The following is a 67776-nucleotide window of genomic DNA, read 5'->3' on the forward strand; positions in this document are numbered from 1 at the left end:
AATTTTATGCTACGCCCGGGCCCGGGCCGTGCTCTTGTTCGTTCATTGATAGGCCCGACTTTGTCCCCGCAAAAATTCCTCCGATGGGCCACCATCAACGAAGCAGTACTAGCATACCCGATAGTAGACGACTAGACGTCTAGGTAGGGCGCGTTTAGTTCCCCGGCAAAAAATTTTTGGAGATCAAATCATCACTTTGACCGAATGTCGGGAGAACTTTTCGGACACTAATTAAAAAACTAATTTCAGAACTCACTTGGAAACCACGAGACGAATCTTTTGAGGCCTTTGACCGCGTCATTAGCACATGTGGGTTACTGTAGCACTTATGGCTAATCATGCACTAATTAGGCTTAAAAGATTCGTCTCGTCATGTACATCCAAACTGTGTAATTAGTTTTGTTATTTAATTACATTTAGTGCTTCATACATGTATTTAAAGGGGAGGTGAAAATTTTTGGGTGAAAATTTTTGGGTGAAATTTTTTGAGAACTAAACGCGCCCTTAGAAGTAAGTTACGGCATTGTCCTTGACCTAGATTAGGCCCGTTTAGTTCTCAAAAAATTTTGTAAAGTACCCGTCACATCGAATGTTCGGATACATGTACGGAGCATTAAATGTAGTTAAAAATAACTAATTACAAAGTTTAATTAATTAGCACGAGATGAATCTTTTAAGTCTAATTAGTTCATGGTTGGATATTATTTGTTAAGTAACAACGAAATGTGCTACAGTATTAAAATCAACAACTTTTCACCAACTAAACACATAGTAGATGCCTTCTCAGAACCTATTTGATTCATGAGACTTTTGCAAAAGTTTCTGAGACTTTAGGTGCTATAAAATCAAATAGGAGGGATTTTTTGAGACTAACGTCGTGTTTGGTTAAAAAACCAAAATTCCAAAAAAAAATTCCGACACTTGCATAAAGATTTAAATCTAGACGAAATAAAAAATGCATTGTGACTGTTGTTTGTAAATGGCGAGACGAGTCTGTAAATGGCGAGACGAATTAGGTTCATTAGATTCGTCTCGCGATTTACAGACGAGTTCTGTAATTATTTTTGTGATTATTATATATTTAGTACTTTAAATGTAAAAAAATGTCTTTTTAAAAATTTTATAGGAGGCAACCAATAAGAGCCTAAAAAAGTTAGAGGCTAAAGAAGGAGAAGCCACTCTCAAGGAGCTTTTTAATACTTTTACCCTACATCTCTCTAGGATTCCAGCCTACCCAACGATCCCAGCAACAAATTACTGTACATGCATGTAGAATAGGGATACGGCACCCGCAGCGGGTCGATAAGAAGTGTCATAGCACGTCCACGTCGGAGAGAAGAGGAGAGAGAAAAAAACGTCTCTACACCTAGCGACTCACTATAGCACACAAATCCACGCCGACGGGTCCTACCAACCACGTTTCCTGTGCCAAGCCGAGCGGGACCTCGGCTGCCACAGGAGGGAGCCGGAGTTCGGCCGCCATTGTTCCCCGCGAGCGAGCAGAGCGCGGCGCGGCGGGGTGGGAGCAGCAGTGCGCGGCGAGGGTGGGAGAGCAGTGCCGCCGCCGGCGCGCAATAGGAGGAGGCCGCGACGCGCGGTGGGGAGGCGGCCTCTGCACGCGGCGAGGGGAGGAGGGGTGGAGCCACCGCCGGTGCGTGGCGGGAGGAGGCCGCGACGAGGGGAGGAGCGTGGGACTCCGCTGCCCGCGCATGGTGGGGAGGCGGCCTCGGAGCACGGCGGAGTAGCAGCTGCCGCGGCGAGGGGAGGAGGGCGGAGCCGCCGCCGGCGCGTGACGGGAGGCCGCAGCTCGCGGCGAGGGGAGGAGAGCTGGGCTATGCTGCGCGCACGCGGTGGGGAGGCGGCAGCCGCCGTAGCAGGCAGAAGCGGGACGCGGCGGAGCATGCCGAGCCGCCGGCATGGAGCGCGCGGTGGAGCACTGGGGAAGATGCTGGGGGCGGAGGGGAAGAATGGGGATTAAAAAAATCCTGATAGGTAGGGCCTACCAAAATCTAGAAATAAATGGTATAGTAAGTTTGTTGAGAGAATAGTTTATTGTGCTCACTATAGATGATATGGATGATGTTATAGAGGGTATGCTCTCAGTTACCGTGTTCAGCTGGTGGGTAGGCCGCCAACCCTACAATAATTCTCTCACACACCACTCCAGCCAACAGCTAAGTAATAGTATTTTTCTTTTACGATACTATTGCGGGTGGCCTAAGGGACTCGCCGCTGCAAGGGGACTCGCCGCCCCTAGTGGCCGCTGGACCGGGCCCCGCCGCCGCGAGGGGACTCGCAGACCGTGGAGTCCTGGACCGCTTGCCACCGCCGCGGGGTCCTCCTCGGCGCCCCTGTAGCAGCGGCGGTCCTCGGCGCCCCTTAGCAGCTGCAGCTGTTTTAGATATCTTTTCTTAACATGGTTTCCTTAAGTTCGCGGGTATACAGGCATATTCGTAGGTAGCGGATATCCGCGGATACAGCGGATACGAGCGTGGTTCTCTACCCGTAGCGGGTAGCGAGTGCGGGCGTGAGTTTCAGTTCGCGGGTACGGGTATCTAAAAGGTGTATCCGTACGAATTTTATCCATTGCCATCTATAAACTCACGCCTCCGCGCGCGTCGACGGGCTGCCGCCGCTCCAACCAAGCAGCCGGCGCCACGCGCCTGCCCGGCTGGCGCGAAGAGGCGTGGCGCGCCGCCTGCCCGCGAGCGTGATGGCACAACGGGCCCGGGCCCGGGCCCGGGCCCGTTCGTTGTTTGCGTGCGTCGGCAGGCACCTCCCCCCCCCCGCGCGCGCCCCAGCACACAGCTAGGGCCTTCCATTCCAAGCATCCATCACCGGGCGCGGCGCGACGCGTGTGCGTGCTGCATGCGCACACGGCCGCTCGCTTACGTACGGCAGCCGGGGGACGGGGGCGGAGTCCCGATGCGATGGCGTCGCGTGGCTTGTTGCGTGGGTAGCTAGGAAACCGGCGGCTTTGGCCTCCTGTTCACCGCTTCAATGCGGACGCGTCGTCATGGTGGTACTGGTACGGTTGGTTGGTCGGCAACTTGGGCGCCGGCATAGCTCGCCTCGCGGTATCTTCCTCTTCCTCCCACGGGCACGGGACCGTGCCAACCGGACCCGGCCGTGCCGCCGCTGCGTCGGAAAGCGGCGACCCCGGTGGGTGGGGGGCGGCGATGGTATAGGTCCATGTTTCGGTGGCCGTTACTTCCCTCCAGACTCCAGAGCGCGAGGAGTAAACCGCAAGCGATCCAAGCCCGTGTTTAGTTACAAAATTCAAAAAAAAATTCCGGCACCTGTATGGAGACTTAAATCTAGACGAAATAAATAACGTATTGCGACTGCTGTCTGTAAATGGCGAGACGAATCTAATGAATCTAATTATGCTGTAATCAGATGCTAAATTGCTACAGTAATGACGGATTAATTAGACTCATTAGATTCGTCTCGCGATTTACAGACGAGCTCTGTAATTATTTTTATAATTAGTCTATATTTAGTACTTCAAATGTAGAAAGATGTCTTTTCAAATATTTTACGGAGCGCAACTAAACACCCCCAAGTTGTTTGGTGGCGTCGATGTACTTGTACCAGTACGTGTGCATGTGGACGCGAGAACAACTTTTGGCCGGGGCCGGGGCCGGGGCGTGTCTTTGTTCAAGGCAGGGGCACGCGGACGCGGTGCGGCTCGCGACAAGTTGCAATAACGCCGTGATCATTCGGCCATTCATTCGCCGCCGGCGGCCGGCCGGAGAAATTCCCAGCGAACGGACGGACGCACGTACACCAACCCCCGCGCGTGACTTGATGTTTCTACTCAAACGCATCTCGGCGTCGCCCTGAAGCGACTCCTCGTTCACATCTCGTCGTGGTCAAATCCGCACTCGCTCTGCCTTGGCGTCTCGAACGGCTGAGGCTGACACGTTCGCTGGCGCGGCGCGGCCGACAGCGTTCTGATGGCGCGGGGAGTAAGCTAGCTAGTTTACGCACGATCTAGGGGACGAGAAGCGCGCCGTTAGTACGCTGCTAATAATCTAGGTGATCTGCTGTGAAAGGCCGTGCAGCGAGGACGAGGGTGACGAGCGGGAGAGCGGCCGTGTACGGCGCGGCGCGGCGCGGCGCGACCTCGGGCTTCTGGCTTCCTGCGTCGTCGTCGTCGTCGCTTGCAAACCACGCCGCCCTCGCGGACAGACATCAGGCACAGGGCCGTACCGGCAAATCCGGAGGCCCCGTGCGAAACAATGCATTGGAGCATTAGTGGCCTAGTACAGAATCGCGAATGCCAAGCGTTAGTAGCCGGCAAGCGCGATGTACTGTGTGAAAGCGCAAATGTTAGAAGTCCCACGTGTGACTGACAGTCAAATCATCACACAAGGCCCAATAACTATTTTTTATTCTAGAATTTTTATTGTTGCTGCAACAATTATTATTATTTGCGCAAGAAAAAAATTATTACGGAACAAAATAAATTTGTTCTAGCAACAAAACACAGTGGCCTGGTTTATTGGGCCGACTTTAGACCCAAAATATGGAATTCTAGAGAGGTTGTGGTGTCGTGACAGGTCCACTCGGGGTCACACGTGTGACCCCGAGCAGCACTCGTGCAAAGAAAGCGGTAAGCGATACGCCTACGATGATTCATCTTCCAGGAGCAATTTGGACCATGTTTTGCCACAAATTGGGCCAACAATCAACTAAATTAAATTCTCTATATAATTATACTTAATGTATATCTAGTGTTTTAGGGGCCCTTCGAATTTGGAGGCCCTGTGCGGTCGCACAGCCCGCACGCGGCCAAATACGGGCTGCAGGCAGCAGGCCGCGCTAGCCAGCTTCTCGGGCTCGCCGTGCCGCTTGGATGGATTAGGGGTTAGCTTAATCCGGGCGCCGAGACCCGCGTCGTCGCGCCCTCCATCATTCCGATGGCGCTGCCGCACGCGCGGCCCCATGCACATGTCCGCGCCTTTTGTCTCGCGCACGCATGGAAACCCGAGTACCCGACCCGGGTTTCTCCATCTGGGACCGATTGAGCTGCGACTATATACACTACTCGTATATCCTACTACACTCTCTCTCCGGACTCCAGCTCTATACAAAAACAGTGCACTCACTTTGCTTCGGTTGCAACTCAACACGTCACCAAAAATCGCAGTATTCAAGGCACGTACTAACATTTGTCCGCCGCAGTTAGCACTCAACGCAAGCGCCAAATGGGCATACGCGCGCGCTGATGATCTGTGCAGCTGCTGCGCGCACCCTGCACGAGCTGGCGAGAGAGAGAGAGAGGTCAGGCCGTCAGAGGAAGATGACGGGATGAGAAGCGTGCAAGTACAAAAGTGGCTTGGAACTTGGAAGAGCCGGCAGCGGCCGGGCAGCCCTCTCGTCACTGCTCACTAGTTAAATGGCGCTAGCGTGTCTTTTCTGGGAGCTAAAACCAAATCGCTAGCGAGGCACGAGGGCATGGGCCGCCTGGATCTAGCTTGTACGGTGGCACTGTGATTGACTGTGCTGTCGTCTTTGGCATGCTGCGTTGTGTCGATGCATGTACAATGATTTTTTTAGCTCTTTACCTTTACCTGTAAACAAAAAACGCCGTAAACGCATTATTTTACGAAAGAATCTTACTAATTTGAAGTACTAAATGAAGTTTATTTACAAAACTTTTTACATGGATGTGCTGTAAATCGCGAGACGATTCTAATGAGTCTACTTAATCCATGATTTGCAACAGTGATGCTACAATAACCATCCGCTAGTTATTAATTAATCATGGATTAATTAGCATCATTAGATTCGTCTCGCGATTTACAACTCATCTATGCAAAAAATTTTACAAATAGACTTCATTTAGTTCTTCAAATGACCAAGATTCCTTTGCAATTTTTTTTTTGCAAAATGAACTAAACAAGCCCTAGATGTTATCTGCGACTCTGTTTCCGTGGATATTAACAATCATACTTTGCTTTATTTAAGCATACCTTACCGGCCACTAACGATATGCACTAGTTCAAATTGTAATTACACTAACAAATTGCATTCCTATATAGTATATGCTGCTAATTAATCAACGCACAAGTTCTACTCCGCAAAATAACTAACTAGCCACGAGGTCGGCATGCATCTCCATGCAATGCGCACAATGCGTCTGCACTCTGCAGAGATCTCGAGCTGACGGCATACTTAACACGCATTTCGATCTCCATGTCACGCGTAGTTTAGGGACAGTTTTGAGGGCTTTCACGCGAGACGTACTTTACGCCAAGCAGCTGCGAGCTTTTATAGTAGCAAACAGCCACCGGGTAGCGAGCGCGGATCGATGCACGACATGGCTAGAGAAGAAAAGAACAAAAGAGAAGTCCTGCTCCTGCTCGCGAGATTGGGCGGAACCCGACGGATGCTCCCGGGGCCGGGCCGGGCTCCAGGCTCCTTGTTGTTTACCAGCTCCGAGGAAGCTAGCTAGGCACGCCGAGATGCCAGCAGGCCACAGATAACTAGTTCGTTCAGTTTGTTTAGAGCTAGCAGGGATAACATCGGTCACCGCTATTTAAGTGAAGGAAAAAAAAATCTTGGAGCCATCTTTGCACATCTGCTAAAGAACATCAGACGGTTCTCCACCATCTCAATCCAGTGCATGCATAATCAGATGATCATACCGCGCGCCCAAACTTCACATCCTCAGAATGTGCGAGTGGATATACTGCAGTGGTAAAATTAAAAGTGCAAGCTGACACACAGTGGAAACTTGAAAGCTGACACACAGTAGTAAATAACAGGGGGTAAAAAAAAGCCCGGGAAGTACTTGCATGCATTAACAATTCGCTTGCTTTTGCTAGCGGTCTGACGCTCGTAATAAATCCGAGTCACAGGTGCCAACCATTAGTGCGTGGGTCACTTCTCCCTCCCCTCCCAGCATTTTTAGAGGCTGTTTGGATGCTGCCTGCCAGGCAGCTCCGACCAGGGTTCACCAAACCGGCCAGAACCGGTCCGGTTACCGCGGTTACCGGTATAACCGGCCCGGACCGGTTCCGGTTCCGGCCGGTTTTAAACCGGTCCAAATTCAAATTTTTAATTTGAATTCTAAAAAATGGAAAAATCCTAAAAAAATCTTAAAAATACTTCAAGTTGCGACGAATTTAATGATGTCAAATTTTTTCAAATATTCGTTCATTTAGTATACTTTGCGAGCATTTGAAGTTAAACAAAAAAACGTGAATACAAAAGTATACAAATACAATGTAAAAGTAGTACAAAAAATGATTGGAGGGTTCATTTAGGCTAAAACATGTTATACAAACATTCATTTAGTATACTTTGCGGATATTTGAATTTAAAAAAAAAAGAAAAAAATTGAATTTAGCGGGTTACCAGTCAAACCGACCGGTAACCGGTCAAACCGGACCGGTAAACCGGTCTAACCGGCCGGTTAGCCGTTCGAAACCGGTATAACTGCAGGTTTTGAATTCAAATTTGAGTTTGACCGGTTTTTACCAGTAACCGGTCAAACCGGACCGGTTAGCCGGAACCGGGCGCCGGCGGTTCGGTCCAAACGGTCGGATAAAAAAACCCTGGCTCCGACACCAGGCAGCGCCCGAGGCGTTGGATTTCGGTCGTCGCCTGGGGCTAAGATTGATTGCCTGGCAGGCAAGTCCAGGCCAGGGCGCCATCCAAACGAGCCCTAACCCTTGACCAGCTGATCCAATATTCCAATATAATGCCACCACTACAACGATCTCTCGTCTCATCACTCGCAACATGATATGATGTTAACCCGATCATTGTACTTTCGTCCATGCATGGTCAGCAGCGTGCTCTCAGCCTCTCACCGCTGCTCGCTGAAGAAGCTGGTAACGAAATGCACAGTAAGTAGTACGACCAACAGATTGGGACAACAAAATTCTAGTCAGGGCAACAAAAGTGCCTGAAGGAGCTCTGAAACTGCCACACGCTAGCTTAGCTAGTAGCAGCGCATGAAATCTCAACGGCTCCAGCAAACTGGGTGGGTAACCGCCGGTCTTTGGCGGTGTCGCTCGTAGATACTAGCCCTCCGCTAGGCGTTAGTCGGAATCTAGGCACTGATCCTCAGCCTAGAGACTAGTTGGGAGTAATATGTGACAGAACCGCCAGGTTAAATTGCTTAATTAAGCGTAACCGTCATCATTTAAACGCATCAGACGCATTAGCGTAATTAAGTATAACCTGACAGCCTATTTCCAACCCACAGGCCGATCGAAACACACCAGCAGTCTCGCACGACGACGAGCGCAGACGGTACCAGCATGATAAAATTTTACAACAATAGTAATTAATTTTAAATTATTTACAAAACCGCTTTCCATTTAGAATAGACATAAGAAATGATAGCAACGGAAGAGAATTTAACCTGAGAAGCATTTTTAATAGAGAACAAATAAATTAAATAACATAAATCGAGAACTACCGAGGCGTGAAGATAGGAAGTCACATCGAGCCCACCGATGCGAATCCTGGTTAACTCCTATACCTGAAAATAGGGTAAACAACAAATCCTGAGTATACTAATACTCAGCAAGACTTACCCGACTGTTGGGTATACTTAGCCCACATATCTTGACATGCAAAGCTTTTTTTGGCTGGTGGTTTATTTTGCGGAAAAGCAACTAAAAGTGAATCCTTATTTTCAATAATTTAGCTCAAGATTTTTCTTTAGCCTAACCTTTAGCTAATATTTGCATAACAACTAAAGCAAACATGGTGGAGCATTAAATAACAATTCAAAGTAATCATCATCATATATCAGTCATATTCCATTCCATCTCATTACTACGATGCGACTCGGTGATCAAAGTGCTCATATCCGAGAGCGACTGACGGCGAATCAATCCGATTTAACCTTGTAAGGTAGACCTAACCAACACGGCACGCATAAGCCCCGTCGGACCACACGCACCAACCATTCCACTCCCCGCCTCGAACTACAGAACCGCCCCACCTACATATAGTTAGCCGAGCCCTATGAGAGACAGCCAAAAGTAAATACATACATCCCAATTCTCCGCGGCCACTCGACTACCCTAAGGGGTGGTGATGAAGTTCTGTACTTTCGAAACGAGGCAGTACTAGGCTTACCGGTTTCGACTACCTCCTACTCCTGGCATGCGGTTAGTACAGTTCAAACATGATCAGCAGGGCCAACAACGGTACGGTTCTCAATCGACACAGACGGGGCTAGGACAACCAGGAACTCTGTCCTGTTGCCATACCTACATCTCATCATCTCTCCCCGTCCGGTCTCAATTTTCCTTCATTCCATTATTATTCCAATAGGTCATATACCAAAATATAAAGATATCATATATCTCGCGAGTAACAGGAGATTACTCGACTTCTACCCTATAGCTCGCGAGTGACAAGGAATCACTCGACTTCTATCAAAATCTATTAATCATAGCAGTGCTATCGACCTACACATACTAGTATAAGACCAAGGGAACCTAGGGATCATGCAACTAAGGTTCCAGATGACTCCTAAAAACGTAATGCACAAGTAATACACATATAATAATTCATACTTTAAAATAGTAGGTTATGCACCGGGGCTTGTCTGGAATTAACACTAAGTCAGTGTTAGTTAGATGATACTCGCTTGACGAGCGTCTTCTTTTGGTCATGCACATCGGGAACCATCCGTCAAGCTTCTAGATGTGTCCACCATACACTGTCTTGTGGTTCGGTTATGTCGTCACGTGCTTCATATCCACACGTTGCACACCTAGCGTACCTAAATGAGATGCAAAAATGATGATGCATGAATACATGGAAGTGCAATAGGCAATCCATCAAAAAGGACAAGCAAGACATGCACAAGGTCACGACGGCATGAGCGTGAGCATGATGCAATGCAATGCATTTAAAGAGAAAGACATGACTAGACAAACAGTTATTGAGTAACCACAACAAACAAAGCTCTGTAAGGATCACCGTGGTGTCCGACCCTAGAGGGGGAGGGGGTGAATAGGGTCGCTAAATGCTTTTTAACCTAGGGCTCAAACTACTTGCATAAGATAAACCTAACACGTCCTATATATGCTAGTTATGACTAAGATTTATCTATGCTACTCTCTACTTACCCCTAAAAGACTTGCAACCTAGCCAATCCTAATCAAACTAACTAGGAAAGTAAAGGTACGCAAGATAGAGTAAATGCGGAAACGAAATGCGGTAAGTAAAGAGGTAAGTGCAAGAGGGATGCAAACTCCCGAGTAGACACGGTCATGTAACGTGGTTCGGCACAAACGCCTACGTCCACGGGACACCGAGGCTCTTCCGATCACCGTCTTGCACTACGCCACCAAGGCGATGCCGGCAAGCAAAGGCAAGTGCCCCTAAGACACCGAGTCTTGTGCACCGCCACCGTCTCTCTCGGTCACCCGGCCGTAATCCACTACGGAGCTTCTCCACCAAGGAGGGGGCCTCCTCTTCCCCCGCACAAAGTATCATTGCCACTCCACACCAAGACGGAGGGTCACACGACGGATCACAAGTTGCTTGCCGCAGCAAGACTTCTCTCAAGGGAGCTCTCGCAAGAACTAATCCCTATTACAAGCACTAAGCACTCTCACAAGTGTGCTTAAGCCTATATGATGTACAATGAAGCTCTATGGTCGTTGGAGATGTTCTTGGGTGTGTGTGGGATGTCCTGCAACTCCAGCACTCTTCAAATGGCCGGGGTGAGGTGTATATATAAGCCACCAAGCCTTGTAGCCGTTGCTCCAACGGTCAGCTGAAAATCTGTGTATCACCAGAAGAACCGATGCCTCTGGCAGGGGTAGCGTCGGTTCTTCCGGTCACTCATAAACCGAAGTAGCCATTGAAGTCCTGACAGCTGATGTAGTGACCACCGGTTGAACCGATGCTTTGTTCCGATGCATCACCGGTTCATCCGGTGCTTCAGAATCTTCTCCTGACAGCTGACGCCATTACACTGATGGTATGCACCGATGCTTCACCGGTTCAACCGGTGTTGAAGAATCTTCTCCTGGGGTCTTGACATCGTCTTTGGAACATAGGACGCCCAATGCACCGATGCCCCCTTTTTGACCCGTCGGTTCAACCGGTGCCTATAGGCTGACTTGGCTTCGATTCCCTTCTGCACCAAACTTCATAGCGCCGGTTCTTCCGACAAGCATCGGATGCACCGTAGGGGCAGCCCTTCGGGCCTTGCTATGCCTATCTTCTCTTTCTCTTTGTCATCACTTGAACCTAAAAGCCTGAGAATGGTCATCTTAACAATCATATTACTCCAAGTGTTGTGTTGTCATTCGATCACCAAAATCACTCGAAATGGCATAAATGGTGCCATGTTTATTACAAGCTCACCAATACTACTAATAATATACTGTACCAATTTCACATGCTCAAGTTTTATATTTTATTGATTGTGCAAAGTACAAATCTTTATTGCACTTAATCGTGTGAGAGCAAGTTAAATGTAACGCTTCATATTTTCTGTAAACACATAGCCATATTATATTTTTCTAGACCAACATAATACCATACAAGGGCAGTGGAATCACATTTTCTATTTTAGCATTTATATTTTATTTATAAAACATTCAAATCATTTATAAAAGCACTACCCAATTTAAATCAATAACTCAATCATACATGCGTCAATAATTCTGAAATTTCTACCACAGAGCATGCATCACATGACTAACCTACCATAAAAATTTCATAGCAAAATGAGCAACACAACTTCAGATACAAATTTATCCCTAACAAGCATAGATAAATATCTAGAGCAACATTTTTCTACTAACACATACAAGATTATACATCCACTGCATAGATACACTCACAAGGATTCTAAACCATCTTCATTTTCATTTTTATGATTTTTCTAAGATTTAATATGTATTTTCAAAGTTTACATTCACTTAAACTAATATTTAAACTAGAACAAAAACTGTTTAGAAACTGAAGATCGGCCTGTAAGTAAAGTTTTAGATCTTATAACAAGAAATCAAACAAATTTTAGTTTGTATTTTTCAGATTTTTCTACAATTTACTATGAGTTTCCAAAGTTTTAGCCGGTTTATTGTAAAAGTGCCCTTCGCATCACTATTCATATGAGTCACAGACTTCGCAAAAAGGCTCCTGCACTTGTTCTAATTGTCATACGAGGTCCCTGGTCGCATACAGAGTAGGAAATTGCTTAGGAAACAGCGATTCCGGCGACAGGGTGCTCACCGGCGGGGATGGAGGGCTGGAGGAGCACGAGGGGATTGAGAGCTACTGTGGGTGGCTTGATTGATGGTTGGGGGCGACCGGAGAGGCGCCAGCAGCGGGAGCAGTGAGCGACGGCGGTGGTGGCCGTGCTCCGGCGGTGGTCCGGCGTGGGAGAGCGACGGTGGTTGGGCTGGGAAGCTTCAGGGGGCCGAGGGCAAGCGGATTTTGGGGTTGGTGGGGGTCGGCGCTGGCTCGAGCGGCGGCTCGGCGTGGAGGGGTTGGCCACGGCCATGACGGGCGGCGACACCGCTCTGGAGCAGGTAGGCTCGGCCGGCACACAGGTACGGGTAGCGCGCGACGGCGCTGGCGCGGTGGGTTGTGGACGGCGCGCGAGGCGGACCGCGGCGTGCGCTGGCAGAAGCCGGGCGGACCAACGGCCATGGCACGCACATGGAGCGCTCGCGAGCAGAGGGAGGAGGAAAAGATTGCAGTGAGCAAGCAGCAGCAGCAGAAGAAGAAGAAGGAAGGGGCGGCACGGCGGCAACGCGGGACACGCAGAATACGTGCATCGTTCGGCGGTGCCGTGGCTAATTTGGCTTTGGTGACCCCGGGCAAAATATCGGGGCGTTACATAATCGCGCCTAGGCGGTCCTAGGCGTTTCACAAATACACATATTATATAAAAAAATAAAAACAAATAGAAGACTACGTATAGTCTGTATAGAGATGCATAGAAAGGCCCATCAAAAGCAGCCCAGCCCACCTTATCCATCTGCGGTCCTATGCATCTCCCTAGTGGTCTGCTTCCAGCCGCACGCCCGCTCCCGCACGAGAAACGCGTGCTCTGCTTGCAGTCGTGAGCCGCCCGCCTCCACCACCGCCGGCCTCCTCCCTGCCGCCTCCACCGGCTCCTCTTCCTTCTCCTCCTCCGCCGCCTGATGTCCCTGCCTCCTCCTCCACCGACGCTCTCTGCTGCGCCTCATCCCCGGGTCGCCGGATCTGCACGTGGGACCTCGCCGGCAGGAGCAGCTGAGCAGGGCGACCGGCGCGACCTCACTAGCGGGAGCAGGACGAGCCTCAGGCGGGAGCAGGGAGGCCGGCGCGCCGTCGCAGGCGGAGCCGCCGAGGAGGACGTGCGGGAGTGGCCGTTTGCGAGCGGGTGCGGCCGTCTACGCCCGCCTAGGGGTCCGAGTACCCCCTAGGCTAGGCGACGGGTCTCGACTCGCGATTCGTCGCGCGGAATCGTGCCTAGGCGAGCGCCTAGAGGAACAGGGTATACTAGAACTCGCACGCATTGCCTAGGGCGGGCAGGATTAGGACATGATTGTAGGCGGTGCCAACTAACCCCTTTCTAACCCTACTTTGGGAAGCCCCCCGGGCCCGCTTGCCGAGAGATGATGCGTGCCTCGCCGCACATGGGGAGGGGATGGGAATCTCGGTTTGTTTACGCGGGGACGCGTGCCGCGCCTCCCTCTCCCTCCCTCTCGTTCTCGCCTTCCTCCTTCCAGCATGGTCCCCGCGGGGTTGGGATTTGTGCAGCAAAGCGGGAATTCACTACTCCGCTCTATGAATGAGTGCGTGGCCGGTCCGAAAACTAGTGGCGCTAGGAAAACAAACTTTACTGCTCCGGCTTCCATCTTCGCGGGGCCCACCGTACTTTAATTTTCGTTGCTAGTACGTAGTACTACTCTGTATTTCCTTCCTCTGAAGGTATACTAGTACACAAGTCTACAACCACTTTGATCTGCTGCGCCTTTTGGCTTTCAGGGGCGGGAGCAATGCAGGCGCACGGCAGCTCGAGTCCACGTTCACTTTCTTTGGAACCGATCCGTAGGATCCAAGGGAGCGGCACGCGCAGCGACACCGTGTGTGTTGGCACACCGGCTGGCCGACGCAAAGGACCCGAATCCACAAGCAAATGTACATGTGTAAGGTCTGGAAGGACTCGACATTTTTACTACGAATCTCTACGGCCAGGGGTAACGTGAGGCTTAATCCCGGCCGGTCTCATGCTTCACAGCACGGTCACCGCGGTTGGTTAGGTCTGGCATCAAGGGCGGAGCGCTAGGGAGACATCTTCCTAGGTACTTGCGTTAAGGAAAACATCTCTCAATGTGCCTTCGTGCTTCTCCATAGTACGTGCACTAGTTTATCGCGTCTTGCCTTGAGAACACAACGCTAGGGTATCCAATTGAGTCCTAATCAAGTTAACTAACAGATGTTGCTAAGCACTATAAGCATCAGCGGATTTTTTTTTCTTTTAGATGAGAGAGCTATACATCGCCTATGCTACAAAACTAGGACCCATCGTCTCGTGAACTAGTGTTGACTATTTTATAGCCCATTAAACAGAATCGGCTTGTGCAAAGCTTCTTCCTCCTCGAGCTTACGCCGCCGCCGATCCTAGGATTGGGGTTCTAGGTTGTTGGTGTGGGTTGTCTCTGACGTATCCAGCTGTAGATAGAGGTCGCCGGTGGCAGGGTAGCGAGCCGCGGGCCGTGGAGGGCAGCCGGTGGCCCGTGATTGCGGCCGGTGGCGCAGGGGCGAGCCGGGTCGGCGGCGGTAGCATAGCCTCCGAGGGGACGAGGCGGTTGGAAGCACTAGGGGAGCGAGGAAATGGATCGCTTGGCGCTTGTGGGCCGGTTCAGGGGATGGATATGGATTTCCTCAGCTCAAGTGACATAAGTATAATCATGTCGCTCCCGAGAGCACTTGTGGGCTAGCCAACAGCGGGGGTATCGTCCAAACCATGTTCCTGGGCCACCTTGCATAGACGCTGGGTTCGGCCCAGGTAAAACCCGTGCCCCCCACGCAACTTGGGACAATTGCCCAATTCGAAAAACTAGCGCTGAGCCGCCGAGGCTGCGCCACGCGGCCTCCCCGCCGCGCACCCAACGGCGGCCACACGCTCGCGGCTCCTGGCCGTGGCCGAGGCCTTCGCCTCGCCCCGGCTCGTGCGCCCGCGTCCGTCCCCAGCCCAGTTCTTTCTCCATGGCGACGGCCATCTCGCTCCGAGGCGCGCCGCCGGCCGCTCCCCGCGCGCGCAACTCCGGCCGGCTCGTCCGAGTCTCTCCCCCGCGTGGAGGGGCGCGCGTCGGCCGTCGCTCCCTGACCCGGTGCGTCTCGGCTGCGGCGGCGGACTCCTCCGGTTTGGCTCCCGTCGCCGGCGCGCCCGCGTGGGACGCGCTCGGCGGCGTCTCCGTCCTCGCCGCGGGCACCGGCGATGCCGTCCCGCTGACGGACCTGTGGGACCCCACCGAGGTACTCCCGCTTCCTCCTGGCCAGAGCCGATCGCCGGCGGCTGCCTTTCGTGTCCTGTGCTGAAGCCTTCACGCGCGCAGGGGGTGGCCGTGGTGGCGCTGCTGAGGCATTTCGGGTGCTTCTGTTGGTGAGGAGAGATCGAGGCGCGCAGCTAGGTTTCTTGTTCCTTCTTGCTCGTGAGTCGTGACTACTGAATTTTGGCCGCCGTGTCCATTGTCGCAGCTGGGAGCTGGCCTCGGTTCTGAAGGACTCCATGGAGAAGTTCGACGCGGCCGGGGCTAAGCTGATCGCTATCGGCGTCGGCACTCCCGACAAAGCTCGCATCCTCGCCGACCGGGTAAGCGACCTCGTGCTGAATTTTTGTGCTCGGCGGGAGTGTGTGCGCTCGCAGATGAACCCTGCCGGAAGCTGAATTTATGAGATGACTCCATTGCAGCTGCCGTTCCCTGTTGATTCCTTGTACGCGGACCCCGATCGCAAGGTTACTACACCCCTCCAAATTTATGTGAAACTGCTGGAGTGTTTTGGTGTGTCTGATCTGAATGTTGTGTGTACGGCTGAATGTGAACCCATTGTTTTCAGGCTTACAACGTGCTGGGACTGTACCATGGTTTGGGTCGGACGCTCTTCAGTCCATCTAGTGTAAGCATCACTACTTGCTACTGTACTTTCTTTTGACACTGCACCCATTCCATGGCCAACTGCAGACATTGTTTAAACTCGATGTTGCTGTCTCTGAAGGCAAAAATATACTCGAGGCTCGACTACATCAAGAAGGCGACGAAGAACTACACGCTGGAAGGCACCCCAAACGACCTGACCGGAGTCCTGCAGCAGGTTGAAATCCTCTGCACCCACCCCTGTGCTTGCAACCATGCCCTGAAACTCTGAAGAATCCCATCCGCCGTTCGTTTCGTTTCTATCTCCAGGGTGGAATGTTCGTGTTCAGAGGGAAAGAGCTGCTGTACTCATGGAAAGACGAAGGCACAGGCGACCATGCTCCTCTGGACGATGTGCTCAGCGCCTGCCGCAATGTTCCAATCGCTTGATACTTCCCTTTTAGTCGGCCGGATGTGCAGCCGGATACTAGGCCTTATTGAGGCCTCGTTTGGATCCAAACTTCAAAAGATTTATAAAACCTACCAAATGTAGTTGGAAAAAAAAATCGCATTATACAAATGGACTGTAAATCGCGAGACGAATCTAATGAACCTAATTAAATCGTGATTAGACACTAAATGCTACATTAAAGATACAGTAAACATATGCTAATGACGTATTAATTAGGCTCATTAGATTCGTCTCGTAATTTACAGACGTGTTCTGTAATTAGTTTTTTGATTAGTCTATATTTAATACTTCAAATATGAAAAGATTCATTTTCAAAATTCCAAAAGAGGCGATATGTTCCCTTCAAAATTCCAAAACTTTACAAGATTCCCCGTCACATCGAATCTTTTAACGCACGCATGAAGTATTAAATGTAGTTAAACAAAATAACTAATTACATAGTTTGCCTATAATTTGCGAGATGAATCTTTTAAGCCTAGTTAACCCATGGTGGGATAATAATTATTAAATATAAACGAAAGTGCTACAGTGTTTTACACCCAAAAGTTTTCGCATCTAAACAAGGTTAGCTAGACTGAAAACGGCTCTGTTAAAAACCCCGCCTCTGTTCATCCATCAGATGCAGAACTGAAGTTGCTACAAGGGAATCAAATCAAGATGGTAACAAAATGGGAATCATATCTCCTCCAATGAAATAGACCTGCCTGGTCACTCAATTCGTGTCTCTTTAGTCGCACAAATCCTGGTATCCCAAAGTTCCTAATTCCTACCAGTAGAATCACACTCTAGCAGCACACAAACCCAACATGGCCCAATTCAAACAAGATCCTTTTGCAAGGATGGAAAAATGTCATACCTCCTTCCAAATTGGTGCGTTCTGCACGCGTAACCTCCGGCCCCAGGCAGCCAGTCAGCCAAGGAGCCAGCACGGGAAGAACAGTTTCGTCAGGCCTCTCGAAGAACTGGCACCCCAGCCAGTTTTTTTTTTTTTTGAGCATCACCCCAGCCAGTTCAGCAGTAGGAGTAACTCGTGGCCACACCACCACCCCGCGTCCCGCCATCCGCAACCGCCTCCGTCACACCGCAACGGTCACCTCCTCCTCTCGGCGCTCTCCAAGTCCAACCTCGCCTCCCCTCCTCTCCTCCGCGGTTAGGGTTCCGCCGCGTCTCCCGTTCCACACCCATGGCCGCGCCCGTGCCCGCCTCTCTAGCGCCGCGCGTCTCCCTCCCGCCGCGCGCTCGCTCCACCGCCTCCTCTTCCCGCGGCCTGGGCCTCGCCTCCCTCCCTGGCCGCCGCCGCCGCCACCGCCACCGCCACCTCCGTCTCCGCCGCTCACCGTCGCCGGCAGGGACTGCCGCCGCGAGCTCCGCGTCCGCGCCTTCCCCATCGGGCATCGGCGACGCCCTCGGTGGCGTCGAAATCTACTCCGCGGCCACCGGCGAGCCCGTCGTGTTCAGGGACCTGTGGGATCAGAACGAGGTACTCATCGTATTCGAGCTCGGTCACTTCAAGCACGGATGTTTCAAGTTTCAACTATGAATTTTCATAGTTATGACATTATGTTCCGGTCATGATTACTGTCTAAAGCTTTGCAATCTTAAAGAAAAAGGTCCTAGTAAAACGGGGGGATTTTTTTTTGACTGAACAAAATCGTCCCTACTGCAGATTGAAAAACACTTGGAACCTTTTACTCAAAATTATGCAGTGGCACTAGGAGAACTTCGCATGAAGTCGATGCTACGCATACATGACTTATCGAGTGCTTGATTATCTCTGCAGGGAATGGCTGTTGTTGCGCTGCTAAGGCATTTTGGGTGCCCTTGCTGGTGAGGGAGGAAGCTTAATTGTATCTGCATTAGCTGGTATAACTTTGATGTTGTTTCTTGTTAGAATAAATGGGCCAAGAGCCTATTTAATAAAATGATCAATAAATCCCAAGGCCCATATTTTTAAGGGGTAGTTACAATTGTGATAATACCACGTTGATGGCCATCAACAAATAACTAGAAACTGATCTTTCAATAGCTGGTTAATGGTTGTTAACAAATGACCAAAAACTGATCTTTTAATGGCTGGTTGATGGCATTAACCTGGGTACTCAAAGGTTGGCTGGTTGATGGCATTAACCTGGGTACTCAAAGGTTGGCTGGTTGATGGCATTAACCTGGGTACTCAAAGGTTGGCTGGTTGATGGCATTAACCTGGGTACTCAAAGGTTGGCTGGTTAATGGCATTAATCTGGGTACTCAAAGGTCTCCCCTAAAGCCTAATAAGAGAGGCATCACGTCCTTTGTCTTTCACGGGAAAAAGGAGAGAGCTCCACTACTGTGCTGCATTTTTGCTCATCCCCGTTCCGGCGATCTGAGTGCACGGACTTCGCCGGAAGAGCAGGCCTCCGAAGCTGCGCCCTCACCGAGACTCTGCACCCGAGGAGTAGAGGAGCGATCAAGTTTTTGGGGAACGCACTTGCGTGACTGCTCGCTGTGAACGACTACTTCGTCTACTTCCCGGAGTCGCCTCTGCATAGCGAACACCTGCACGGCATCGAGTTTGATCGGCTACATCGAACAGGCTCGACTAGCGATGTCGGGTAACGGCGCATCTGGTTCCTTCGGAACCGGCCCCGCCTCTGGGTACTTTCTGAACTTAATGTTCATGTTTATTGTTTTTGTTACAAGCACGTTGGATCATGCTCTTATTTTTATCTATAGAAATGTCATGATTTATGCTCTATTTTTTGGAATTAAAATGAACCGTAATTGGCCTCTAATTCTAGCACTTTAGTTTCTTTCTTTGGGCTAACTGTCTGCTCTGCTTTGCCCCCACATAGCTGGGAGTTGGCCGCCGTTTTGAGGGACACAAAGGAGAGATTTGATTCAGCTGGAGTAAAACTGATTGCTGTTGGTGTTGGCACTTCAGCTAAAGCCCGTATTCTTGCTGATCGCGTATGTATAGGCCTCATTTGGTAGCCTAGTTAGCTTTAAATCTTGAACACACACGGAATGGACTAAGTTGTCAACACGTATGGCATGCATACGATTTCAGTGTCTGAAACTCTGAATTTTCACCGTTTATGCCTCGTATTGTTTTCTACAAGTAGGAGTATACTAAGTAAAATGATCTTGTTTGTTCACTTGCTACACAACAAATTTCTAAAACAAGAGAGAGAAACATGCTCATCTGCTTTAGCTTGTGTACTGGCATCCTGCAAAAAGTGTCCATCCTTATTAAATTTCTCTAAAAATTATTTGATGCAGTTGCCCTTTCTGTTGGAGTACCTCTATGCAGATCCTGAAAGGAAGGTACTGATCCGGTGCTCACCTATTCATGATTTATGAACTTATTGGATGTTGACATAATGCTATAGCCTAAATGATACCTATACTATATTACGATAACTGTTGAAATGAACTGCTTTCTTTATACGCATCAATTTAACCTATAGATTTCTCCTTATTATTTATTTAGAAGGGTTTCCTTGCCATTTTTTTGTCTAGACCTTTGGATTTCACTAATAGGATCTGCACCATAAAAACATGTAATTACTATTTTGAAGCAACATATATTTTTTTCGTTATGCCCGATCAGATGAAATGTGAATCTGAAAGATGAATGCATTTTTTGTCAGGTCAGTAAATGGAGAAATATTATTGGCATTTTATTTAAAAACAGACTTCTTTCTAGACTTCTATAGCCGCAGATCTGGATTTCTGTTCTCTATCGATAAAATATGTTATAACTTTCTCTGTAACTGCAAACATACCATTATAAACGACCTTCACAGCTGTGTCTCAATTCTTCTAATAAGCATATGGCATTTCTTATTCTTCTTATTCGCAACGAAGATATATGTTAAATACCTCTCCGAAGAACACTTACGTGCCACGTGTTGAATGAGCCAGATGCCTAGATGCATGTACATACCATATTAGTACATTAGGATCAGTGATGTAACAATCAGAAATTTCATTCTGTCAAAAACTTATCTTTGTTTCCTTTCCTGATTGCGCAACTCCAATTCAACCTTTTCAGGCGTATGATCTCTTGGGTCTATATTTTGGTATTGGCCGTACATTCTTCAACCCAGCCAGTGTAAGCAATTAAGCATCAATTGTGTAGCAACGATTTTCCACTTGCAGATATTTTGTTATGAGATATGTAATGCATAGTCTCAAACATTTGAACATATTTTTTTCAAGGTGAAAGTGTTTTCACGGTTTGACTCCCTTAGGGAGGCAGTGAAGAACTACACAATCGATGCCACCCCAGATGATAGGGCAGGTGTCCTGCAACAGGTTAGATTGTTTCCAGACACTTAAAATGGCTTCTGCCACCATAAGTGGAACTACATTTGCAATTTAACATAGAACCTTGATTCATTGAATTGTTTGTTTCATATGTGTTTTAGGGGGGAATGTTTGTATTCAAAGGTAAAGAACTGTTATATGCAAGGAAAGATGAGGGCACAGGTGACCATGCACCTTTGGATGATGTGCTCAACATTTGCTGCAAAGTTCCAGTAGCCTGATGGCACGACCTACAAAGTTCAGTAGGTCCAATTCCTATCCATCTTAACATAGATCACTTTGAGCGTTCTTTATTACCAATTTCTAATTGCAGCCTGGTTACAAAAGGGAATGTAAGAATATACTAATAACGTGCATATTGTTTCATCAGTTGTCTTTTGGCATCAAAAGATCCTTTTCTTTGTTCACAAGCTGCACACGGTTCAATATGTTCTTCCGGTTCCCTTGATGCCAATTGTTACATAACCTCATTCTAAGTTACTTCCGTACAGTTAAAAAGCACTTTCGGTGCCCCTGATTCCTGAAGTTCCAAGAGTGCCTGCTGCAAGAGTTGCTTGTCCATCAATGTGCATGTGGTATACCAATGTGCCAAGCTTCGTGTATAGTATAGGTCGAAATGCCTGGTTTACTTTGATACCTTGACGGCGGTGGATTGTGCATTGTAAGTATTCAAGTTGCTGTTTAATAGTTCTTGATGTATGCTGAACATCTGGTTAGTACATGGTAAAAATCTTTTTTTTTTGAAAAGTACACGGTAAAAATCTGAAAAGCAAAGTTCGAAGTCCTGGCTCTTTCTCCCCAATGAAAATTTAGCACTTCCAGAAATTTTGCAAGCATAGAATCCATGTGACCTTGGCACTTCCAGAAATCTTGGAAACATAAAATCAATGTGACCTTTTGTGCTGTTCAAAATTTGGATCTGTGATCTGAACATTATTCCTGAAATCTGCTCGATCTGTTATTCAGTTTGACAGGAGCTATAATTGGTTTTACCCATTCATGGTGTGTTTTATTGTGTCATGTTTAGGACAACAATTCAAAAGAGTTCAAATCTGCTGCAAATGTCATAAATTCCTACATAATCCAAGCAGCGAATGGTACTAACTACGTAGTGTTCGTTGGCTCTCTCCCTCAAAAGTAGAAACATTGAACCATTTTGGATTGGATCCAGATCTGCATATACTCCTCATAGATGCCATGAGTTATGTGTATACTCTCTCCCTCAGAAGTTCAAAATATTATTTCGTTTAGAAGATTAAGCTGTGCCGCTTCTTTTTTGTAAGCCCAGTAAGGATGCAAGTGGGTGCGTACCTGAAGAAAAAAAATAGGAGAATTCTTTTTTTTTTAGATTTGAAATAGGAGAATTCTGATCCCGAGTCAAAAGATCTGTGCAGATCCTTCATCAATCATCATCAAAGAATAATGAAACGCCATGGCCTTCTCGCAAATAAATAAAAATTAAAAAAATGAAACGCCATGGCTACTAAGAGCAACTCCAGTGGAGTGACTAAATTTGAGTGACTAAAACTCATTTTACTCACCTACTTTTCAAGTTTAGTCACTCAAAATATAGTCTCTACTCCAGCAGCACCGACTAAATAGACTAAAAAATGGTGGGCCTTACTTTTGGTAGCCTAAGAGCAACTCCAGCAGGGCCTCTATTTGGATGACTAAACCCACATTTTAATCATTTTGCTCAAAATTTCATCTCCAGCAGGGCCTCTATTTGGGTGACTAAAATGAGGGGGTGACTAAATTTCCTCTCCCACTCCCTCAATTTGGTCACCCTCTATTTAGGCTACCAAAAGTAATGCCCACAATTTTTTAGTCTATTTAGTCAGTGCTGCTGGAGTAGAGACTACATTTTAGGTGACTAAACTTGAAAAATAGGTGACTAAAATGAGTTTTAGTCACTCCACTGGAATTGCTCTAAGTAGAGAGTGACCAAATTAAGGAGGTGGGAGAGGAAATTTAGTCACCTCTTCATTTTAGTCATCCAAATAGAAGCCCTGCTGGAGATGAAAATTTGAGAAAAATAAGATTTAATCACCCAAATAGAAGCCCTGCTGAAGTTGCTCTAACCCCGTTTTCCATGCGACGAGACGACTAGACGAGGCACGTGGTTTCCTTCCTCATTTCCCGTCACCGCCGTCTCCGCATCCAACGATTGCCCCGGGCCCCGCCGCGGCCTCGTCCACACCCCATCGCTGGTTCGTCCGTCGTCCCGTTCTCTTCCGGCCTCGTCGCCTCGGCTTAGCCTCCTGCGCCCCAATTTTAAGACCACCTCAAAGCAAAATTTAGACCACCCAAACCCAGACGCAAATCCCACCCCTCCCTCCGTCGTCCCCACCGCCAGCGCCACCGCTCACCTGCGAGGGCGAGAGGCCCGTACGTCCGCGACGATGCTGCTCGTGAGCCAGGCCGCCAACGGCTCCGTCTCGGCGCGGCGGCTGCCGCCCAAGCCGCCGGGCCCCGCCGCGCCCAACCCCTACCCGCTCTTCGCCAACCCCCGCCTCCCGCACCGCCGCCTCGCGCTCTCCGGCGCCGGCGCCGACCAAGCGCCCCGCCGCGGCCCGTCGGCCCCGGCCGCCGCGGGCGAGGGCCCCTCCGGCTCCTCCGCCGCCACCGAGGACCCCGTCCTCGTCCGCGTCGCCGACGACGGCGTGCCCCTCGAGGGCGTCATCCAGATAGAGAAGCCAGGGGACGCCGGCGCCGAGCCCAAGCTCGTCTCCTACGCGTACGTGCCTTATCGTTATCGACTTATCGTGTCGCCCGCGCCATTCCCGTTCCCTCGTTGGTCCGACCCGGTTTCGCTGATTCCCGCTCCGCGTTCGTTCGCAGGAAGTTGGGGCTTCTGGCCGGCGGGGACGTGCTCTGCCTGCTGCTGTTCTCCGCGATAGGGAGGTTTAGCCACGGGCTGCCCGTGCTCGACGCGGACACGTTCAAGACGGCCGACCCCTTCATTGCTGGTTAGGGAAATCCGCAAATGGCGTTGCCGTTTCGTGGTTGCTGTTCATCTGGTGGGCGAATGGATTGGGTTGCTCATTGATTTCGGGTCTTTTGCAGGGTGGTTGCTCAGCGCCTACCTCCTCGGTGGATTTGGCGACGATGCGAAAGGGCGCAATGGCGTGGGGAGTGCTGTAATCACCGCGGCTAAATCGTGGGCTGTTGGGATACCGGTAATTATCGATTTATCAGTTCTGCCATTTCAATCATGAGCCCTAAAACGGGACATGAACGCTTGCTATTTTGTTATCCAAGGTCAACAATGTTTCATGTTTTTGTAACTTGTGATCTTTATGAACCTTTTCGTTCACCTACCGACCACCATTCTGTTGTTACCTGTTGCTTTCATAAGAATTGGCTGATTCAGTTCATTTTGCATTTGCCTTTCAACTGTACATTAGTATCCGTGCATATATATGCACCAAATACACTGCAAAGTACATTTATTCAACATCTGTTATAGTGATTCAGTTATGTTTATTCAGGTATTATACGGGCTGTTTGGTTCTCTCATTTGTTAACTGAGGGCCGTTAAGTTTGCACCACTTGTCAATCTCCCATGAGGGATAGTCTAATAAGCTTTCCATGTGCTTGATTGCCCTAAGGATAACTTAACCACCACCTTTCGTGATATGGTTTTGTTGGCGTTACTTAATAAGTTAATATCTCAACCTTGCTAAGCCAATTTGGATTTTATTTTTAGTTGAGCAAGTAATTCAAAGTTCCAAACAGACCAATAGACAATTGACATGATGACACATAAGAGCCAATCCATTACCTGATCAGAGGTTCTCTCACTTTGTGTAGTGTTGAACAAACATAATTTGCTAAATTACAAGGAACCTACAGCTGCATAGTGATTTGAACGACAATGCAAACTATGGTTTCTAGGAGTTCTGCATAAAAGTTATGGTAACTTAAATATTGTCATGTCTTAATATCTAATGATAGTCAATATCAGATGCTGACTCTGATTCTCTCTCTTCTGCTAGTTGGGACTTGCGATCCGAGCAGTGACATCTGGTCATATTCCACCGACTCCTTTTATCTTGGTAACCATGGGAAGTACAGGGGTCTTGTTAACAGCTTGGCGTGCCCTGGTTTCTCAAATCCTTTCCACTGGACAAAAGCAGCAGGATGATGTCTACAGGCGTGGAAGTCCTTTTGAGCTTTTTGAGGTCAGTAATTTCACGAACTGAAAAAACTCCCTCAGAATTTTACTATTACAATATTGTGAGCCTGCTATGAAACACTAAGCATGTGTGCCACTGGCACATGGATATCGAGTAGTTTAGGCTAATGGTACCTAGTTTTGTTTCCAAAGAAATTTCACTGAGCGGGGATACCATTGGCACATGGATATGGAGTAGTTCAGACTAATGGTATCTAGTTTTGTTTCCAAAGAAATTTCAGACTCTTCACCTTTGCAGTGCTCTAACTAGATTTAATTTCAAGCATAGCAGCAACACAATATATGCAATTGCCCATCATTTATAACGTTTACGTGTTCTCATTATACAAACAATACAGTGTCATGGAAAACTCGTTTTGTTTATTGTTTCAGGAACATAGCATGGTAACTTTTATTGCGTGTATTTACTCTATTATTAAGCTATTAGTTGCTTGCCATTTCGACATGTTCTTCCTCAAATCACTGATAGATTTATTACCAAAACTTGTCATGAATGGAGAATATCATCTTTGCAACAATTTAGTAACTAGGAAGGCTTCCTAAATGAATAGGATGACTAAAACTGAATTTTGTTCCTTATTACATACAAAATAAGTTTAAATAATTTGTAAGGGGAGATCACTGCTGCTCATGTTTGCCACAAGGTAGGAACTTGGAAATTTGGAATAGTTAAGATTAACTAGTGATAAGAAAACCGAATGATATTGTTTATTCTTAACAAAAGAGGCTCCTACAATCCTACCATAAGCAATGTTTTATGCTTTTTGCAAAAACAAGTTCCTACCATAAGCTTAATGCAAAGGCTTTCTGCTTCTTTGTTCGTGTCATAATCAATGTTCTTGAATACCTATGGCATGCTTCTCATTTCACGGTTGTGTACTTGCAGTTACTGACTTCACTGGTGCGGAGGTGGTGATTCTGAAAGCTGAAGCCACAAAAAACATAAATGCTGCCCACCACCAGGTTCAACTACCTGCGTGTAAGTACAATTTTGAAGGTGAAGAAGAGCAGACTAAAACCTAGTTCGGAACATATGCCGGATCAAACATTGTTTGACAAGATCACACCTGCGACTCTGTGCTAAGTATCTTATCCATAAGATGTTACCTGATCAAGAACTTGTAAAATTATAATCTGTAGCTTGACTCATTCTAATAAGAAAGGCACCGTAAACCTCCCGTGGAAACTATGGAAACTGCAACGGATACCATAGGATCTTGATTGGAGGGCACCGGGCAGAGGTGGGGAAATTTTCCATTTTCACGCCCGCCTCTTCCCACCGTGTCCTGCGCGTTTCGCAATCCGCCCCTGCCTCCGGTGCCGTTACGCCCGAGACCGCGCCGTTCTGTCTCGTCGTTTTGTCTCCGCAGGGGGTTCCGCCCACCGCGTGGAAAACGCGCCGCCGCCAGTCTCATAGGAGCTCCAGCAGCCCCCCACCGCGTGGAAAACGCCCCGCCGCCGGTCTCATAGGAGCTCCAGTAGCGCGCCCGTGGCCGCGAGACCGTGGTAGAGGGACTTGACAGCACCGCCAGCCTCCAACGCCTCCAGCAGCGCCGCCCTCGTCTTGCGTGATCACACGTCTTGATCGCCGCCGCCCTCGTCTTTCATGGTCGTCGTGATCGGCAGCGTCTTCGCTTTCCCGATCGGTACGTCCATGGGCTGCTTGACGTTCAGAGTTCACTGATGGGTAACTAAAACGATCAGTAGGCATGGTGTTTGTAATCACTGCTGGGTGCATGAACTGAATGTTTCTCATTGCCTGCATGTGTAATCAGTCTGGCGCCGCCATGGATGATGAAGATGCAGTCGGCGTTGATTGTGCCTCCGTTGAGGCAACCGAATGTAAACACAATTCAAGCAAGGATCTTTCCGAATGTAAACAATTGCTGGAGCCTTCTGATTGTTGGGCGGCGTCGCTGCTCCATGGCCTGGCGACGGCGCCCGCGCTGCTCCGTGGCCACGGGTCGGCGCTGCTCCATGGCCTGCCGACGGCCTACTATGACCAGGGCGTGTCCGCGCTGGCCGCCGACCCGTCCAGCGCCACAGGCGACGTGCGCGGTCTCGAGCGTAACGGCGCTGGAGGTTGACGGAGGCAGGGGTGGATTGCGAAACGCGCAGGGCACGGTGGGAAGAGGCGGGCGTGAAAATGAAAATTTTCCCCATTTTTGTCCGGTGCCTTCCGATCAAGATCATGTGGCCTCCGTTGCAGTTTCCATAGTTTCCACGAGGGACTTAGTTTTCATAGGATACGGTGCCAATAACAAAACGTCGCCTCTTGCTCCGGTATCTTTGTTTCCAGTGTTCCACTGCTATTGACTCAAATTACGTTACTTCACCAAAGCTTACATACATATATACTGTGCATGCTTTTTCTACACTGTGCTAGATTGTTTTCCCTTGTGGGGCAGAATTGTTGGAACACGTTTTTGTTGCTTATTTAGCTCCACAGTAAGTGTGGACCCAAAAATTGGGGGAGAATTGAGGAAGCCTTTCAGAGGCCGGATCCACGCAGTAAGCTCCAAGCCAGCGTACCCAACTGCTGCCAAGTGTCCGTCTCCCTCAGGCAGTCGGATAAGCCGAGGCCTCACCCTGGGTCTCAACTCCGTCGTCGCCACTCGCCACCTCCGACCGTCGCATTCTTCACGAGTCCTCCGGCCCAGCGCGCGCCTTCTCAAACCTTCTGGACCTCCCGCCTTCCTTTTCCTTCTTCCCATCCATTATTCCAAACCTTTTTAAGCTCTCCCCATGGGGCCTGACCTCCTCAGATTTCGAAGCGAAAGATCAGAGGTAGAACAAGCACAGCTTCAAAGCTCCACGGCTCGTCGCCAATGGCGTCTGCTTCTCTCGCGTCTTCTCTCTTGTGCAGCAGCGGCGGTTCTACCAGTAGAAGCGCAGCCGTGCCGAGGGTGATCCGGATCCCTCTCTTCTCCAAGAACCAGCACAGGCCGCCTCTTCGGCCTCTCAGGAGCAGATCGGTAGTTAGGCGATCGCTGCAGCAGGAGCAGGAGGAGCGGACGGACCCGGCCTCCTCCGTCGCCGTAGCCTCCGGCGAGCAGGAGGAGGAGGCGGCGACGACGGCGTCGCATCATGTCGGTGGGGAGAATGTCGCCAAGACATCCGGTCATGCTGGAGGAGCAGAGGGAGGCCAAGGAGAAGGCGACGGCGAGGCGAAGAGGAGCACGGATGAGCAGCAGGAGGTGGACTGGAAGTCGGACGAGGAGTTCAAGAAGTTCATGGGCAACCCCTCCATCGAGGCCGCCATCAAGCTGGAGAAGAAGCGCGCCGACCGTAAGCTCCGCGAGCTGGACCGCGAGCCCGACGCCAACCCCGTCGCCGGCCTGCTTCGGGGCCTGGCCAAGGACCAGCTGGCGCGGGAGAAGCAGCGGCTGGAACTGGCGGAGCAGACCTTCAAGGCGCTCGACCTCAACAAGGTAATAAATTCGCTCTGCTTGGTTTGGATTATCATCAGGTGAGATGAGAAGAAGATGATTGCATTGGTGCGTGCGTGCAGCTCAAGAGCTGTTTCGGGTACGACACGTTCTTCGCGGTGGACGTCCGGCGGTTCGGCGACGGCGGGATCTTCATCGGGAACCTGCGGCGCCCCGTGGAGGAGGTGCGGCCGAAGCTGGAGAAGAAGATCGCCGAGGCCGCCGGGACGGAGGTCACCCTCTGGTTCATGGAGGAGAAGGCCGACGACGTCACCAAGCAGGTCTGCATGGTTCAGCCCAAGGCGGAGATCGACCTCCAGCTCGAGGTCACCAGGCTGAGCACGGCGTGGGGCTACCTCAGCGCCGTGGCGCTGGCCGTCACGACCTTCGGGACGGTCGCCCTCATGAGCGGCTTCTTCCTCAAGCCCGGCGCGACGCTCGACGACTACGTCTCCGACGTGCTCCCTCTGTTCGGCGGCTTCCTCACCATTCTCGGCGTGTCCGAGGTACTGTGCTGCTGCGTAATCTGTCTTCAGTCCCGACCATGCTTAATTAATTATATTATTAATTATATTATGTGCTTGCCACGTCTGTCGCAGCGCTGATGATGATCTTGGAAAAATATATTTGCAGGTCGCGACGAGGCTGACGGCGGCCAAGTATGGCGTGAAGCTGAGCCCGTCGTTCCTGGTGCCGTCCAACTGGACGGGGTGCCTCGGCGTGATGAACAACTACGAGTCGCTGCTGCCCAACAAGAAGGCCCTGTTCGACATCCCCGTCGCGCGCACGGCCAGCGCCTACGCCACGTCGATCGTGCTGGCCATCTCGGCCTTCATCGCCGACGGCAGCTTCAACGGCGGCGAGAACGCCCTGTGAGTAGCCCTGCTCCTGCAGCCATCTCGCCTCCTCTTCTCAGCAGCCATTTCGGTCGGCCCTGTCTGAATCTGAATCTGACTCGATCTGGCAGGGTCGTGCGGCCGGAGTTCTTCTACAACAACCCGCTGCTGTCGTTCGTGCAGGTGGTAATCGGGCCGTACGCCGACGAGCTCGGGAACGTGCTGCCCAACGCGGTGGAGGGCGTGGGCGTGCCCGTGGACCCGCTGGCCTTCGCGGGGCTCCTGGGAATCGTGGTCACGTCGCTGAACTTGCTCCCGATCGGGCGGCTGGAGGGCGGCCGCGTCGCGCAGGCGCTGTTCGGGCGCGGCACGGCGGCTCTGCTCTCGTTCGCCACGTCGCTGCTCCTGGTCGCCGGCGCCATCGGCGGCAGCGTGCTGTGCCTGGCGTGGGGCCTCTTCGCCACCTTCGTCCGCGGCGGCGAGGAGATCCCGGCGCAGGACGAGATCACGCCGCTCGGCAACGACCGCTACGCGTGGGGGTTCGTGCTCGCCGTCGTCTGCCTCCTCACGCTCTTCCCCAACGGCGGCGGCACCTACTCCACCTCCTTCCTCGGGGACCCCTTCTTCAGGGGCGGCATCTAGGCTAGGGTCTCGTGGCTGTTTGGATTGCTGTGCTGCCTGCCTGTGCAGCGTGTGCGTGTATATACTGACGTAGTCACACTACTTGACTAACCAGTAACCACTATGCAATCTCCAATTCTCCATATCAAAATCTTTTTCCATCATATCAAAATCTTTTTGGCGATATAGCATCACTTCCCGCGAGTAGAGTTTGATGTTTCAAGCGGGACGCGGGGATTGCACATGAATTTTGTAAAATCCACACATGAACGTTCAACGTCACGTGGATTTTGTTGGTTTCAAATCAATGCACGGCGGTTCCATTTCTGCGGAAATAGCAAAAATTTAGATTCTAGTTGGACTCTAAACTAATAAGATGCACTGGATGCTGCCGGCTGGTCTTCGACTTCAAACAGCATTAATGGGCCCGGCCAGTTCACCGAGGTCCTGTTTGGTTTGCTTCCTAGCACAAATAGTATAAATTTTGACCAATAATTAGATATAATAAATAATGATATTTTATAAAAACTAACTTCACAATCTTGTGCTACTTCGCGAGACGAATTTAATGAGATTTTCGACCGCACGATTTGAGGATAGTTACTGTAGCATCACTGTAGCCAATCATCGATTAATTATCGTCATTAGATTTGTCGCGAAAAGTTGCACTCATCCGTGAAATTTTTTTCAAATAAACTTCGTTTAATACTCCATGCATAGAAGATTCTGTTTTTGAAATGCGTGGGCTACGAATGCTAGGAGAAAAAAAAAACTGGGCCCGAGTACGAGAAAGACCTTCGTGTGCAAAACTGGGCCGGACCCTCCTAAAGAAAGATGCCCACGATAAAACCTTTCCGGCTAAGAAGGCCCTAGCGCTCGACGAACGTGCGGCCCACATCTATGCCCGGTCCGTTTGCTTTACATTGCAGATCCGTTTCCTAGCTCTTCCTGTACACCTTGATAAAGAAGCATAGATAGAGCAAACAGTTTTGAGTATTATTAGTTTGTTAGTGCCACGGAGGATTTTAGAGTACTCCCTGTGGTCCTAAGTAAGACAAAGTTTCTATTAATTTAAGACAGGTTACTATCAGCACAAAGCATAAGCCCAGAGTTACATACATGGGTACGTCTGGTGAGCATATCTTAATGGACACCAATTGCAGCATCCTATACTAGCTAGTGTATGTAGCACGTTTAATTTTTGGAATTGGATACGTACGTGGTATAGACTTAGGCACTCAGCATGGAGGGGCCTGTATTTGGGTATGGGCAGGTGTTCTCTGCTGGGCTATATGGTTAGAATCGAAATGACGAGATCCAATAGTACAAAACAGAGGGAGCACTAGAAATTTAAACCATCCAGAAACAAAGTCAACAGCAGGCTGCGTACATGGTCATGCCCATGTGGGTAGAGCAAAGTGTGCCATCAATTAACCCGGTCTCACTCTCATCCTGCGCTTGCTAAACCCGACCAGATGATTGCCGCACTAATCTAACCCCGAGTGAGATCTCTCAGCAGGCCTAGCGAGCACTCTGCTTCTCATGCTCGGCAAGGTCTCCATCATGGGCAGCATTGCATGGCCAGCATGCTGCCCGCGATCTCACTTGATTATCGAGCGCGCGCACCATCTATCGGTCTCGAAGAGGCGGCGATCATGACGTCCCCCCTGCTTGTACGCGTGCCGCGTGCGGTGCCGTATCATACACTTCGCCCGTATGGTTACACTTACCCCCTTTAATTGAGAGTGCTTAGCAGTGTGGTCAATCACTAATGTCTCACGCCCGTCCACTGGAAAAGAGGGACAGCCAGCTTCCCTCGAGATACGGCCAATGAGTCTGCTCCTTGTTGCTAGGAATTGAAAGGTTGGAAAAGTTATACACATGGCACTGGCTAAGGCCAGTCTTAATGTGGTTTCGTGGAGGATTTCATGACATTAAATGTCATCAATTTTGCTGATGTGGCAAGGAGAGAGAAGCATGGAGTTTCATGAGGTGTGAGGAGAGTTTTATCACTATAAAACTCATTTGGCACGATTACCTAGTTTCCAGTCTAGGTATCTGTGCCCATGAAACTCACACTGAGACTGGCCTAAACCTTAAATTTCTCATATGTGCCGTAGTCGGCCTTAGACCTTAGAATTGTTATACATATTTTTATTCGGGCGAAAACCGCCCAGGATTTTAAAGAAATCTGTTTTCACATAAGCAAGAATCCACAAAGAAAAACTACAGCAATGGGCTCTTTGAATCTCATGAAAAATGAACGAGTCAAAGTTCTAGCCGAAGACAATGCTAGATGATCTTAAGAACAAAGCCTTCTTCATGATTAGAACAAAAATGGATGTTTGCATCGGTGACTGGAGCAACGATTATTTTTACCAATCAACGAAAAGGGTACAGGCGCAGGCCCCCACTGAACAGGAGGAGCAACAAATCGTACATGTTCATAATACAAAATTCTCATTGGTATTTCTAGTAGCCTAGTAGTATGTAGGAGCATAGAAAAACCCTTGGATCTCTGAGTAGACTGTTGGAACAAGAGACTGATTTTAAAATCAGCCTGTGAGCTCTGCCTAGTACAAGCATGATGTCACTAAGCCTAGTGCACCAACACACTTGGTCCGCGTGAACTAGACCATGACTACTTTGCTCTAGCTCTGATTCTTTTGCTCGTCCGCGGGGACAGTCACACGTTTGACCTAATCTCTTCGGATTGGTAGAAAAATTTCTTCATTTTCCCCCCACAAGATTCAATTCAATCATACCTAATGCTATCCATCGAAACAAGCATTTCGAGTTTTCCTTTTGCAATCTAAAAAAAAATATTTCCTGATAATTAAGTAGATACCAAATTGAGAAAAGAGTTCAGTGCAAGAAGAACACAGGGACAGGATAACAGTAACAGCTAATGCTCCAATATTAAAAGCAGGCAATTTGGACTGAAGTATTGTATTAAGTATATATACTGCTTAGATTAGTGCAAAGCAAGCATGTAAACAGCCAATCACACCGACACATAATACAAGTCCCAGATTCTCTCATTGGGATGCAGAATTTAGGTGCCTTGCTGCGTCTGAACGAGGGTAATGTACATACTAGTATACTACAGCTCATTTATTCTCTCTCCCCTATCTGACTGACCGGTGGATTGAAACCATTTTTTTTTGTGACATGGAGAGTGATCAAGGCTGTGTTCACTTTCCCCAAACTCCTACAAACTTTCCAAATTTTTCATCACATCGAAATCACATCAAAATATTAAATATAGCAAATGACCATGCATGGAATACTAAATGTAGTTAAATAAAAAACTAATTGCATAGTTTTGATGTACGTTGCGAGGCGAATCTTTTGAGCCTAGTTAGCCTATAATAGAATAATATTTACCACAAACAAACAAAAAGTAATACAATATGTTACAGTGTCTGATTTGCCATTTTCTACCCGATTTTCGCGGATCTAAACACACCCCAAACTTTAGAGCTGTGTGTGATTTGATTGACGCTGATGTCATTCCATCACCATGGGGGTGTTTAGTTCATTTTGCAAAATTGTGTAAAGATGTAAAGAGGGCATTTGAAGTACTAAATGAAGTCTATTTGCATAGATGGGTTGTAAATCGCGAGACGAATCTAATGATGCTAATTAATCCATGTTTAATCAATAATTAGCGGATGGTTACTGTAGCATCACTGTTGCAAATCATGGATTAAGTAGGCTCATTAGAATCGTCTCGCGATTTACAGCCCATCCATGCAAAAAGTTTTGTAAATAGACTTCATTTAGTACTTCAAATTAGCAAGATTCCGTTTCACTTTAATGCGTTTACGGCTTTTTTGCAAAAACCTGTAAAGATCTAAACAGGGCCCACGTACTAGTAAGATGGAAAAGAGAGAAAGATATGGAAAAGAGAGAAAGATCTTGTGGAGATGGAGCCACCTAAGCAAGCAAGCAAGCAGCAGGATGCCTTACAGTGCATGCTTTGACCATATCCCACAAATCCAGCTAGTGTTCTGCATTTTCAGACTGTAGAGGACAAGAAGGTGAAAAGATTACAAGATTCCTTATGTTTTTGCTCACCCCCCTCTCTACCCTTCTTACTTTTTCCTTGGCTATGGAGAGGGAGAGAGAGGAACGGCTGTAGGTAAGCTGGCAGGGGTGACGCGTGTTTAGATGCAAAAATCAAAATTCTAAAAAAAAATTCCGGCACCTGCATGGAGATTTAAATCTAGACGAAATAAAAAATGCATTGCGACTGCTGTCTGTAAATGGCGAGACGAATCTAATGAACCTAATTAGGATGTAATTAGACGCTAAATTGCTACAGTAATGATACAGTAAATAACATCTAACGATGGATTAATTAGGCTTATTAGATTCGTCTCACGATTTACAGACGAGTTCTGTAATTATTTTTGTGATTAGTCTATGTTTAGTACTTCAAATATAGAAAGATGTCTTTTTCAAAAAATTTACAACGCGCAACCAAAGGGGTGTACAAATAGATGGCAGCATGTCAGTTAGAAAGAGAGATATGGCTCATTCAAAGCTTGGTGTGGACGAGAAGCACCCCTACCCTTATAAACAAAGTCATCATAATTTACTCTTTATAAAGTAGTAGTAGCAACAGCGCTGCTGTGCCACACCTACAAATTCAAGCATGCTAAAAAGCCTAGAAAATAAACTTCATAAGCCATAAAATGACCTTTACTCACATTTATGCAATTTTTTCTCAAATGGATTGTGGCTTTGCTGCCGTTTCTTAAACAAGCTCTGTTACAATAATTGAAAAGTACTAGAGGGCACTTTCAAATACATTTCCCTTAGAATTTTTCGTGGCCATTGATCCATGAAAGGTATTTTCAGAAATCCAATTAATAGCATTAAGGGTATTCACTTCCACTTTTTTGTCACTTGGGGACACATTTTTGTACCACCAGGTACTTTAGTCTAGATATTTTTAGGTACTTCATACCTTGACCATTCTGTCTAATGGACGGCTCTTATTTTTTCCAATAATTGTAAAATTCTTTTCTTAAACATCACCCTACTTGGTCAAAAACCGTTTTATTTCAATTCAAACTTGCAGCTACGTACTATCTATTGAATAATCAATGAAATATCAACCTAGAAAACAATATACAATTTCAATAGGACGGTCCACAGTCGAACTGGGGCCCACAGGAATTGAGGGCATGCAAGGCTGAGCGCCGGGCAGGTGAGAATTTACACTATTTTTTTACTCCCTACTTTATTTTTTCCTTACTACAGCTAATCTTTGTGTACTAAAGTTAAGCAAGCAGTAAACTACTCATAATAGTACACTAGTCTGCTGTTACCTTTCATTAGGTGTTGTTAGCTTACGCTGAGGTTTGGGAAATGAGAGAGAGAGAGAGAGAGAGAGAGAGAGAGAGAGAGAAAAGGGGGCAGTTGCAGTGGTTAACAACCCTCTGCCAGAGGGCAAGAAGGAATCATTTCACCTCAGTGGCAGGTAACAAACACCACTTAGCAGCAGGCTCCCTTCTTGCCCTTTTGCTTCCGCATCCTGTCCTTAAAATCTTTCACCACCCTCTCCCCTCGCGGTCAAATTTGCGATCCATACTTGGGGAGGGCCAAGAAACCGAGCCGTCTCTCTATCCAACGCGCTCGAGAGCCAGGTAATTCTGCAAACGGAAGAAAGATCATCCAGCTGCTCTTGAGTTCTTGAAATGAAATTATTTCAACGCATTTCTCTCCTTGTGCAGGTGAAATTGGTGGCCAGCCTCTTGGAGTTGAAGGTTCGTGCGATTCGGTGATCAGGTAATTTTCAGGCAGTTATTGTCTTGAACATCTTACTCTTAGCACCTGTTCCTTTCAAGATCTTTACACCACCTCATCACACGATGGAGTAGTCAAAGGTCGTTGCTTTCGTCCCCCCTGCTCTGGGAAAGCTTCAGCACTGCCTTAGTTATTTCTTGCAGATCCTATTCCTGCTATCTACGCATTCAAATAGCCTCACGCCCTCGTCAGTTCAGCTTGAACTTCTAGCTTGCTCTATTGCTCCCTTTCCTTCTGTGAGCTCTGGTGATGCGGAAGTATTTCTCCAAGCTTTCATATTTGTTGTTCATTCCAAGATTATGAAGAAATTCAGGCTGATCGATAATCCTCTGTGGAGGCAGCTTCATCTTTTCTATGTGCCCCTGAAGATGCTAGTCCTGTGATTACTCATCCAAAAAGGTCCCTTCGTTTTAAATTTTTAGAGTTCCCCTTAGTTTTAAATTTCCGGCAGCATTATTAGGAACTCTTTTAGCTTCTCAGAGGTGGCTGCCTAGCCATATCCTGAAGGTGACAACACTGATTGGTTAGTTCCAAACTTGTTTGCAAGTTCTTCATCTGGTGAAACATGGCTCTTTTCTTTAAAGTTTCATGGTACCAGTGTGGTACATGCCTAGTTCTTCAAGATTTGGTAGGCTTTCCCTGTTTCCAATTAGCTTTGGGGTTTTGAGTCTTTTAGGAAGAGTAATCTCTCCTCCCATCTCATTCACTTTGGTCCAAAAGACTCAGTTAGTGAGTGTTGCTTGCTTAATGATGGGGTTATTTCTCCTGTGTCCCCTCCTTTATGCCTTGGGTTCAAAGTTTCACTTTCTGGTCTTTGTGCTTCTTTACCCTGCGGCAGATTTGGTTTGTTCCCAAAGGCTATGGCTATGTATGGTGCACATCTTCTCCAGCTGTAATACAGTTCCAGCAGGCCTTTGCCTGGACGGTGGATCGTTCTTTTGCCCTTCTTTTGATCTGTAGATAGGGATAGTGGCTGTTCTTGAAGGGACTGGCTGCTTTTCATCTCTGATTAGATTATCAGTTGCATGATATTATTTTCCCTCAACCTCAACCAACCATCTGAGGGGTATATATATGTGAAATAAAAGGTGTTGCTGACTTGATCAATATTTACTCTTGTGTAGAAGGCACCCTTTATATGTCCTTAAGTCTTTATGATGCAATTTAGTGGTAGTTTTTCATCCATCCTGTGTTCACCTTCCATTCATTTTTCAACAGGGGATTAAGGAACGTTGGTGTTTCTAGACAATTGGAGATGTACTCAGGCCAGCAATCTGATCAATGTCCTAGTGCAAATAGTGGCAGAGAATTCTCCGAGGCAAATTGGAATACTGTCACAATGCATCAGAAGATGGGCTATGACAGTGGACTGTATGGATTTGGACCTTACAGCATGGGTTTAGAAGAAAGACCTGGGTTGTATCAATCTTCATCTGGTTAGTTTTATTTAATCATGTTCTTAGGCACCTTTCTGAAGGAAATTCTGTAGCTAATGGAAACAATGATAATCCCACAGGCGCATTCAGTCAGAACATCCAAATGAGTGATGAGCATAGCGGGGGTGTGAAGAAGAGGAAAGGAATGGATTATTGTGTTGCGATGTTGCAAGTAAGATTTCTTGTTGGCCTCACTTCCTATCTAATCTAGATATGTAGTATTATGTCGATGGTTTTTTATGTTAATGACCGTCTGTATTGTAATTGTTGGCTATAGAATGCTGGTGATCACCAAACAGAAGGTTCTTCTCAGCCCGAAAGGAATTCATTGGAGGAGGGGAACAGAAAGATTTCGCCCAAAATGCAAAGCAAGGAAGATTCTTCTGATGGTGATGGTACTAAAGAGGATTATGTTCATGTCCGGGCAAAGCGAGGCCAAGCCACTAACAGCCACAGCCTTGCAGAAAGAGTAGACTTCTCTCTTGTAGTAAGGAACTGCTAGTTCAGTTTGCTTTATTCTCCTTACTCATGCTTGAAGTTGATGAAAATATGTGCAGCTGAGGAGAAAAAAGATAAGTGAGAGAATGAAACTGCTTCAAGATCTTGTTCCTGGATGCAGTAAGGTAACTTTGGTTTAATGCAAGCAACTTGTCAAGGACTCTTGTACTCCACACATTACAGCTTTTTTTCTAACAGATCACTGGCAAGGCAGTCATGCTTGATGAGATTATCAACTATGTGCAGTCATTGCAACGACAAGTTGAGGTAGTGTTAGTGCATCTATATTTTAGTTGATTTGGAGTATGTGTGGCATCTTGTTAGAATATAATCCACTATTCTAATACAATTTTAAACTTGCAGTTCTTGTCAATGAAACTAGCAACTGTCAACCCAGAGCTTGGCTTTGACATTGAGCAGATTCTATCCAAACAAGTAAATCCACTTGCCCGATTCGCTTATCATTGTACATCTCCCTAGATGCTGTTCTAGATATCATTTGTTTAATGGAAATTCTTGTCTGTAGATGATGCTTTCACAAGACAGACATTTTGTTTTCTACGGAGCGGATCCAGGATCAAGCAGTCTTGCTTCTCAGTTTAACCAAGGAATCATGCAGCCAGAAATGATGTGCAACATTTCCAATCCTGCCGATGTTTTGCAGGGAACAATTCATGATGTCTCGACAATGAACCAGGTAATTTTTGTCCATTTCATGACATGCTGATTCTGATACATCTCCAGATTCTGAAGAGGCGATAGACTTTTGTGAACCTTGAATTCAGATACCTGCAAGTTGGGAAGGACTTCAAAACCTGCCGCAGATGAACTTCAACCCTGGTGTGGCAACCGATAGCAGCGCCAACAACTCTGGTATACCGTATACATATGACTTAGTGTTTTTTTTGTGATATCTTATCCAGCTCTTAAATCACATGTTCATACTCAGTTATCTTTTGTTCCTCTCTTACCTAAAATATACTTAATGTCTCAAGTTATCCAATCATCTTAGGCCTCGTTTGTTTTTTTTTCAGTTTAAATCATAAGTCCCGTCACATCGCATGTTTACACATCAATAGAAGTACTAAACATAAACTTATTACAAAACTACACATCAATTAGAAGTACTAAACATAGACTTATTACAAAACTAATTTCATAAGTCGTGACTTAATCACGAGATGAATCTATTAAGCCTAATTAGTCTATAATTCTACCACTAATTGCTACAGTAACCATCTATTAATCGTGCATTAATTATACTTAATAGATTCGTCTAGAGCCCTAATTGCAACTTATGCAATTAGTTTTATATTAAGTTGGCATCTGAACATTCGAATTGACATCCGAATATTCGATGTGACAACAACTTAAAAAACCAAACGAGGCCTTATACAAATGTTCCTTCTGTACTCTACAGGTTCCATGAAGATAGAACAGTGAGCTGCCAATATTGCTCCCAAATTGTTCTGTGAATCACTGAATCATCTTGCGGAATGAATTTTTTTTTGTATAGCTGGAGGCCTAACCATTCATTGCCGGTTTCCTTCTTTTGCTCCCCATACTGTATGGCTCATCGTTTATGGTATGGATGAGGATCATGTACAGCTGGAGCTGAAGAAAAACTGATTCCACTGTAAATTTCTGTTGAGCTTTGGCCTGTGGAAATTCGGATGGAAACCCAGTATCATCCATGAACTCCAAGGGCAGAAGTTTGTTGGGACCAAGTGCTGAATGCTGATGGGCCTAAACGTAGTACTAGTAGAATGAAATCGTAGGTACAAAATGCAGAGTTTGAAGACTAATGCATTTGTCAGAAATTCCATGGAACATGTACTGTAGGAAAATGGTTTCATCATGCAATGGAAGGAAACTCATTGTTGTTACTTTTTTTCTTTTGCAAATGCGATTAGAATTTTAATGAAAACAATAGGAATGGTCATCCTATGTTTATGCTATTAAAACAGTAAAATGTCACGAGGTCGAGAAGTGCGAAGGGAAGAGGTTTTTCAGCATCAAAGACTGACTACAGGTGTTTGGATCCAAGTGCTAATGTCCAAAAAGTGCTAAACTTTTAGCACTAGCTCATCTCAATAGGAGTGTTAATAGGGTGAGCTAAGTTTTAACCAAGATTAAAAAACTTTAGCAAAAATATATGTGCTAACAGTTGCTAAGTTTAGCGCTCAATTTTAGTCCGTCCAAATAGAACCTGCGTATCAGCGTTTGGTTGTAGAGTCCTCTGTAGCGAGTTAACGGAGCGTCAACCAGCAAAGTTCTGACAGTTCAGACTCTGAGCCTGACGGAGCACGTCATCAAATCGCCAAGTACGATTGCCCACACCACATCCCTTGCCAACAAAAAGGCTTTGGCCTCATCTACCAAAGGGCCCGAAACATATGATCTATTGTAAGTTTGTAACAGAGTTGTACTATTTTTAAGGGAAGCATTTTCCATTTCCCTTTATAGAAGACCAATCGCTTGAATCTATCAATTATTATATGTTCCTCCTAATAAAAAAAAAGAGAAAACATAGGTGTCTCCAGATATTTCCAGCTGCAAGAAAGGAAAAACATGCAAATTCACCGTTGATGCTAGTGTGAATTGAAACAAACCAAGAATTCCCTTTGTTGCCGCTATGGTGTTAAAAGCACCATTATCAGCAGCACGAATCCCTACATAACTGAGCGACTATATAGTAAGAATAGTAGCTAAATCATCACATCGGTTATGGTCTTAATATTCCCAGCTCTGGTGAAGGAATTTTGGTAGTTCAATCAAATCCTGAATCTTTTGTTCGCATCACTGTTAATGTTTCTCTGAACTGCAGCGCATGGATTCAAGAAGAGCATGATACTTGGAAAGAAATTAGAAGTTTCCCATCAGGCGATAAACAAATTCTACACCCCATGGTCACTAGTGTCACTGTCACCAGTAAAATAAATTGCCGCCCATAAACCTTGCCGTTGTTTACAGAACCTGTCTAAAGATTCCACAGCTGAGTGGAGTAAACAACAAGTCGAGAAGCCTACAAAACTGAGCGAGCTAATAGTAAAACTCCTTGGAAGACATCAGCTTTCTGCCTTCTTACTCTTCTTTCTTCTATCCTTGGAAGTAAACAAGAAGTCGAGAAGCCTACAAAACTGAGCGAGCTAATAGTAAAACTCCTTGGTAGACATCAGCTTTCTGCCTTCTTACTCTTTTTTCTTCTATCCTGCTCCCCCTCTCTATCTTTCCTGCCTCGTCTCCGTGATTTGCCCTACCAGCAAACAAGAAAATCAGTGCAGGAAAGAATTGCACAAGTATCATTTAACAAACAGACTGAAGAAAAAGATCCAGGGTGCGCTAGAGATTATTTCAATTATTTATGCTTCTTTAATCACTTGTGGGCTTGTTCATCTGGACTAATGATGATATGTTCATCCCAGACTGTACCATCTGGCAACTATGGCATGAATTATCTCATGATCAAACAAGAAACAAGCCAGGAAGGAGGAAAAAATCATCATTGTTCAGGGAAGCAGGGCATGGATAATGTCTGGAACTGTAAATAAGGTTACCAAAGTCACTAAATGGATAAATGTACCTCAGCAGAAAAAGTCCTAAGGGGGTCTCTACTTTTGCCAGATCCTCCCTTGAATATCTGTCGTTTCCGCCTTTGGGGTTTGTCAATACCCATAGCAGCCCTGGAAAGTTTGACAACATTGCTGGCTTCTTTTGTTTTCGGATCAATTAGGTAGTCAGGAACGTCACGTAGGTGCGCGGGAATTTCTTTGTTGCTTAACAACTTATCGTGCTTGAGCAAATCTGAAAAGAAACAAAAAACAGTATAGACTGGTCAGACAGGTTACTTTACTAACAACTATTTGCACAAGGCTCATGAATCATACCAAGGTCTCTTGGATTCTCTTCAAAATGAGACTTCAATCTACAGGATGAAAAGGGGTCATTGTTATGGAAAAAAAATTCGGGAGCAGAAATAGCTTTGAATGAAGATGATCATTTTTTTCATGAAATAGCAAAATGTACACATTTGTATATTCATTCTATCAGCAAGAAATCACACATTTTATTAGCTAGAAGTATCCAGCTAGTTGTGATTTTCCCCTTTTTTCCAAGGAGAACCAGGAGGTTGTTTTCAAGAGATTCAAATATCATTATGCAAGTTGCATTTACAACAAAATCTTACTTCTCAGAATTCAGGATTTCATTCTTTATGTCTTGGCGACGTGCTTCCTGTATATCACGTGTTGTCACACTCCTCGCAACATCCTGTAAGAGCAGGGTCATTTAACGTTAGCCACCCAAATTAGTATTGCTGTTTCAAGAGTACACAAACAAATTGATGCAAGAACTGTAAAAAAAACTTCTGCAAAAATGAACCCCATGTGCTCAAGCTAGAAAAGATGACCGCACCAACAATTCTGCTTATCTGCCTGCCTACTACTTAGTGAAATAGCTTGCCTAAGCAAACAGCAAACAAAAGGGACATGGAAAGGACAATTGTAAAAAAAAAAATGATCGAGAATCCATCTTGGCAGCCAACAACAGGATAGCTCATTAATACTATATTCGCTTTCAGACTAGTCAGCAATCACAATAGTAGATTCCCACCAGGCAACCATGCCTTACTCATACTAGCAGTCTAGCACAACCTCACAAAGCAATTGTTCAATACCTACTATTTCAGGATAATGTTGAAAAAAGATAGGCGGAAATAGCAATACAGAATTGCTAAAAGAGATTCAAGTTGCTGACCTGAGCCCTATATCGTAGAGAGTTGACAGCATCTTTTGTAAGTAGTGGGAAAGGTGAAATGCACTCTGTATCTTTATTTTCAACTTCTTGAAACATATGCTCAATGTCTTCAAAAATACTACTCTCCTCTTCTGAAACCTGAAGCAGCGATTAACAAAAAAAGTGAGGGCATTGACACCAGAACATGTAGAAACTTTACAACATGATACTTATTCCTGATGCTAATCTATATGATGGAACCATGTAAAATTTAACTTACAAGCGATACGGATGCACCAGTCTTATTTGCTCTCCCTGCTCGTCCTATTCTGTGAACATACCCAGCAGGATCCGGTGGCATGTCAAAATTAACTACCTAAAAAAAGTTAAAGATAATGGTCAATCCTGTATCTTCAAAACTTCAACTGTGAGATCAGCAATGACATTTATGGTGACCTTGTTTAGCTGATATGCGTGAGAGAGAAGGATGATAAAATTTAAACTTCTGCTATACATCTTTTTGAGAGAACCAGTGGCCTCTTTAATATATTTTAGGGAGGAGCATTGGTTGACGATTTCTCAGTACATCAAATTCAGCATCTACTGCTCATGATGAATATCAGATGATGCAACCGTGAAACTCAACGAAGCAAATATAATAAAACTTGCATTGAACATATCATCTACAGAAATGCTTTTACAACTCAATATCAGTGAAGAATTCCAAGAAGATGGTCAATCCCTATAGGAGTAAGACTCAGACGAGAACTAACAATAACAGGAATACAGGATATGCATTATCAGATAAGAACAAAGTAGGTCCAGCAGTTGTCCTAAGCAAAGATCTCAGCTACTGAGTCAATCACACATAACTGCTGTGAATACACGATTATACCAAGATATTAACTTACTGTGAATACATTTTTGAAGTCAATTCCTCTGACAACTCCAAATTCAGCATCTAAAGTCTGCTGCCAATGTTTGCGGGACACCCTTGCCTCTTTCTTGTTTTCCTTATCAGTTTGCTTCTCCGCCTTTGTTTTAGCATCGTCCGTTGCTATCAGATAATCAAATAATCTAGCATTGAATGCCTAAGAAATAAAGTAATAAGTCATTTCTGGAGTTACCTTGTCAGTGCAAGGAAGTAATCTGTGCAAGCTTCTAATGGAACATAGAAGGAAAAAATCATATCAAAGCTTTAAATAATTTGAATACTGTTTAACTGGTACCCTTGCAGATATTGCTATTCAAGTCATAGAAACATAATACTAAGCTACAGTTAGAATCAATAAAAGTAGCAGAATTAATCACAACTACAGAATTAATATACAATCTAAGGGAGGGAACCTATCTGAGAGTTCAAGTCAGAATCGAGTTGTTTGCTTCATTTAAGCAATTAAATTCTCCTAGTTACAAATTTTAATACAAGCCATGGAATATGCTACCTCGATAATATGTAGCCGAGAATTTTGTGGCAACTCAGCATTCAACACCGCAGATCTTATCCCAAACTGTATAGAGCATATATTGATCATGAGATTGCAATAATAATACATGGTGTATATGGAAAATAGAAACCACACAGCAGCAAACAGCGATGAACAAAGTAATATGTCAACAAAAGCAGTGAAGTGAATAGTATTCCTGCAAATAATCATAGTGTACGTATAAGTTTGCATAGCATTATCTTAAAATGACAGTACAAATGTAGCACCGATCTGTTTATAACTCCTTTCATGCATTTTTTACAGACTTGCCTGAACCAGTATCCTACAGGTAGCTTAAGAGAAAAATGAATTTAATGAAAAATCAAGAGACTCAACGATTATATTTAAAATATCAAATACGAAAGGAACAGAGAGTGGTTCGGGCCAAAGTATGTCACAAGTTCAACTATTGCAGCACAAGAAGTTTTGAATTATCTCAAACAGGAATTCCAAGAATCAATTCAGGACACTGTGAAAGTTCTTTTTGGTGTCGAGCAAACTAGCATTCAAATTCACAGATCTAGATCACCAATCACATTTCATATTAGGGTACGACTAGTAGTTCAATCTACCTTTTCCAAGAACAGTCGTAATCTGAATGCTGCATCAATCGAGTTGACAAATATAAGAACTTTCTTCTGAATAAGCTCAAACTTTAAGAGTGCAAGGATATGAAGCATCTTATCCTTGGCATCACATGAGATCTGGGTAAAAAAGAATGAAACATAATGATTGTGATGCAGAAATTAATGCGCAAAATGCCAAATAAATTCAGCCAAAAAATTGCAAATAAGAAAACCTTTCACAATCTAAGAATGGTCCAGATAAAGAATAGATAGGAAAATGAAACGATATCAAATATGGGAACTCTTTATTTCCCCTTAGAAGTTTTCAGAATATCCCAGTTGCAAACTTGCAATAGTAATACGGAAATGGAGAACAAGTTCATAAATGTCAAATTAAATGGCAGCAGAAGAGACTTGCCCAAAACTGTTGAACGTTTTTGGGGATCACATCATCCTTAGCTCGACCAACCTCCGTAAGAGTTAGAACAAATGGGTTGTGCAGAAGTAGCTTCGTCAATTTGTCGACATCAGAGCTGTGACAGTCCAATTCAGTACCAGACTAGATAAATGAAAGACAAATGGAAGCAGGGGCTCAAGTAAATCATACAACTATTAATCTTTTCCTGTAACAAGGGATAGCAATACATGGATTCAACCTCCAATGCTTATCTATTAAACGCATGTCAATTGAACTACTAGCAGAGTGTTACGAAGAGAAGATACAGCACAAACAGGTCTAACAGCAACCTTCCACTTAAGAGAATCAGCATGAAAAAACTGTATACAGCCAAAAGGTCACAATTTGAAGTGCCAAGTATCTGATTAAGTATATAGAAAAATGAGACCCTTAGAGAAATCTTAAAATTAGGTAGTGTAAGCAAGATAGGATGCGTAAATGCAAAAAAAAAAAAAAAAGGAACATGGAGCACATTTGACCTTGAGGTTGCAGACATCAGAATGGACTGACAGCTTCTTGGGATATGTGGGATGAGAGCTTTCAAGTCATCCTCACAGCGATAGGACAGAAGAAGGTCAGCCTGGGAACTAACCATTAATAGATTAGCATATTCTTCGAAAGGAGCTTGCCTGAACATTATGGTCAATCCACACTCCACAGAAGTGCGTAATTTGATGTGCAATACTATAAAATAGCATATTTGGTATTCCCTTAACTTTTACAAGGCATATTTTGATTTGAAAAGGTCAAAGTGTGTAAGCTTTGACCAACAATTAGTCAATTTATATGTATGTTTAGACTATAAATGTGGTATCAATAGATTCATATTTCAAAGTGCTTTAAGATGCTGTTAATTTTGTGGCAATGGACAAAATTACATGTTGTAAGAGAAATTAAAGGTCAATATATACTTTTGAAGACTTTATATATCAAAATATGCCCTATAATAATGGATGAAGTAGCACTGCAGCTTTTATAAAATGTCACCACAAATTTGGATCTCCAAATTTTTGCAGTGGCTCAAAATTAGTATCATCATATGCACCAATAAATATTAAATACAACAAATGAAACTCAAAGACTCAATCAGGTAATGGAAGAACAGCTTCAAAATCGGAACAGTGTAGTTTTACATCAGTTCAGACTGAAAGAGAATACACACAACGTCAACACTGGCATTCATGTTTATATTGGAGGACTCATAAAGTATGTAAACAACAAAAATGCATAAAAGACAAATGAAGTGCACCTCATCGAGAATCATCATTGAAAGAGATTCTTTGATTGATGATCCACGCATAATGCCCTTTGATATGCATGTTGCAACACAAGCTGGAGTTGAAACAAGAATATTAGGAGGGCCAGACAATGCAACAGTCTGCAAATAACAGGGTTTAGTTAGTTATGCTTGTAGACATAATGAAAGGATACAAATATCAAGTTGACAAAATAATAATGAAATGAGATAGAATTGTCTCACAATATCCTTATCCGACATGCTAGCAGTCACTTGCACAACCTTTAATTTGGATGTACAGAACTCAAGGAGAGATGATGCCTCATTATAAACCTACAGTAAGCAAATATATAATGACACCAGAGTTAGTTTCTTTTTGGCGGAGATGACATAGTGGATATAATAATCATATGTTTGCACTGCACTATATCCAGTTACAAACCAATGAATCAGGATGTATCAAAGTACTCTGCAAACTTCAGTGAACCCAACATCAATAAAATTCACATATGAATCAGGATGTATCAGAGTGATGATATTTATATCTTTAAACTACTATAGATATCGCATTTGTAACAACTCAATTAAACCCAAACTAAATCATAAAACAATCTCAGCAAAAGAAAGGTTGAGGCCCACTACCTGCTGGCATAACTCTCGTGTAGGCACCAGGATGAAGGCATTTGGTGCGGGTTTACATATACGGCCTTCTGAGGATAACTTCAATAGGTCATGCAGCAATGGGAGAAGGTAGGCAAAGGTCTTTCCAGAGCCAGTCTTCGCCTTTGCAACCACATCCTTCCCTTCCTGGAGCCACAACATTTGGTTGCTGATCAGAGTCAGAAACTACAGAAAAAAAATGTTTGCACATGATCTGGATAAGTGATTGTCTGGAGTGTTATTGGGTATTGTGGGCAGGCCACAGCAGTTTGTGAACCAGATCCTTCTTGTGATATGCTTGCCTAAAACTAAATTTAAATAGGACTGTCTTCAAGAAATGCAGACTATCCAAATAGCGCTGTAATTTGCATATTACCATCACACTAGTCAGAATCAAAGTTTTTAAAGTATAAAGGGGGCTGAAATTCCATAGTTCCTGCACCATTTATCGTTTATTTTCTTACCAAACTCTAAGATGTCAACGCTACAGTAATAATTACATACCCGAGCCTTGTAGCCGATTGGATTGCAGATGACGAACATCTGAACTAAATTCGCACGAAACAAAAAGGTACCCACAACACAAGGAGAATAAAAGCCAGAAATCACGCACCAGGATGAGCGGGATGGCCTCCTGCTGTATCGGGGTTGCCTTCGCGATGCCCTTCTTCCTCAGAGCCCTCTTCAGCTGCTCGTCCAGGCCCAGCTCATCGAAGCCCACCTCCTTCTCTTCCTCCTCCGCCCCCTCCTCGCCGCCGGCCCCAGCATCCGGGCTCCACTCCGCCCCGCCATCACCTTCGACTTCCTGCCTGACCTCCTCCGCCTCCTCTTCCATCTCAGGGGTGGGCTTCACGCGGCGCATCGGCGTTCAGTCAAATCGCCAAATTATTTCAAATAAAAAACTGCGGAGGAGCGCCTCAGGGCGACAGATGACTTCTACGGTGGAAGGACGCTGTCCTGCTCAGCCAGGTCGCCGGCGGTAAGGCCTCCGATGAAGAGGCGCAGCGAGTTGTGGCGGCGGTTGAAGAAGAGGGAGCGCGACCGCAAAAGCAGAAACCCTCGCCCTCAATTTTGCCGCATTCCGGATTTACCCCTACATCTACGGCAGAGCAACGGTGCGATGGAGGGTTTAGGGTTTAAGATTCCAAAAACCCAAAAATATAGCCGGTTTTCTGGAAACCGGCCGGTTTAGCTGTTTCTTGGGTTCAGCGACCCATTTCTCCCTCTTGCCAGGCGCCGGCCCCCGGCCCGACCGTGTGCCGAGCTGACGATGGCGGAGACGGTGGACTTCGCGAGCGGCGACGCGGCGGCGTGGCGCGCGGCGCTGGCCGCGTACGACCGCCGGCTCGAAGCCCTGGACAAGCCCGATCTCGTGGCCGTGGACTCCTTCTACCGCCACGACCTCCCGGCCCTCCTGCGCGGCCGCGATCCGGACCCCTTCATCGCCAAGCCCGAGCTGGCGCGCCTCCTCCAGTGGAAGCTCTCCCGCGGCAAGTGGAGGTCGGTCCGGCCGCCGGTCTCGAACTCTCATGCTTGTTCCTAGCTTCTTCCTTCCCGCTGCTTTGCGTTGGAAGTTTCGGATCCTAGTTCCTAGAGCGTGGTCCGGTCCTCGTTCCTGAAATTTCTTCAGAAGCTTGTTAGTACCGACGATTGGTTGGGCTCTTGTGGCCAGGCCGAGACTGATGGATTTCGTCAAGGGCTTGGACGACGCGGTGGTGGAGTCGGCATCGCGCAAGGCGTTCGCGGCGCTGCCCGACCTCAGCAGGGCCATCACCGAGCTCACCGTGCTCAAGGGCGTCGGCCCCGCCACTGCGTCCGCCGTGCTCGCCGCCTACGCGCCGGATGTCGCGCCGTTCATGTCCGACGAGGTGGGTTTGTTGTGCAAAATGTCCTCTACATTTCTTTGCATCTCTTTGAGGGTTGACCGGCAATGTAATGCTGTGAGCTTGGACGGACTATGTGCAGGCGATGGTAGCGGCCTTGGCCAATGCAAAGGAGTACACACTGAAGCAGTACCTTGCATTTGCTGACAAATTGCAGGCAAAAGCAAAGGTATAGTTTATCCTGTTGACATAACAAATCGCATGGTTGCTTACAATGTGTCAATGTTGCAAAGCAAAGTTAACGTCTCCGCCTGGTCATTTGAAGTGTTTAGTGTGACACAAACTGTACCTTTGCCCAGGTGGCTGCCAAAATTTGCAGCTGATTAATGTTTTCGTGTAGTGATCATCACTAGAGTTTGGCCATAACTAGATTATCCTAGTCAATATACCAATATGGAAAAAATTTGAGCAGATTACATAAAATACGTTTAACTATACTTGGTGTGTTAACCCCCTCTTGGTATGTACAAACTGGAATACATAGCTGATTGTGCTTTCTTTTAAGGCTTGGTGTTCAGAAACTATAACAATTAGACTATTATTGAACATATATTTCTACATCAATGGACTGTTACTAGAAAGGATCCCACTACCTGTATGAATAACAGCATGGTTCTGCAATTTGAAGACCTGCAAATGCTAACATCGAATAAATTTGACAACATTGTGCGGATAAATTTTCAGGGTGTGCACCAGGGTGATACGGCATTTTTTTTTCACCTGCTTGTTTATTTTTCTATTCCAGGCTTTGGTTGGCACACTAGGGCAATAGGAGAAAAGCATTTTATTGTTTGCAGGTCATGCAGCCTCTGCAGTACTAACTTTGTCCTACATTACACTAGTTCAGTTAGATGTTATTTCAAATGTAGATTGTAGGCTCATATCAGTAATTCAGTATCAGCCGAGCATTGGATAAAAAGTACAATCTGTATAAACATATGAGTACTTGATTGCCATTTTGCTGATATTTCTGTTTGCCCTGAAGGAACTAACTGTAGGAGAAGAAAGTTTCACACCCTCAGATGTGGAGAGAGCACTATGGAGCTCGGCAATTGGGTCGAAGTCACCAACCAGTGGTAACGTGAAGAGCGAATCAAAAATGCGTGGCAAGAGGAAACGATGATCCACACCGAGCTACTTTACTAAGGCTAGAAGAATTTACTGGCTGGGGGGCTTAGATTTTTAGATTGAAAAAATTGTAGTTTCTGTAACCTGTGTGCTCTCAATGATCGAACACTTCATTCTGTACATGGCCTCCAGTGACCGTCACTGCATGCGCTGGGATGTATTTGTTTTTCAAGAAGGCCCATGTACCAGCTGTTTCTGAAAATCAATTTGCAAGCAGTCTGATTATTTGTTACTAATGGGTGTCTCGTGAACTAGCCCACCTATTTGTATGCTGTATTTGGTGCTGCATAGGTAAAAAAATTGGGGAAAAGTCTGCTTTTCAACCCTGAACTATCACGCTAGTCCGATTTTGGCCCTTGAACTACGAAACCGGACATCCTACACCTCCAACTAACGAAACCGTTTCGAAAACAACCCTGGCTCAGCCAAAGGCGGTTTTGCTACAGTAAAATTTCCGAATTTCTGGAATTTCACACCTCTCTCAATTAAATAATAAAGAAAGCATAGTTAATATTGTCTAAAAATCATGATATTTTTTTGGGAGGTAGATCAAAAGACAAGGAATCTATTTTGGCTAGATGTGCTACAATAGACATAAAGGAATTTGAATTATAAAATTTTAAAAATAGGTAGAATTCAAAATTCCTTGAATTTTTAGGTCAGCTAAACCTATGATAAAAATGCATTAAAAATATGAAAATTCATATTTTTTTATTTAGTTTAGTTAGGTACTTTTTATTGGCCCAAGTTCTATAGAAAATTCATAAATTAAAATTTGAGGAATCAAATTTGATTCAAATTTGAGCATTGCGAAGTAATTCAAAAACTTTCATAAAAACTTGGGCCAATAAAAAATACCTTATTAAACTAAATAAAAAATTATGAATTATCATATTTTTATTTCATTTTTATCAAAGGTTTAGCTAACCCAAAACTTCAAGAAATTTTGAATTCTACCCATTTTTAAAATTTATAATTCAAATTTCATTATGTTTAATGTATCACATCTAGCCAAAATAAATTCCTTGTCTTTTTATCTACCTCCCAAAAAAATATCATGATTTTTAGACAATATTAACTATGCTTTTTTTCTTATTTAATTGAGAGAGGTGTGAAATTCCAGAAATTCGAAAATGCTACTGTAGCAAAACCGCCCTCAAAACAGCTTGCTACAGTGCTCGAGGGGGTGATTCGGACGGTTTTGCCAGTTCGAGGGCCTAGGTTACCCGGTTTCGTAGTTGGAGGTTGAAAAACGGACTTCTTGACTAGTTCGAGGTTGTAAAATAGACTTATCCAAAAAAATTGTATACAGCACACAAGGGATCAGGATTCAGGATGCCGTTCGCTACTTTAAAATTCAGTAATACGTTGGGATGTAAATGGTACGGATATTTTTCGACCGTATTCGAATTCGATCCGGTCTGGAAGGGTTTTTATCCGTCCGTATCCGATTCCGAGTATCCAATATCCGTAATCGATCCGTATTCGAATGCTCAAAAGTTATATTTTCATGATGTCGATATCCATTACAATCTTATCCGACAAAAACTAATACTATCCGTATCCACTCCGTATTCGAACACAAATATGAAAACAAATACGATATCAGTGATATCCGTCCGTATCCGATCCGTTTTCATCCCTAGTAATATGTTTGTTTAACAATAAGATGATGGCTGCAACTTGCAGCAGGTCAAGGATCTTATGTTTGGACTGAAACGTGATCATCAGACGCACTAAATCATAGCGATGCATCAGAATCTAGAACTAATGTATTTCCAGAGGTGGCGCTGGTCCTGCAGACAAATGTAAATACAGACCAGCCAAGTATAGTAACGAACGTTTAGCCGGTCTAGAAAACAAGGTTTGATGTTTCTCGTGCTGAACAAGCCCCGTTATCAGTTTATCAGGCAGGAGACATTCCAGTCTCAAAACAAGGCTGCACATTTTTCTTGCACTCACGCACTGTAATGTGCATATCAGGCGAGAGGAAGACAGCAAGTGCAGATGCAGAATAAGTTCAGTGTCAAACAGATAAGAGGAGCAACATGTGCAATGATACAAATGACAGATTTGTATCACAGTTGGAAACAGAACAGGAAGAGAGAGAGAGAGAGAGAGAGAGAGAGAGAGAGAGAGAGAGAGAGGGAGAGAGAGAGGGAGAGAGAGGGAGAGAGAGAGGGAGAGAGAGAGAGAGGGAGAGGGAGAGGGAGAGGGAGGAGGGAACCTAGAGAAGAAGACTACCTCTAGTTGTTTTTCAAACTCCGGTCGATACAACATTGTCTAGATATCCAAAATAACAGGATATATTACAGTTAACTATCATAGTAGAACATGCTTAACAGAAGCAACCCTACTGGATGCAATGGTGAATTACATGGAAGTTCAACTCTACTGCTTTATACATACTAGTACTATTCGAGAAAAAAAATACATACTAGTACTACATTCCGGAACAAACAACTTCCACAATCACCACCTCGCTAATGGTGGCTACACCACAATCCTACAGTTTGCGACACTTCAGCAAAATGTTGTCTTCATTGTGATATCCGGTTGTCACGAAATCACCCAGTGTTAGATTGACCAAAGTAGTTCCAGATTATCCTGCAGAAAACATGGCAGGCTTAAGCAAGTTGTGGGTAATAGCCAAATAAGCAATCTATTAGTTATTAGAAAGTAAATCTACTAGTTCTAGGGCAGGATCACCAAAAGAAAACAATGATTTAAAAATTGAGAATTCTTTTTCTGAAAAGCTTAAAATTGAGCATTCTAATTCTTGTGGAATCACTCAGGACCGCCAACCATGAATGTGTAATACCCTAAAAGAATTTGCTAGATTCTTTTACACCGAATGGTTCTTGCTTTTTTTGAAATAAATACACCAAATGGTTCTTGTTAATTTTTTACTCAGCATACCTAAGGGTAAGGCAGAAGCCAAAATTGCAGGTGAACTGTGCGCCATTGACTTTCATGAAACCACAGCGCACAGGCCCAAGAAATTTGTCAGCAATGCAAATGCATAGTGTTAGTATAAGTTACAACAAGAAAAACAAAAGGTAAACATGGACAAAAGAAGTCCCTGGAGAATTATGGCCTTGTTTCACACAGCTTATATCTCAGCTCCTTTTGTCTTTCAAAAAGTATCTCAGCTCTTTTCACAGATTTAACGAGAATATGTGCCAAACAACATGATTTTGCAGCAATACATCAGTAAGTAGATTCTAGGAATGAACTGAATAAGCAGAATCCGCTTTTCACTTTGCCTATACTACGGCACAGTTCTCTTTACATATGAGAAGAATCAAAATTACCAAGTGGCACTCGTAAACAAGTCATTTGGTAGAAAATGGCCCAAGAATTGAATAGGCAATAAATGAATGTATCTAATTAGAATCAGCATTCACTATAGCAATGTTCTTAAAGCGTTAAGGCGAGGCACGGCGAGCGACCCTGTCTGCAAGGCGAGGCGACGCCTAGGCGGACGCCTAGGCGAGCAAGGCGACGCCTTACTCATATGCCACAGGGAAGAAATGAAAAGAAATAGGAAATAAAAAGAGTAAAAAAGGCAAAGAAGAGGCCCAGCCCAACAGTTAGGCCCAGCCCAACAATAACATCTCCACCCATCTCCACCCTCCACTCCTCCAGAACCCTCCCTCTTGTTCCTCATCCGCGCCGCCGGCCCTCTCAGCTCTCCCTCTCCCTTCGCGCCGCCGGCCCCAGCACTCTGCCCTCTCAGCTCTCCCTCTCCCTTCGCGCCGCCGGCCCGCCGTCGCTCCTCCGCCCGACGCCGCCGCCGGCCCGCCCTTGCTGCTCCGCCAGACGCCGCCGCCGGCCCCGCGAGACACCACTACCGGACCCGCGCGCCGTCGCCAGGCCCTCGCGCCGCCGAAGCTCGTCGGCGCTCCCTCTCCCACCTTCCTCACCATGCTCAGGTAGGCCGCCACCCCCTCCCTCTTGTTCCCCTTCCCCCGCAGATCGTCGAAATCCTTCCCTTCCTCTTCCTCTCCCTCCTCCCTCACCCTCCCTCTCAGTTTGCTTCTCTTTTGGCATGGCGTCGGCGGACGCCTTGGATTTTTGAGCGCCTGGACGACTAGGCGTCGCCTAGGCGACGCCTAGGCGACGCCTTAAGAACCATGCACTATAGGGCAAAACCCTAAAAGATTTAGTCACAAATTTTCTAGGTTCCTCACGAAAACATTTTAACTGCAGTATAGCAAAATTGCTTGATTCTGCTGAACGTACCATGGATCTTAAGAAGGATCAGAACTCTTCTCGAGCGTTTTAAGATGCTCGCAGAAACACTGATGTTTCTCTCGAACTTCAGCTATCGCTTTTTCAGCAGCCTCCTCGTTCTTTGCTAGAAGGTATCTCTCGATCCGAACAAACCACTCCCCCAATGTCATATTCTCTAAGCTGCTTATCCCAGTCCTCTCCTCCACAAGCCCTTCCTCCCCACTGCCACCAATAGCTTCCCTCTTGTCATTCTCTTCCTCTTCTCCAACACCATCCAGCTTTGATCCCGGCAACATTCTTTCCCTCAACTCGCGATCAACTTCATTTTCCTCTCCCCTGCTTGAATTCTTCCCCTCCCTTTCCTCCATGGCATCGTTGTTGGCAGTAGCACGCTGAGCATTGACCCTCCCCTGTATTGCCGTCCCTGTCTGCCCTTTCGGAGCCAATGGCGCATCCTCCTCCACATCCACCATCTTCTCATCCTCCATGGATGCCTTTGAGGTTCTATCCAACTTGCTGTCCCCAGTTGGCACCTTACCCTCCTCACCACCATCATTCGGTGCCATCACCCTCCGTGGACTGCCCCTGCATTCTCTTACATCAGTCATATCACTTTCCTCTTGCTCCTTTTCAGCATCCTCCTCAATCATAGCATCATCAGCCTTCCTTGTGGTTGCCCTCGTAGCCTTTCTTCTGCCTCCTCTGTTACTCTCTGTGCGACCTCTCCCAGCCGCCAGCACCTCCTCTGATGTATTTGAAGTTCCATCTCTGGTTTCTACCGTATCCTTCTCTTCACCACCCTTGGGACCTGTCGCCCTTGGAGGATTCCCTACCTGATCCCTGTTCACAGGCACCTCTCCCTCTTCGTCCTCCTCAGGAACAGCATGCGTGGCCTTCCTTACACTTGCCCTTGTAACCCGTCCGGTCCACTCCACCTTCCCCTCATCGTTTCCACTCCCCACTGCATCACCTCTCCTAGCAGCAGCTCTCGTTGACCTCGTACTTTGCGGCTGTGGCGGAAGGGCAGCCGTCGCTGCAGCCTTCCTCGGCCGGCCACGGCGCGGCACTGCCGCTTCCTCCTCTTCCTCTTCCGTCTCCACTTGAGGGGTCTCCGCTGCCTTCCTCCGCCCACCTCGGCGCGTCGGAACTGGAGCTTCCTCCTTCACTTCCTTCTCTGAATCAGGGGGCTCCGTGGCCTTCTTACGCCCGCCGCGGCGTGTCGGAACTGGAGCTTCTTCCTTCTCTGCTTCGGGAGCCTCCGCCGCAGCAGCCTTCTTCCGTCCGGCCCTGCGCGTCACCGCGGGACCCTGTTCCTCCTCCACCGCCGCCGCCGCTGCGTTGCGCGCGGACCGCCTAGTGGCCGCGAGGGGTGGTCGCAGGCCCTCATCGGCCGAGATGGAGACGGACAGCACGGTGCTCTCCCCGATCTTGATGAGGTCCCCGTCGGAGAGCGGGGCGGGGACAGTGGGCACGAGGGGCACCCCGTTGAGGAGGGTGCCGTTGGAGGACTCGAGGTCGGTGACGGCCCACCGTGCCGCGGGCGGCGCGAGGAACTCGACGGAGAGGTGGCTCTGCGAAGCGCCGGCGTCGCGCACGGCGAGGTGGTTGCCCTTGGCGACGCGGCCGACACGGAGCGCCGCGCCGGCACGGCCCCGCCGGGTCTCCCCCTTGCAGGGGCCCTTCTGCACGAGGAGCGTGAGCACAGGCGGCGGATCCGCCATCGCGGGAGCTCGGGGGTCGGAGGCCGGCGAAGAGGGAAGCGAAAAGAATTTCAAATTTTGGGGCGGTGGGTGGGGAAACGGGTGCAGGGGCTTCGGATTTTGGAGTCTCTCTCAGACGAGGCGAAGGGTGGGACTGGCCAACATGGGGGAGAGAGAAACTGCAGGGGACTCCCCCACTGACGGGTGGGCCGACGGCAGTTGGGTCCACGCGTCAGTGAGATGACTCCCTATGCAGTGTAGAGGAAACACTTCCATGCGTCAAACTAACTACTATTGACGTTCTAGATTATCTAGGTATTGTTTTCACATTTACTCCTCTATGCAGTTACTTTGGCTTGCTTGTTTCTGAGACGGATGGTAATAAAACCCTCCAAGCAAAAAAAAAAAAGAAAAAGAAAAAGAAAACACCAATGCACAACTTTGTCTCTATATTATCCAAAGGATTGATATTGAAACGTCATTTTTTGTTTGCGTAACAAAGGGAGTAAAAGCCATCAAGATTTTTCAAGGCCAAAAGACCATCAAGATTAGCTACGAAACTTTAAAAAGGGCATCAACAATTCATCATCTAAAAAGCATCAAGACAAGCTATGGACACAGGGGGTAAGCCAGTGCCGCCGTTGGAAATCTTTAAAAATGGTAGAATATGAGCACCCCAGCTTACCTCGTGCATATTTCCTCAGCAAACCCAAGTTACCAGAAAGGACATATTATAACGCAGGTGGTTCATGAATAGGGTTTAAAGCCTGAAGCTGACAGCAGTAGTTGCAACTTACAAGGATGCCTAGTGCTATCTTCCATCCGTTCCAGTTCATGGATCTTCTTGTTGTAGAACGAGAATTGGATGGATTCCTATAGTTCTCTATTTGCAAATTCATTACTTAATACCGATTCAACTCAGAGCATCCATCTTGCGGGAAAACTAAGAGCATCTTCTTACCATTCATAGCATACATCACAAGTCCGATTATAGCATTCTAACCTCATCCATTCTAAAAGCCTACTATCTTCCTTTTCCAGAACAGCTGTCTTTCCAACATTACTCCACCAAGTTCGATTTTGAAAGAATCAGAATATGCTGGAGCACTATAAGATGCAAGATCAAAAATAAAACTTGAGTTCCCAAACTAGTGAAAACAGTTTGTCCATTCCATACCATTTTAATACCTGCATCTTTTTTTTCATACCTTCCAGCTGAATTCTGCAACATCAAATGCAGTTGCCAGATGCAACTCCTGGCTGCCAAATCTATGAGGGAAGCTACTATGAATCACATCCCTGCAGTTCCATTTATAATTAGACATAGGTTCTGTTGTTAACTGATGCTGATCAATACTAATAAAAAAATTCCAAAACATACACCGGTGGGACAGTATCAATACCAATGCTACCATATAATCACAAGTTTCGGCATAAATAAGCATTTTATCCTTTGATTCAGATGGCTGATATTGTTGCACCAACTGGACCTAAACAAACTCTTTGATCTTCCAAATTGGACAGCTCATATAGGTGAGATACTGGGATTAGTCAATCACCATAAATTCCAAAGTAGAAGACAACGGGCCAGCCATCCACCTGCATGTCTGGCCTGACTGCTCGAACTTCTTTGTAACAGTGTAATTACATATTTTTACATCTTTTCATAAAAAACATATTTTTACACCATTCAAATAAAAATTCTACCAGAATATATCATCTATTCTTATAACAGTTACTTATGTCGGATATAAGCAGACATAATCTTGATAACTACAGTGAGCATAACAATTACTTGCATATGGATTGAGGTGTACTGTCAAATTTATGCAATAATAATAATTAACACTGCTTTAGACATAAGCATGAAAACCGAAAGAAAAGAAACTGGCTTTGGACCCATCTATCAGTAAAGTCCCAACACTTAGTACCACCAATGCCCGTCAGCAATAACCGGCCGAAAGCACACATGCTTTGGGCCACCAGTCGCAATCCATGTTGTGCATCCAAAGATTATGCATGCTCAGTAGTCTTTATAAGTGGATTACTACATCCTAACAGATTTTGCAGGATCAAATAATGAGTCACCATAACTTTCTATTGAAACGACAATAAAACACCTGAACTAAAATATTCATTTGTGTTGTGTATGACAATAGTCATATGTAGGCAGGATAAAAACAATTACCTCCTATGGGTCAGTAATCCTCCAAATATCTGCATGACAACAGATAGTGGACCATGAACTTCAGACATAATCAAGATACCACTTGGCTCTTAGCTGAAGACTGCAAACCTGATACATCTTTGGCATAAGGATACTGCATTGATGTTCAGGTACTATCACCAGCATTTCCTTCTTTATTGCTTTGTAAGTCCATAAATCCCTGGAACAATTCAACTAAGCAGAGATGCATTGCCCTCTACAAATTCTATTTTAACTTAGCCAGAAAATTCCTCTTCATCGGAAGCATCCAAAAGCTCAGCATTCCTACTAGACTGACCACGACCAGACTGCCTACGGCGACTCTTTTTCTTTTCTCTCCTTCTCTTTGCTTTAGGTTTCTCTTCAAGATCCCTCACCCCACGTCTCTTATACATCTTAAAGCTAACATGTCTTTCCTCAGCCATCTTCCTCACCTTCTCAGTGATTTCAGCTGCAATCTGACGGTTGTAGAGCTTTTTCAATCCCTTCATCAGCTTCGCGAATGTTTCAGGCTGTGGCATCAGGCCTGCCTCGAGCATGTCTATGCAATACAAGCAGGCCTCCTTGACATGTTTCTTAGCGTACAATGCATGGATCCAGATTGTCCATGCACTCACATTGAGCTCACAGCCTTTGCTAACAATACATTCCCAAACATCCTTTGCAAGCTCAAGTTTCTCATCTCTGACCAGCACATTGAGGAGGTCCTTCAGCACTCCATATTGTGGTGCGACGAAGAGCCCCCGCCCAACCATGTCCTTAAAATAACTACACGCTTCAATCAGTGCCCCCTGCCCAACAAGCCCACTGACCATGATAGCAAATGTATCGACCCCAGGACTGAGACCACCATTTTCCATCTCATTCCACAATGCTATGGCCTGCTTGGTCTCCCCAAGCTTGCAGGCCAACCGAATCACCACATTGTATATCTTGAGGTCTGGTGGACACCGGCACTCCCTCATCCTCTCCATCAGTTCCAAGCACTCCTCGAGTTGTTCCTTCTTCTCATGCGTTGTAAAGAACCCATGGTACACGGCAGCATCCACCCGCAGGCCTTCCCTTGACATGGCGTCCAAGAACTCGTACCCCTGGGATATCTTGCCAGTCTTGCAAAACGCGCTAACCAGTGTGCCGTATGTGACAGCATCCGGCGCGCATCCCTTCCTTCGCATTTCCACAAACACCCTCATCGCCTCATCGACCCTCCCCCTCGCGCCCAGCCCCTGCATCAGGGTGGTGTACGACACCGCGTTCGGCGGGCAGCCACGCCGCTCCATCTCCCGCGCCAGCTCGAACGCGTCCTCGAACCTCCCGTCTGCTACGAAGCCGGCGAGCAGGGTGTTGAAGGCGACGACGTCGAGGGCGACATCCGCAGCCTTCATGCGAGCCAGCACGTGCTTGGCCTCGTCGAGCTTGCCCTGGCGGCACCAACCGTAAAGCAGAGCCGTGTAGTGGCGGAGTGAAAGCGGAATCCGGGGCTGGAACTCCTCGACAAGCTGCTCGGCGGTGGCGACGTGGCCTGCCTTGGAGAGGGACTCGAGAAGGGAGAGGAAGAGGGCGGGGTGATCGTGGTCTGGGCGGGCGGAAAGTAGCGAGAGCGCGAACGGCAGGAGGCGCGGTTGCGGGAGGCGGCGGAGGACGGGGCAGAGGAGGGAGGGGCCGAGGAGCTGGGAGGGGAGCGGCGCGAGGAGGGACGGGGACGGCGGGGAGGAGGCGCGGGAGAAGGACTTGGAGAGGAGCACTAGGGAGGACGGGAGTGGCGAGGGCAGCGACGGGGAGCACCAGTGGAAGAAGTGCAGAGCGAGGGAAGAGGCGGCGCCGCAGCGGCGGAGGACGGCGTCGAGGAGGTGTGGCGAGGAGGGGTCGAGGCCCGAGGCGGACAGCGCGGCTGCGAGCCTCCGCGGGTCGGAGTGGTGGCGGCGGAGGAGGCGGTACGCGTGTTCCGCGGAGGAGGCCAGGCTGAGATCGGTGGTGGCGGCGGAGGAGAGACCGCGGCGAAAGGGAACGGAGAGGAGGCGCCGCATCGGCATGGTGGCTCTCCTTGTGGCGGTCTGGCGGTGGACCATGCGACGGGTGCTTTCCGTCACGTTTTTTCACATCGACGCTGCGACGTTCTCTGTGCCATGTTTGTTCATCTCTGCTGCACCACTGATGTCTGATTTACGCATATGATCCTAACCATGATGTTGGATTGGAACAAGTATGTGTTGTATATAATTGTAACAATTATATATATAGTTTGCCAAACGGGCCGGCCCGGCACTACACAACACGGGCACGACCTGGCACGACACTAAACGGCACGGCACTAAGTAGCAAGGTTGATTAACCGTGCCGTGCCTGTTAGTGCCACCGTGCGGATGCCGGGCACTAGCACGACACGGCTATCACTTAGCTGGGTTGTGCCGTGCCAAGGGGCATGGTAGTGCCAGGGCCGGCATTAGCACGATACCGCCAAAAACCATCATTCAACTCAGAATTTATAGCAGTTTCAAACAAGCACAGATTTTAACGCAGAAAACTCAGAAATTGAATCCACCGTCTCGTCGTCTGATCCGGCCATCATCACTCGCCAGTGACCTGGTTCCTCAACAGCTGCACAGATCAAGACATGGGTTAGGGAAAGAACATAGATCTAGTCGTCTAGGGTTAGGGTAAGGGTCTTATCTTTGTAGCCGGGGCACCAGGTACACCGGTGAGGTCGACGAAGCACGGATCCAGCCCTCCGGCCCTAGTTCCTCGACGGATCTCGTCTACATCTATAGAAAAAGGTGAGGAGAGTGAGAGATCGAGAGGCCGAGAGCGTCTGTGCGAGAGCGAGATGAAGGGTTTAGAGGTACTTACGCGAGATCCGGAGCACCAGAATCCGGCGGCGGTGGCGGAGATGGCGAGGAGGACGACAACGAGAAGAGGATGCTACATTGTCTGTGCTAGAGCGAGATGAAGGGTCTAGATGGCCGTGCCGTCGGCAAGTGTCGTGCTCAGGTCAGAGTCAGGGATCGGCGCCCACCGGAGCTCGAGAAGACGAGACGGGAGAGGAGAGGGAGACTCCGGCGAGAGGCGAGAGCGAGAGGCGAGAGCGAGAGACGAGAGGGCGAGCGGCGCCGGGGAGGTGTGACATCCCGAAAAATTACCAAATCAAATCACGCGCTAAATAATTTCAAAATCTCTTTTCAATCGTTGAGCTCAATCCATTCAAAATCATTTCCCCGCCCGATCTCCCGATCTCCCGAAAAACCGGTCCCGACACCCGAATCCAACAGCTGTCCCATCTCTCTGTTCCTCATCGTCCCGCGTGCCACACCCGACCGGCGCGCGTGCGCGACCGGCCGCGGTCACCACCGCGAAATCCGCCGAGCGATCTCTCTTTTCTCTCTCTCTCCCCCCTTTTTCTTTTTTTCTTCATTTCTTCATTTTCTTTTCTTTTTTCCATTTTTCTTTCCCCTCCCTCTCTCTCTCCTTCTCCCCTCTCCTCTGCAGCGCGCTCCCGAGCGCCACACCGCTCGCCGGCCACCGCCCCCACCCCGGCCTGCGCCACCGCCACGCCCCGCTCCCGTCCACGTGCACACCCGCACCCCTACTCCCGGCCGTCCCCACGCGCGACACGCGCACGCGCGCGCCCCTGCCCACGCGTGCCTCACGCGGCCGCGCCGCCCGCTGTGCCGCTCGGCGTTCGTAGCTCGACGCCGGCCGCCCCCTGCCACCCCGCCTCGCCGAGCCGCCGTGCCACTCGCCTAACTCGACGCCCGGACTCCCACGACCGCCAGCGAGCAGGGCCATGTGTGTGCCCCGTCCTCGCCGCCGGCCGCTCCTTTGCGCGCCAGGCGCAGCGCGCGTGGCACTGCTCACCGCGCCGCCCGCCGTCAAGCACAGCTCCGCCTGCCCCGCTCGCCGCGCCTGCCCAAGCTGTCCCATCGCCCTGCGACCGCCTCGCCGCCCGTGTGCCGCTCCGCGACACTCGCAAGCGGCCGAACGCCATTAAGGCGCCCCGCTGAGCTCGCCGGCCGCCACCACCGCCTCGCTCCTCCTCCACCGACCTACTCCTCCTATAAAGAGGCTCCCCGCACAGCTCATCTCTCCCACGACCTCCACTGTCGCTCCTAGCTCCCTCCCCGAGCTCCCACCGCCGCCATCGCCATTGCCGCTGCCTCCAGGACGCCGGCCACCGCGGAGCCCCCCTCCTCGCCACGCCCCAGCCCGAGCCAAGGTAGGGGATAGAACCCCCTTGGCTCTCTCTCCCTTTTCCCTCTAGCTCCGACCGCCGCCAGGCCCTACAGCACCGCCACCGCGCCGGCCAGAGACGGCCTCCGCCCACCGCTATGGCTCCCCTCCCCGCGGGCCTCCTCCCTCGAAATCGAGGGGGGATCGAACTCCCGCGCCTCCATGCCCCTTTTCCCCCTCCTCCAATCCGCCACCATGGCCTAGGGCCGCCGGCCAGGCGCCGCCGGCCAGGCGCCGCCGGCCAGGCGCCGCCGGCGACCGCCCATCCCCTCCTCTGTTTCCCGTGGAGGGAGGAGGGAGAAGGTGGCTTTTTGCCACAAAACCCCTGCCTTTTTCTCTATTTGTTTAAGAGCCCTCCCACCCATTAGCCTTTTTGCAAAGTAAACCCTTCCCTTTATTATATTCAAAAAAATAATCCTTCCCTCATATAAACATATTTCTAAATAAACCCCTGACCTTTTTCAGAATAACCCAGATAATTTCTAAAATACCAATCAAGCCCATGCCTCCTCAAAAATAATTACAAACAGGTCCCTGACTCCTTATTTAACCCCTAAATATTTATATAACCTATCATTTCATGCGCCAAACAATCTCCGATCGATCTGAAACTTTACCACGCCAATCCTGACATAGTCTTGGCCATGCCATTAGGAAACCGCTCAAAAATATTGCTCCTATCTCCATATCTTAATTGTTCCCGATTCGAGCTCAACGATAAAACTTTTATTTCTTTTTCTTGATTGTGTGTTTGTTTGTATGCGTCTGAAAGCATCTAGGCCCCTAATTTGAGTTTTGGTCATTAATGACAATGGTTTGTGGATTAACGATTTCATTTGAGATAACGAGTATAGGTCGATCCACAGATGAAAGAGATTTGGTTGTGAACGTATGGAGTTTTGGAAATGATGAGCAAAGCTCGGGCTCAAGGCAAAGGTATAAAATAGGGCTTTTGTATTTTACCGGTCACAAGGTGTTTAGTGGATGAAAATTGACCGGATTTGTTGGATAGATAGCCGTACTATCAAGAGGGTTTGTGTACTCATGCTTGATGGATCTTTAGTGCCATTTTGCTCAAAATATCTAGTTGCATGCATGAGGGCTAACGGCGTTTTGAAAAGATTTGAAAAAGACTAAGTTTGAGAGCTGACTGAGTAACGGCGGACAGTCCGCACCCGAGGGGCGGACAGTCTGCGCCCGTTCCAGAGAGCTTGCAGAGGCTCTGGTGGGCTGGCGGACAGTCCGGCCCAGGTGGGTGGACGGTCCACCACCACTTCTCAGATTTGTACCAGAGAGGGTGTCTCTCTGGTGGGCTTCAAAGTTGAATGGCGGACAGTCCACCCAGGGGGCGCGGGCGGTCTGCCGGTTAATCTCAGATTTGTACAAGAGAGGTTGTTTCTCTGGTTTGGGCTGCAAAGTGAACTGCGGACGGTCCGCTCCTGAGGCGCGGACAGTCCGTAGGCTAACTTCAAAGTTGTTCCAGAGACGTTGTTGGTCTCTGGTGGTGTGGAACACATAACTGCGGACGGTCCGCCCCTGGGGCGCTGACGGTCCGCCAGGGCTTAACGGCTAGTTCTGATACGCATTAAATGCACTCTGACTCACTGATTTATAACGGTGGACGGTCCGGTTTTTGAAATGCGGACGGTCCGCGACTTCGCAGAAAAGAGTGTAACGGCTAGTTTTTGGAGGGATGTCTATATATACCCAATGCCCGGCCATTGGGTGTCTCTCTTGGCCATTTGGACTGCATACTTGACCTCTTAGAGCTAAAGACATCCCTCTCTCACACACACTTGCTTAGAGATTGCATTCTTTAGAGTGTGAGGGCATCCTAGTGCATTGCATCAAGAGTTTGAGCTTTGTGGCACTAGGGAAATTTCAAGCAAGCGTCATCGACTTGTTACTCTTGGGAGTTGCCGCTCCCTAGACGGCTTGGAGAAGAGGATTTCGTGGAGCTCCTCCAAGGAGATTGTTGAGGAGCCCCGATTTCGGTTGTGAGAGGTCTTGTGCTCACCTCACCGGAGTGGTGAAGAGCAACTCTAGTGGAATCGAGGTGTGGAGCGGTTCCTTGATTCTAGCCGGCTCAAGATCAAGAGGTTCTTGATAGAGGAGCGGTTGATTCTTGGAATCCACCTCAACGTGGATTAGGGGTGACCGGCAAGTCATCGACACCACGGGATAATTTCTTGTGTCAAACTTGGTTACTTCTCTTGCTCTCTTTAATACTTGCTTTTACTTTGAGCAATTTACTTTACTAGAGCTTGATTTGTATCTTGTCACCCTAGGTTGCAAACCCATCTATAGATAGTAATAGCATGACATAGGGCTTTCCTTTGTTACTAATTAAATTTCTCTAGTGTTGTTGGCTTTAGATTTTAAACTGCCTATTCACCCCCCTCTAGTCGGTGTTCTTGATCCTACAAGTGGTACCAGAGTTAAGTACTCCATTAATTACGGATTTAACCATCTTGGAGTAGAACAATGACTAGTGATTATGGGATTCATGTTGGGAAGCCACCATTCTTTGATGGGAATTATTATGATTATTGGAAGACTAGGATGTCGGCTCATCTCAAAGCCATGAGTAGAAAGCTATGGAGAGTAGTAAGTGATGGATATGTCATTTTGGACCCAAAGAGTTTGACACGCCTAGATGAGGAAAATTAGACACTAAATGATCAAGGGGTTAATGTGCTCTTTAGTGCTCTTGATGTGAATGAATTTAATAGAGTCAAGAGCCTCAAAAATGCAAATGACATATGGAAGAAGCTCATGGAAATTCATGAGGGCACATCAACTATGAAGGAGGCCAAGTTATATTTGCTCAAAGGGAATTTTAGTGAATTCACCACGAAGAAGGATGAGAGTATAGCCGAGATGTTCAACTGGCTAAATGACATTGTGAATGACCTCAAGGGACTTGGATTTGAGGTACCGGATGGGGATTTCAACTACAAGTTTCTTAGATGTTTTCCGAAAAGATATGACACAATTGTGACCTTACTTGTAAGGTCAAATGTGAAGACCGCAACTCCTACACAAATATTGGGAGAAATTCTCACCCATGACATGTTTAAGAAATCTCAAGATGAAGCTCATGGTGGAGAAATTGATGAGAAAAAGAAAAGTGTGGCATTCAAAGCTCAAGATGGCAAAAATGAAGAAGAAAGTGGGTGCCAAGAAGAAGAATCGGATGAGGAGATGGCTCTCTTTGTCAAGAGATTCAATAGAATGATGAGCAAGAAGAACTTTGGCAAGAGAGGTCAATCATCAAGAAAAAATCCTTTTGTGGACAAAACTTGCTTCCAATGTGGTGAAGTAGGTCATATCATTGTCAATTGTCCAAACAAGAAAAAGGACAAGAAAATGATGAAAAGAAGAAGAAGAAGTTCATCAAGAAGAAGAAAAATGGCCAAGCTTATTTTGTTGAATGGGATTCCGATGCTAGCTCCGATGATGATGATGATGATGATGATGATGATGATGATGATGATGATGATGATGATGACAAGCCATCCAAGAGAGTTGTCGGGATCGCCATCAAGGAGGCTCCATCACTCTTCTCTACACCACATTATCTTATGGCAAAGGGTGGTGCAAAGGTGAATTACAAGTCCGGAGGAAGACATTGGGTGATTGATAGTGGATGCACTCAACACATGACCGGAGATCCAATGATGTTTTTCTCTCTAGATGAGAATGTGGGTGGCTATAGTGACATCATCTTTGGTGACAATAGCCGGGGCAAAGTCAAAGGAGTTGGTACAATTCCTATCTCAAGCGATCATTCTCTTTCAAAAGATTTGTTGGTTGATATTCTCAAGTTTAATCTTTTAGCGGTCAATCAACTTTGTGATTTTGGATATAAGTGTAGTTTCACTAAAGATGATGTTGTAGTGACTAGTTTGGATGGAAAAGATCACATCTTTATGGGATTTAGACATGAGGATGTATATCTTGTGGATTTTGCTACTAAAGAGGCAAACTTGTCCACTTGCTTATTCACTCAATCATCCTTGGGTTGGTTATGGCATAGAAGGTTTGGTCATGTTGGCATGAAGCAACTCAACCGACTTTTGAAGCATGACTTGGTAGTTGGGTTGAAGAATGTGAAGTTTGAAAAAGATAAGTTATGTAGTGCATGTCAAGCCGGAAAGCAAGTTGCAAATACTCATCCCACTAAGAGTGTCATGTCAACCGAGAGACCATTGGAATTATTGCATATGGATTTATTTGGTCCGACAACATATAGAAGTATTGGTGGAAATTGCTATTGTCTTGTGGTAGTGGATGATTACTCAAGATATATATGGGTTTTCTTTCTTCATGACAAGGCCGATACATATGACACATTCAAGAAATTCTTCACAAGGGCCGAAAATGAATTTGAACTCAAGGTGAAGAAAGTGAGGAGTGACAATGGAAGTGAGTTTAGAAACACAAGAGTTGAGGAATGGTGTGATGAGAAAGGAATCAAGCATGAATTCTCAATCAAGTACACTCCGGAACAAAATGATCTTGTTGAGAGGAAAAATAGAACCTTAATTGATATGACAAGATCAATGCTCTCCGAATACAATATTTCGGATAGCTTTTGGGCCGAAGCAATCAACACGGCTTGTCATACCTCTAATAGATTGTATTGCCATAGATTTCATAACAAGACCCCATATGAGTTGCTCATTGGAAGAAAGCCAAATATATCATATTTTAGAGTGTTTGGTTGCAAATGCTATATTCTCAAGAAGAGAACTCGGTTATCAAAGTTTCAAAGCAAATGTGATGAGGGTTTTCTTCTTGGATATTCATCTAGTAGCAAGGCTTATCGGGTCTACAACAAAACACATGGCATTGTTGAAGAAGCATATGATGTTGAGTTTAATGAAACAAATGGTTCTCATAATGAACAAAAAAATCTTGATGATGTGAGAAGTGATGGTTTGAGAAATGCAATGAAGAATATGTCAATTGGTGATGTTAGACCAAGAGAAGAAGATGAAGATGAAGATGGTCCTTCTATCTCTATTAGAGTTAATCCTTCAACTTCTATCTCAAATGATCAAGCACAACAAATTATACAAGATTCAAGTAATGATGATTCTCAAGTACAAGATCAAGTTGATTCATCTAGTGCACCTTCTTCATCAACTCAAGAACCCATTATTCCTCAAAGAATTCATCATGCTCTTGCAAAGGATCATCCGGTGGATCAAATCATGGGTGATATTAGTAAGGGTGTCCAAACTAGATCCCGCATTGCTTCATTTTGTGAACATTATTCTTTTGTATCTTTTCTTGAACCTAACCGTGTAGATAAAGCATTGAGAGATCCGGATTGGGTGAATGCTATGCATGAAGAATTAAATAATTTCGCCCGGAATCAAGTTTGTGATCTAGTTGAGAGGCCCAAGAATTATAATGTTATTGGCACTAAATGGGTCTTTAGAAACAAGCAAAATGAAGATGGAATGGTTGTGAGAAACAAGGCAAGATTGGTAGCTCAAGGCTTCACTCAAGTCGAATGTTTGGATTTCGGTGAAACTTTCGCTCCCGTTGCTAGATTAGAAGCTA

At 46.7% G+C, this 67776-nt stretch overlaps 8 protein-coding genes across 24 annotated transcripts; 6 read left to right on the plus strand and 2 right to left on the minus strand.

The window, feature by feature from the left end:
* The first annotated feature begins 15098 nt into the window (after positions 1 to 15098).
* LOC120649890 (prostamide/prostaglandin F synthase-like) lies at positions 15099 to 16650 on the plus strand. The gene is made up of 7 exons (XM_039926804.1): positions 15099 to 15471; positions 15552 to 15598; positions 15694 to 15808; positions 15908 to 15952; positions 16054 to 16113; positions 16213 to 16308; positions 16401 to 16650. The coding sequence occupies exons 1-7, from the start codon at positions 15202 to 15204 to the stop codon at positions 16518 to 16520; spliced, it is 753 nt and encodes a 250-aa protein (XP_039782738.1). The 5' UTR covers positions 15099 to 15201; the 3' UTR covers positions 16521 to 16650.
* A 913-nt stretch (positions 16651 to 17563) lies between these two features.
* On the plus strand, positions 17564 to 21635 carry LOC120649891 (thioredoxin-like protein AAED1, chloroplastic). 10 transcript variants are annotated; one of them, XM_039926806.1, is made up of 8 exons: positions 17588 to 18022; positions 18323 to 19176; positions 19374 to 19488; positions 19801 to 19845; positions 20576 to 20635; positions 20743 to 20838; positions 20952 to 21092; positions 21342 to 21635. In XM_039926806.1, exons 2-7 carry the CDS (start codon positions 19127 to 19129, stop codon positions 21069 to 21071), a joined length of 486 nt encoding a protein of 161 aa, XP_039782740.1. In that variant the 5' UTR covers positions 17588 to 18022; positions 18323 to 19126; the 3' UTR covers positions 21072 to 21092; positions 21342 to 21635. The 10 variants fall into 10 exon arrangements, 8 of the variants coding, with proteins under 8 accessions (XP_039782740.1, XP_039782739.1, XP_039782744.1 ...); XM_039926805.1 differs by having other exon boundaries at positions 17589 to 18022; positions 20952 to 21096; XM_039926810.1 differs by lacking the exon at positions 21342 to 21635 and having other exon boundaries at positions 17589 to 18022; positions 18323 to 18684; positions 18759 to 19176; positions 20952 to 21260.
* Positions 21636 to 23079: 1444 nt separating this feature from the next.
* Positions 23080 to 26237, plus strand: LOC120649892. The gene is made up of 5 exons (XM_039926814.1): positions 23080 to 23587; positions 23692 to 23819; positions 23917 to 24029; positions 24849 to 25034; positions 25935 to 26237. The coding sequence occupies exons 1-5, from the start codon at positions 23253 to 23255 to the stop codon at positions 25962 to 25964; spliced, it is 792 nt and encodes a 263-aa protein (XP_039782748.1). The 5' UTR covers positions 23080 to 23252; the 3' UTR covers positions 25965 to 26237.
* A 1462-nt stretch (positions 26238 to 27699) lies between these two features.
* Positions 27700 to 30097, plus strand: LOC120649893 (probable zinc metalloprotease EGY3, chloroplastic). The gene is made up of 4 exons (XM_039926815.1): positions 27700 to 28479; positions 28560 to 28982; positions 29110 to 29348; positions 29444 to 30097. Exons 1-4 carry the CDS (start codon positions 27877 to 27879, stop codon positions 29952 to 29954), a joined length of 1776 nt encoding a protein of 591 aa, XP_039782749.1. The 5' UTR covers positions 27700 to 27876; the 3' UTR covers positions 29955 to 30097.
* Positions 30098 to 35353: 5256 nt separating this feature from the next.
* Positions 35354 to 39570, plus strand: LOC120649895 (transcription factor bHLH74-like). 5 transcript variants are annotated; one of them, XM_039926816.1, is made up of 11 exons: positions 35354 to 35590; positions 35678 to 35732; positions 36969 to 37186; positions 37267 to 37358; positions 37464 to 37673; positions 37744 to 37809; positions 37883 to 37951; positions 38048 to 38119; positions 38211 to 38381; positions 38470 to 38557; positions 39105 to 39570. In XM_039926816.1, the coding sequence occupies exons 3-11, from the start codon at positions 37006 to 37008 to the stop codon at positions 39125 to 39127; spliced, it is 972 nt and encodes a 323-aa protein (XP_039782750.1). In that variant the 5' UTR covers positions 35354 to 35590; positions 35678 to 35732; positions 36969 to 37005; the 3' UTR covers positions 39128 to 39570. The 5 variants fall into 5 exon arrangements, with proteins under 5 accessions (XP_039782750.1, XP_039782754.1, XP_039782751.1 ...); XM_039926820.1 differs by having other exon boundaries at positions 35357 to 35590; positions 37464 to 37655; XM_039926817.1 differs by lacking the exons at positions 35354 to 35590; positions 35678 to 35732 and adding an exon at positions 35796 to 36149.
* Positions 39571 to 40535: 965 nt separating this feature from the next.
* Positions 40536 to 47927, minus strand: LOC120649896 (DEAD-box ATP-dependent RNA helicase 16-like). The gene is made up of 15 exons (XM_039926821.1): positions 47439 to 47927; positions 46808 to 46972; positions 46409 to 46498; positions 46178 to 46306; positions 45408 to 45508; positions 44890 to 45004; positions 44478 to 44609; positions 43864 to 43929; positions 43330 to 43509; positions 42699 to 42794; positions 42440 to 42577; positions 41871 to 41953; positions 41572 to 41609; positions 41268 to 41488; positions 40536 to 40940 (listed from the first exon to the last, which is right to left on the minus strand). Exons 1-15 carry the CDS (start codon positions 47685 to 47687, stop codon positions 40860 to 40862), a joined length of 1884 nt encoding a protein of 627 aa, XP_039782755.1. The 5' UTR covers positions 47688 to 47927; the 3' UTR covers positions 40536 to 40859.
* Positions 47928 to 48018: 91 nt separating this feature from the next.
* LOC120649899 lies at positions 48019 to 50072 on the plus strand. Its single transcript, XM_039926827.1, has 4 exons — positions 48019 to 48325; positions 48498 to 48693; positions 48791 to 48877; positions 49694 to 50072. Exons 1-4 carry the CDS (start codon positions 48096 to 48098, stop codon positions 49829 to 49831), a joined length of 651 nt encoding a protein of 216 aa, XP_039782761.1. The 5' UTR covers positions 48019 to 48095; the 3' UTR covers positions 49832 to 50072.
* A 2034-nt stretch (positions 50073 to 52106) lies between these two features.
* On the minus strand, positions 52107 to 60051 carry LOC120649897 (pentatricopeptide repeat-containing protein At3g49730-like). 4 transcript variants are annotated; one of them, XM_039926825.1, is made up of 4 exons: positions 57961 to 58104; positions 54082 to 57071; positions 52756 to 52804; positions 52107 to 52443 (listed from the first exon to the last, which is right to left on the minus strand). In XM_039926825.1, exon 2 carries the CDS (start codon positions 55791 to 55793, stop codon positions 54090 to 54092), a length of 1704 nt encoding a protein of 567 aa, XP_039782759.1. In that variant the 5' UTR covers positions 55794 to 57071; positions 57961 to 58104; the 3' UTR covers positions 52107 to 52443; positions 52756 to 52804; positions 54082 to 54089. The 4 variants fall into 4 exon arrangements, with proteins under 4 accessions (XP_039782759.1, XP_039782757.1, XP_039782760.1 ...); XM_039926823.1 differs by lacking the exon at positions 52756 to 52804; XM_039926826.1 differs by lacking the exons at positions 52107 to 52443; positions 52756 to 52804 and adding an exon at positions 52811 to 53248 and having other exon boundaries at positions 53984 to 57071.
* Positions 60052 to 67776: the final 7725 nt, after the last annotated feature.

Source organism: Panicum virgatum, chromosome 9K, assembly GCF_016808335.1.
Source record: "Panicum virgatum strain AP13 chromosome 9K, P.virgatum_v5, whole genome shotgun sequence".
In the NCBI taxonomy this organism is placed as follows: Eukaryota; Viridiplantae; Streptophyta; class Magnoliopsida; order Poales; family Poaceae; genus Panicum; species Panicum virgatum.

Coding starts and splice junctions, on each gene's coding strand:
- LOC120649891 (XM_039926806.1), top strand. CDS start 19,127: ATGTCGGGTAACGGCGCATCTGGTTCCTTCGGAACCGGCCCCGCCTCT. Junction 19,177..19,373: donor GGAACCGGCCCCGCCTCTGG/GTACTTTCTGAA, acceptor GCCCCCACATAG/CTGGGAGTTGGCCGCCGTTT. Junction 20,636..20,742: donor CATTCTTCAACCCAGCCAGT/GTAAGCAATTAA, acceptor ATTTTTTTCAAG/GTGAAAGTGTTTTCACGGTT.
- LOC120649899 (XM_039926827.1), top strand. CDS start 48,096: ATGGCGGAGACGGTGGACTTCGCGAGCGGCGACGCGGCGGCGTGGCGC. Junction 48,694..48,790: donor CGCCGTTCATGTCCGACGAG/GTGGGTTTGTTG, acceptor GACTATGTGCAG/GCGATGGTAGCGGCCTTGGC. Junction 48,878..49,693: donor AATTGCAGGCAAAAGCAAAG/GTATAGTTTATC, acceptor TTTGCCCTGAAG/GAACTAACTGTAGGAGAAGA.
- LOC120649897 (XM_039926822.1), bottom strand. CDS start 60,047: ATGGTCCACCGCCAGACCGCCACAAGGAGAGCCACCATGCCGATGCGG.
- LOC120649890 (XM_039926804.1), top strand. CDS start 15,202: ATGGCGACGGCCATCTCGCTCCGAGGCGCGCCGCCGGCCGCTCCCCGC. Junction 15,599..15,693: donor CATTTCGGGTGCTTCTGTTG/GTGAGGAGAGAT, acceptor CCATTGTCGCAG/CTGGGAGCTGGCCTCGGTTC. Junction 16,114..16,212: donor CGCTCTTCAGTCCATCTAGT/GTAAGCATCACT, acceptor CTGTCTCTGAAG/GCAAAAATATACTCGAGGCT.
- LOC120649892 (XM_039926814.1), top strand. CDS start 23,253: ATGCTGCTCGTGAGCCAGGCCGCCAACGGCTCCGTCTCGGCGCGGCGG. Junction 23,820..23,916: donor GGCCGACCCCTTCATTGCTG/GTTAGGGAAATC, acceptor GGTCTTTTGCAG/GGTGGTTGCTCAGCGCCTAC. Junction 24,030..24,848: donor CGTGGGCTGTTGGGATACCG/GTAATTATCGAT, acceptor CTCTTCTGCTAG/TTGGGACTTGCGATCCGAGC.
- LOC120649896 (XM_039926821.1), bottom strand. CDS start 47,687: ATGCGCCGCGTGAAGCCCACCCCTGAGATGGAAGAGGAGGCGGAGGAG. Junction 42,795..43,329: donor ACTTCAAAAATGTATTCACA/GTAAGTTAATAT, acceptor AACTTTTTTTAG/GTAGTTAATTTTGACATGCC. Junction 41,954..42,439: donor CTCTACGATATAGGGCTCAG/GTCAGCAACTTG, acceptor CTGCTCTTACAG/GATGTTGCGAGGAGTGTGAC.
- LOC120649895 (XM_039926816.1), top strand. CDS start 37,006: ATGTACTCAGGCCAGCAATCTGATCAATGTCCTAGTGCAAATAGTGGC. Junction 37,187..37,266: donor GTTGTATCAATCTTCATCTG/GTTAGTTTTATT, acceptor ATAATCCCACAG/GCGCATTCAGTCAGAACATC. Junction 38,382..38,469: donor ATGTCTCGACAATGAACCAG/GTAATTTTTGTC, acceptor CCTTGAATTCAG/ATACCTGCAAGTTGGGAAGG.
- LOC120649893 (XM_039926815.1), top strand. CDS start 27,877: ATGGCGTCTGCTTCTCTCGCGTCTTCTCTCTTGTGCAGCAGCGGCGGT. Junction 28,480..28,559: donor AGGCGCTCGACCTCAACAAG/GTAATAAATTCG, acceptor GCGTGCGTGCAG/CTCAAGAGCTGTTTCGGGTA. Junction 28,983..29,109: donor CCATTCTCGGCGTGTCCGAG/GTACTGTGCTGC, acceptor ATATATTTGCAG/GTCGCGACGAGGCTGACGGC.